The sequence below is a fragment of the Pecten maximus genome, chromosome 6 (genome assembly GCF_902652985.1).
Source record: "Pecten maximus chromosome 6, xPecMax1.1, whole genome shotgun sequence".
Lineage (NCBI taxonomy): Eukaryota > Metazoa > Mollusca > Bivalvia > Pectinida > Pectinidae > Pecten > Pecten maximus.
Genome location: NC_047020.1, coordinates 17,213,441 through 17,285,529, shown reverse-complemented (window position 1 = coordinate 17,285,529; position 72,089 = coordinate 17,213,441). Strand labels below are relative to the sequence as shown.

Below are 72,089 nucleotides of genomic sequence, written 5' to 3'. Positions count from 1 at the left end.
TAAACAGTATATTTTTCCTTTGTAGTAGACAGTATACTTTTCCTTTGTAGTAGACAGTATACTTTTTCTTTGTGGTAGACAGTATACTTTTCCTTTGTAGTAGACAGTATACTTTTCCTTTGTAATAAACAGTATATTTTTCCTTTGTAGTTGACAGTATACTTTTCCTTTGTAGTAAACAGTATATTTTTCCTTTGTGGTAGACATTATATTTTTCCTTTGTAGTAGACAGTATACTTTTCCTTTGTAGTAGACAGTATACTTTTCCTTTGTAGTAGACAGTATACTGTTCCTTTGTAGTAAACAGTATATTTTTCCTTTGTGGTAGACATTATATTTTTCCTTTGTAGTAGACAGTAAACTTTTCCTTTGTAGTAGACAGTATACTTTTCCTTTGTAGTAGACAGTATACTTTTCCTTTGTAGTAGACAGTATACTTTTCCTTTGTAGTAAACAGTATATTTTTCCTTTGTAGTTGACAGTATACTTTTCCTTTGTAGTAAACAGTATATTTTTCCTTTGTGGTAGACATTATATTTTTCCATTGTAGTAGACAGTATACTCTTCCATTGTAGTAGACAGTATATTTTTCCTTTGTAGTAGACAGTATACTTTTCCATTGTAGTAGACAGTATACTTTTCCATTGAAGTTGACAGTATATTTTTCCATTGTAGTAGACAGTATATTTTTCCATTGTAGTAGACAGTATACTTTTCCATTGTAGTTGACAGTATATTTTTCCATTGTAGTAGACAGTATACTTTTTCCTTTGTGGTAGACATTATATTTTTCCTTTGTGGTAGACATTATATCTTTCCTTTGTGGTAGACATTATATTTTTCCTTTGTAGTAGACAGTATACTTTTCCTTTGTAGTAGACAGTATACTTTTCCTTTGTAGTAGACAGTATACTTTTCCTTTGTAGTAAACAGTATATTTTTCCTTTGTAGTTGACAGTATACTTTTCCTTTGTGGTAGACAGTATACTTTTCCTTTGTAGTAGACAGTATACTTTTCCTTTGTAGTAAACAGTATATTTTTCCTTTGTAGTTGACAGTATACTTTTCCTTTGTAGTAAACAGTATATTTTTCCTTTGTAGTAGACAGTATACTTTTCCTTTGTAGTAGACAGTATACTTTTCCTTTGTGGTAGACAGTATACTTTTCCTTTGTAGTAGACAGTATACTTTTCCTTTGTAGTAGACAGTATACTTTTTCATTGTAGTAGATACTATACTTTTCTATTGTAGTGGAAAGTATATTTTCCTTTGAGTTAGAGAGTATACTTTTCCTTTGAGTTAGACAGTATACTTTTCCATTGTAGTAGATACTATACTTTTCTATTGTAGTAGAAAGTATATTTTCCTTTGGGTTAGAGAGTATATTTTTCCTTTGAGTTTGAGAGTATACTTTTCCTTTGTAGTAGAAAGTATATTTTCCTTTGAGTTAGAGAGTATACTTTTCCTTTGTAGTAGACAGTATATTTCCCCTTTGAGTTAGAGAGTATACTTTTCCTTTGTAGTAGAAAGTATATTTTCCTTTGAGTTAGAGAGTATACTTTTCCTTTGAGTTAGAAAGTATACTTTTCCTTTGAGTTAGAAAGTATACTTTTCCTTTGTAGTAGACAGTATACTTTTCCTTTGTAGTAGACAGTATACTTTTCCATTGTAGTAGAAAGCATACTTTTCCCTTGTAGTAGACAGTATATTTTTCCTTTGAGTTAGAGAGTATACTTTTCCTTTGAGTTAGAAAGTATACTTTTCCTTTGAGTTAGAAAGTATACTTTTCCTTTGTAGTAGACAGTATACTTTTCCTTTGTGGTAGAGAGTATACTTTTCCATTGTAGTAGACAGTATATGTTTCTATTGTGGTAGACAGTATATTTTCCCTTTGTAGTAGACAGTATACTTTTCCATTGTAGTTGACAGTATACTTTTCCTTTGTAGCTGACAGTATACTTTTCCTTTGAAGTAGACAATATACTTTTCCTTTGTAGTAGATATTATACTTTTCCTTTGTAGTTGACAGTATACTTTTCCTTTGTAGTAAACAGTATACTTTTCCTTTGTAGTAAACAGTATACTTTTCCTTTGTAGTAGACATTATACTTTTCCTATGTAGTAGACAGTATACTTTTCCTTTGTAGTAAACAGTATACTTTTCCATTGTAGTAGACAGTATACTTTTCCATTGTAGTAGACAGTATACTTTTCCTTTGTAGTAGACAGTATACTTTTCCATTGTAGTAGACAGTATATTTTCCTTTGTAGTAGACAGTATACTTTTCCTTTGTAGTAGACAGTATACTTTTCCTTTGTAGTAGACAGTATACTTTTCCTTTGTAGTAGACAATATACTTTTCCTTTCAATGAATTTGGAATATTAAATGATCGTTTGATATTGTATTCTTTGTTTGTTTTTTTAATACAAGTGTCCGTCATAAGACATTCATCTGGCTTCTAAAATATTATTCTGATCAATACCATACTCGTTTTACAAAAGACAAGACAAATACTCATATTTGAATGACATTCAAACTCCTCATGAAAAGATACAGAAATATTATTTCTCGAGACTTAAATTTCAAAGACTCATTTTTTGATATTTTTCAGTATTCAAAACCTTTTGAATACTGCTATTTAAGGGAATATACCTTAGATATACTCTACTTCATGCTCCCAAGTTATTAAACTCATTTTCGAAAACTGGAGATTCTTAACAATTTCGGAAATGTGGTATGGGTATATATTCATTCGTTATGTCTGATTTGAGGAAAGGTCGATTGTACCCTATGTGGTCTCTTATTATGAATGATTGAAAACGAATTGTACGAATGTTCTGCTCTCAGATGTGGCGATAGCCTTTCTTTCTATTTGATAACGTGTCATCATATTTGATCAAGCCGAGCGTTAATTAGCCAGAAATGTGAGGGCAATGTCAGAGGTCACGCCACAAACGCTGGAACCGTGAACATCTCCAACCCCAATATTTACTCAGAAAACTGACATCGATATTACCATAGGGGAACTCGTGCCACCTTTCGTGACCGAATCAACTTCTAATAACGAATCCCATCGTACCCGCATATACCTCATCACTACCACCGCGCCGGACATTACAGAGGACATTTTTTCACGCGCGTTCTGTGTCGATTTAGAGAAGACAAGTCGATCTAGTACACGTGCCGTACAAGCGTATGGAAGTCATCAGGTGATCCATCTCCTTCTCTCAAAGGCCATCTTGAGGAACATAATGTGTGTGCTGCCCGCGTGAAGTTCAGGCTTGTCATATACATATAACACAAATGAATGTCTTCCTGGCAGTGTTTCAGACCATTATTACCGATTGGGTTGTTATCGACGGAAATAGAACGCGTATTGTTTTGTAATGGGTATGAAAAGGTCGTATATGAAAAGCTCAAGCATATTTCAACCCGCTTGTAATAATCGCGAGCAAATTAGTATTTCCGATCAACGTCAACATTGTCACGTGTTAGGCTGTGATCTGTTAACCGTCAGATAATCACCGATTCATTCATCTAATTGATGCCATTTTTAAAACAAAGAATGAGTTAGCAGTAGTTTAGTCACGTGTTATTTCGAAACATACCAGATTAACCTGCCTTGTTTTATTTAATTTAAAAACGGGCTTTATTTTAATAAAACCCTATCATGTCTGTCCATTGATAGAGAATAAGACGAGAGATCGGTGACAAGGAAGGATAAGAATAAGCCTAAAATCTTAAATATTTCCTTCCGAAGCTTCAATCACCAGAACAAGATATATTACTCAAGGTAAGATTAATGGAAGGTAACGTGAGATGTCAATCTTTTCTGATCACCTTTTTAAAAGAGTTCATTCGATCTGTTTCAGTCAGGCGCTTGCACGACAAAGAGGTTGATCTAGATGGATCATGCGCTCAAACCATTCCAAAGAGTTCGCGCCGAAACCCTGCAGACGGCATTTGAAGAAGATCCCATGTTTTAAAACAATCTTAGTCATCCCCAAACTCGCTTACAAAGTACGGTACCCTAAATAACGACAGATAGCGTGTACGATCTGTCACTGGGAGGAATACACATACCTGGAATAGTATTCAGGTGAGGAGCAGAAACACAGAACGACAGCCAGGTGATTGTTTATGGGTTGTATATAGCTGGCGAGGGGAAGTTTGTGTCCTAGGTCCGGGTAGATTGTTGTAACACGTCCAAGGACTGGGGATATTTGTTGTGGAATTAGTACGGTAGCGACACCTATTATGGTACAAATACACCTTAATCCCTTCGTCAACATGTCAACACAAATTTTCAGACTTACTAAAACATCCAAATGTGCTACAGAGTACAAGCTAGGTATAAACTGCACAGAGAAATGAACTTCATTAAGTTACCTTTTTTATATAATTTGTAAATAAATCTTAAACAGGGAAAAAATCAAAAACTTAAGAAACTAATGTATAAAAAAACCGTGAACATCACGAGGTTTAGTAAAGCAATCTTATTCCTATTTTATGATAAATATTGCTATTGTGCTTTCATTTTTCAGACTATTTGTAAAAATGTTTGTGGAAAGATAAATAGCGATAATAAACATTTCATTCATTCATTCATTCATTCATTCATTCATTCATTCATTCATTTCAAAACAAGTAAGTTTAAGCTTGAAACTTTTGATGAATAGATACATTGTAGATATCAATCGCTAAGCGATTGTAGAAAATTAACAACAGGAGCGATTTTCATGGATACTCTTGAGGAACTACAAAGATAGTAGGACCAGGTTACGGAAGGAAACGCGTATTTTTCTCCACAGGTTCAGGTCGTAATGCCGATCCGAGCAAATTCAAGTCATATAACGTTATGGGAATTAGAGCCGGGATACTTATAACGAACACATATTAGTCACAGTTTAGTATCGAAGGCCTGTGAAAAGACAATGTCCCACTGATATCATCACGAGAACTTTAACATCCCACTTCGTCTTCATCAACCTGCGTATCCGGATATTCTATGTGATAATTAGTAAGTGTGTTTGTATCAGGTGTAATATTGAGAACAAGGGCTTTGTACTGAAGATTGGGGAAGCCTTAATGTCAATACCAGGTCATGGTGGGTAAAAACACCTCATCTCAATTACAAATAAGGGGGTCACTAGCGGATCCAGGGGGGGGTCTTGGGGGTCAGGACCGCCCCCCCCCCCCCCCCCCCCCCCCCCCCCCCTTTTCGGAAGAGGAATTTTGTATAGCCTTAAAAATGGAAGTTAGTGAATAAAACAAACAAACAAAATTGCCTAAATGCTATATTAATTAATACTAATCAAACAGTACAGACATTCAATCAAGGTGACAGTGTGAAAGTGAATCGTGATCATATATGAGCCGGAAAATCTGCACCAGTTATTGTCATTGTCATTTTAATTGCCGCTATCAAAAAAATATAATTGGAAATTCCGAATCGAAACACATGACGTTTTTATGCAGATTCAAGTGGGGGCGCACACCTCCCCTAAATTGTATGAATTTTCACATCAACCCCCCCCCCCCCCCCCCCCCTAACTGAACCCCCCCTCCCATTAACTTGAGGTACACACATTTCATTTAAACCAATGCTCATTATTTAGTCCATGTTGACTTTATATTTATAAGTCAATAACTTTCTCTACACGAGCAACTTTCGATATTATTCTCTCACATGAAAGTCATGTCAGATATAACTTTGAATGCATCGAAGAATTCGTGCAACATACTCTCTAGAAAACGATCCCGAATGATTACTTCGCCCCCTGGAACCCCCTACCAGGGCGCTGCCCTGGCCCCCAGACCACTCGCCAAAACAAAAAACTCGGCTCGCATTATCACTCAATTACTGGACCCCCCCCCCCCTGAAAATTGAAATGAAAAAAAATATCGAAACCGTAATACTTCCAAATTTCTGTGATATACATTATGAAAATGCGATAGTATCTATGATTTTATAGTTCTTGGAATTAGCCGAGCCAACAATAGGATATTTAAGAAATAATTAACGATGATTCATGTATTATTGCAGGATATACAACGAGGACGAGGATATTTTGCAATTGAATTGATAGCGAAGGCCGCAGGCCTGAGTTATTAATTAAAATTGCAAAATATCCGAGTCCGAGTTGTATATCCTGCAACAATACACGAGTCAAAGTTGATTATTTCTATTCTACTATGTACTGTTTAGTTCTGAGATCAACCTCTTTCTGATAGAAAAACAGCAAAGAAACTCCGAGAAAACCTTGTAATTTATTTCTTGAGTATTGCATTATTTGTTGATGAAATATACAGGCAATACAGTACGATCAAGAGCATCTATCATATGGCCTTGACTTTGAAAAGAAAAAAAAAAAAGATAAAAAAAAAAAGGGGGGGGGGAGTGTCTCAGTAGGATTCGAACTCGCGTCGTGATAAAAATATATTGAAAGACTAACCCATTTTTTTTATCTTAAAAATGAAATTTAATATCCCATACATAAGGCCTCAGGGGTTGGGGCCCCTGAGGTTCCTCACAGTTCAAACAAAGATAAAATGCATAATAAGAAAGACATAATTAAAATATCACAGACTAACCCATTAGCCCACTCGGCTATAGTAACCTTTAATAAAACGGGTGCATATTAGATATATAAAATTGTTACAGCCGTGACTCCCGACCGTGTATTATTGGCACGAGCGTGGGTTATTGGAAAATAATACATGGTTTTAAACCAATCAAAACTGGCGTTGCATAGCAAACATGGTAGAATATATATTAAGGATTGCAGTGAACAGGAATCCAGTATAAACGAGGCATGTCCCATCATTACCAGCAATCTGTTATGAGAAAGAGTTTTTTTATTAGGCCTGGACATCAATTTTGTGGTTGCAGACACATGTTTCATAAACACTCTTTTGCTTTCACACATTCCTTAACTAGAGTAAGTCCAAAGGAAAGTATGACATAATTTAAAGGAAATTCTTAACTGGTGTATTTTCCCTTCGATACATTTTCTTTCCTATGGAAATTTTAAGAAAAGGAAATATTCTGATGTACGGACCGCGAATGAGACTGTGCCAGAAAATGTAGCGGATACGGATTAAGTTATTAGATATGTTTGTAGATTCCAGAGCTGTTGAAGACAACGACTAGCAAGCTATATCACTCGAGAATAACATTCATGTCATGTGAATTTTTTCACAATTTCAGAATTATTTTTTTTTAATTTTGATCCAATCGACCAAGCATGTTTATTTCCGTCAGTACTTGTGTGAGTATATGCCGGTTACAGTAGCATTAACTTGTAAATAAAAGTCCATAGATCTTCCCTGTAAAAGGATTGGTCAACATGAATAATTTCCTTATGATATTATTACCAATATACCGGAAATTAAAATTGCAATCCAAACGTATCCCGATCAAGACACAGTGATTACTTTGAAAATAAAATCGACACTGTTTATCTAGTGTCATTGAGAGTAAGCAGATGAAACGCCAGCATGAACATTCGAGAAAACGTTGACAAAATTTACTATGGGATGTTTAACTTGTTATCAATAGTATGTGCCACATCTGTCGGGAGACAGAATTAACGTTGAAATATGTCGAGACGGGAAGAACAAAAAGATAAAATAACCAACAGTCTTTACAACGTAGTGTATTGTTAAGTAGACTCATTCTGTTATACAACTGATTTATATAGAACACGACCAACACTTAGTGGTACAGTAGACGACCAACACTTAGTGGTACAGTAGACTCATTCTGTTATATAACTGATTTATATAGTACACGACCAACACTTAGTGGTTCAGTACTCATTGTGTTATATAACTGATTTATATAGTACACGACTAACACTTAGTGGTACAGTAGACGACCAACACTTAGTGGTACAGTAGACGACCAACACTTAGTGGTACAGTAGACTCATTGTGTTATATAACTGATTTATATAGTACACGACCAACACTTAGTGTTACAGTAGACGACCAACACTTAGTGGTACAGTAGACTCATTCTGTTATATAACTGATTTATATAGTACACGACCAACACTTAGTGGTACAGTACACGACCAACACTTAGTGGTTCAGTACACGACCAACACTTAGTGGTACAGTACACGACCAACACCTAGTGGTACAGTAGACGACCAACACTTAGTGGTACAGTAGACTCATTCTGTTATATAACTGATTTATATAGAACACGACCAACACTTAGTGGTACAGTAGACGACCAACACTTAGTGGTACAGTAGACTCATTGTGTTATATAACTGATTTATATAGTACACGACCAACACTTAGTGGTACAGTAGACTCATTCTGTTATACAACTGATTTATATAGTACACGACCAACACTTAGTGGTACAGTAGACTCATTCTGTTATACAACTGATTTATATAGTACACGACCAACACTTAGTGGTACAGTAGACGACCAACACTTAGTGGTACAGTAGACTCATTCTGTTATATAACTGATTTATATAGTACACGACCAACACTTAGTGGTACAGTACCGATTCTGGTGTTATATAACTTTTAATATGTACAGGGACCCCCTTAGTGGTCGACCTTCTTTTATAACGATTTATATGTCAACCCAACCCTTTTAGTGGTACAGTAGACTCATTCTGTTATACAACTGATTTATATAGAACACGACCAACACTTAGTGGTACAGTAGACGACCAACACTTAGTGGTACAGTAGACGACCAACACTTAGTGGTACAGTAGACTCATTGTGTTATATAACTGATTTATATAGTACACGACCAACACTTAGTGGTACAGTAGAGTCATTCTGTTATATAACTGATTTATATAGTACACGACCAACACTTAGTGGTACAGTAGAGTCATTGTGTTATATAACTGATTTATATAGTACACGACCAACACTTAGTGGTACAGTACTAATTCTGTTATATAACTGATTTATATAGTACACGACCAACACTTAGTGGTACAGTAGACTCATTGTGTTATATAACTGATTTATATAGTACACGACCAACACTTAGTGGTACAGTACTCATTCTGTTATATAACTGATTTATATAGTACACGGCCACCACTTAGTGGTACAGTACACTCATTGTGTTATATAACTGATTTATATAGTACACGACCAACACTTAGTGGTACAGTAGACGACCAACACTTAGTGGTACAGTAGACTCATTGTGTTATATAACTGATTTATATAGAACACGACCAACACTTAGTGATACAGTACTCATTGTGTTATATAACTGATTTATATAGTACACGACCAACACTTAGTGGTACAGTAGACTCATTCTGTTATATAACTGATTTATATAGTACACGACCAACACTTAGTGGTACAGTACACGACCAACACTTAGTGGTACAGTAGACTCATTCTGTTATACAACTGATTTATATAGTACACGACCAACACTTAGTGGTACAGTAGACTCATTCTGTTATATAACTGATTTATATAGTACACGACCAACACTTAGTGGTACAGTAGACTCATTCTGTTATACAACTGATTTATATAGTACACGACCAACACTTAGTGGTACAGTAGACTCATTGTGTTATATAACTGATTTATATAGTACACGACTAACACTTAGTGGTACAGTAGACGACCAACACTTAGTGGTACAGTAGACTCATTGTGTTATATAACTGATTTATATAGAACACGACCAACACTTAGTGGTACAGTACTCATTGTGTTATATAACTGATTTATATAGTACACGACCAACACTTAGTGGGTACAGAGAAAACCCCAAACACTTAGTGGTACTGACTCATTTGTTATAAACTATTATATACCGACCAACATTTAGGGGTACAGTACTTTGTGTTTATAATGATTTAATAGAAAACCACCACACTTATGGAAGTAATCTGTTTTTAATAACTGTTTTATTAGTCAGACCCCCCTTTGGGGTACAGTAGACGCCAAACCCTTTATGGTCGTAGACCATTGTTTAAAAACTGTTTATATAGTACCAAACCAACATTAGTGGTACGTAGGACCACCTTTAGGGGTACGTAATCATTGTTTTTATATAACTGATTTATATATACCGCCCAAACACTTAGGGGGTTGAATCATTGTTTAAAAACCTATATTGTCCACGACCACCTTTTGGTTCGTAGACTCATTGGTTATAAAACTGATTTATAGTACCGACAAACCCTTGGGGAAAAGTAACCATTGTGTTTTTAAAAACTGATTTAATAGTACCGCCCACACAGTGGTCATAGAGTATTGTGTTATATAACGATTTATAGTCACGACCACATTTAGTGGTACAGTAGACTCATTGTGTTAAAAAACTGATTTATATGACACGCCCAACACTTAGTTTTTAATAGCGACCAACACTTTGGACAGAACTCTTGGTTATAAAACTGATTTATATAGTCCCGACCAACATTTAGTTTTACCGTAACACCAACCTTAGTGTACAGTAGACTCTTGGTTTAAAACTGATTTTTAGTCACGCCCAAACATTTGGGGTACACACCAACCTTAGTGGTACAGTAGACTCTTGTTTTATACAATGATTTATATTACCGACCAACACTTAGTGGACAGTAGACCATTCTGTTATAAAACTGATTTATTACAAACCAACATTAGTGGTTCATAGCTCATCTTTATAACTGATTTATATAGCCACGACCAACATTTAGGGGTACATAGACTCTTTTTTGTTTACAACTGATTTATATAGTACACGACCAACACTTAGTGGTACAGTAGACTCATTGTGTTATATAACTGATTTATATAGTACACGACCAACACTTAGTGGTACAGTAGACTCATTGTGTTATACAACTTAGTAAGTTTAGTAGACTCATTCAGATGTATAACTTATTTAATTGAGTAGACCTACCTTATCGGTCATTTAACGTTTTATATACCTTGATAACATATAGTATACGGCTATCAGCGAGAGGTTAAGTCGACTTTTTTCTATTCAAACGTATGGATCACATGGTAGATTCGTCTGTATTATATCTACAATAGATATAGGTACTATACGAATCGAGAGATAAATATAACAGAGCCAAGATGTAATACAGAAATAACATAAACCAGGATACATGGACAGACATTCTGTCTTAACAACGATAAAATATAGGATACATGGACAGACATTCTGACTTAACAACGATAAAATACAGGATACATTGACAGACATTCTGACCTAACAACGATAAAATACAGGATACATCGACACACATTCTTACTTAACAACGATAAAATACAGGATACATCGACAGACATTCTGACTTAACGAAGATAAAATACAGGATACATGGACAGACATTCTCACCTAACAACGATACAATACAGGATACATCGACAGTCATTCTGTCTTAACAACGATAAAATACAGGATACATCGACAGACATTCTGTCTTAACAACGATAAAATACAGGATACATGGACACACATTCTGTCTTAACAACGATAAAATACAGGATACATCGACAGTCATTCTGTCTTAACAATGATAAAATACAGGATACATCGACAGTCATTCTGTCTTAACAACAATAAAATACAGGATACATCCACACACATTCTGTCTTAACAACGATAAAATACAGGATACATCCACACACATTCTGTCTTAACAACGATAAAATACAGGATACATGGACACACATTCTGTCTTAACAACGATAAAATACAGGATACATCGACAGTCATTCTGTCTTAACAACGATAAAATACAGGATACATCCACAGTCATTCTGTCTTAACAACGATAAAATACAGGATACATCCACACACATTCTGTCTTAACAATGATAAAATACAGGATACATCGACAGACATTTTGACTTAACAACGATAAAATACAGGATACATCGACAGACATTCTCGACTAACAACGATAAAATACAGGATACATCCACACACATTCTGTCTTAACAACGATAAAATACAGGATACATCCACACACATTCTGTCTTAACAACGATAAAATACAGGATACATCGACAGACATTCTGACTTAACAAAGATAAAATACAGGATACATCGGCAGACATTCTGACTTAACAACGATAAAATACAGGATACATCGACAGACATTCTGACTTAACAACGATAAAATACAGGATACATCGACACACATTCTGACTTAACAACGATAAAATACAGGATACATCGGCAGACATTCTGTCTTAACAACGATAAAATACAGGATACATCGACAGACATTCTGACTTAACAACGATAAAATACAGGATACATGGACAGACATTCTTACTTAACAACAATAAAATACAGGATACATGGACAGACATTCTGTCTTAACAACGATAAAATACAGGATACATCGACAGACATTCTGATTTAACAACGATAAAATACAGGATACATCGACAGACATTCTGTCTTAACAACGATAAAATACAGGATACATCGACAGACATTCTCACCTAACAACGATAAAATACAGGATACATGGACAGACATTCTGTCTTAACAACGATAAAATACAGGATACATCGACAGACATTCTGTCCTAACAACGATAAAATACAGGATACATCGACAGACATTTTGACTGAACAACGATAAAATACAGGATACATGGACAGACATTCTGTGTTAACAACGATAAAATACCGGATACATCGACAGACATTTTGTCTTAACAACGACAAAATACAGGATACATGGACAGACATTCTGTCTTAACAACGACAAAATACAGGATACATCGACAGACATTCTGACTTAACAACGATAAAATACAGGATACATCCACAGACATTCTGTCTTAACAACGATAAAATACAGGATACATCGACAGACATTCTGACTTAACAACGATAAAATACAGGATACATCCACAGACATTCTGTCTTAACGATAAAATACAGGATACATCGGCAGACATTCTGTCTTAACAACGATAAAATACAGGATACATCGACAGACATTCTGACTTAACAACGATAAAATACAGGATACATCGACTGATATTCTGTCTTAACAACGATAAAATACAGGATACATCGACAGACATTCTGACTTAACAACGATAAAATACAGGATACATCGGCAGACATTCTGACTTAACAACGATAAAATACAGGATACATCGACAGACATTCTGTCTTAACGATAAAATACAGGATACATCGGCAGACATTCTGTCTTAACAACGATAAAATACAGGATATATCGACAGACATTCTGTCTTAACGATAAAATACAGGATACATCGACAGACATTCTGTCTTAACAACGATAAAATACAGGATACATCGACAGACATTCTGTCTTAACAACGATAAAATACAGGATACATCGACAGACATTCTGACTTAACAACGATAAAATACAGGATACATCGGCAGACATTCTGACTTAACAACGATAAAATACAGGATACATCGGCAGACATTCTGACTTAACAAAGATAAAATACAGGATACATCGGCAGACATTCTGACTTAACAACGATAAAATAGAGGAAACATCGACAGACATTCTGACGTAACAACGATAAAATACAGGATACATCGACAGACATTCTGTCTTAACAACGATAAAATACAGGATACATCGACAGACATTCTGACTTAACAACGATAAAATACAGGATACATCGACAGACATTCTGTCTTAACAACGATAAAATACAGGATACATCGACACACATTATGTCTTAACGATAAAATACAGGATACATCGACAGACATTCTGCCTTAACGAAGATAAAATACAGGATACATCGACACACATTCTGTCTTAACAACGATAAAATACGGGATACATCGACAGACATTCTGACTTAACGATAAAATACAGGATACATCGACAAACATTCTGACTTAACGATAAAATACAGGATACATCGACACACATTATGTCTTAACGATAAAATACAGGATACATCGACAGACATTCTGCCTTAACGAAGATAAAATACAGGATACATCGACACACATTCTGTCTTAACAACGATAAAATACGGGATACATCGACAGACATTCTGACTTAACGATAAAATACAGGATACATCGACAAACATTCTGACTTAACAACGATAAAATACAGGATACATCGACACACATTCTGACTGAACAACGATAAAATACAGGATACATCGACAGACATTCTGACTTAACAACGATAAAATACAGGATACATCGGCAGGTATTCTGACTTAACAACGATAAAATACAGGATACATCGACAGACATTCTGACTTAACAACGATAAAATACAGGATACATCGACAGACATTCTGTCTTAACAATGATAAAATACAGGATACATCGACAGACATTTTGACTTAACAACGATAAAATGCAGGATACATCGACAGACATTCTGTCTTAACAACGATAAAATACAGGATACATGGACAGACATTCTGTCTTAACAACGATAAAATACAGGATACATCGACAGACATTCTGACTTAACAACGATAAAATGCAGGATACAACGACAGACATTCTGACTTAACGATAAAATATAGGATACATCGACAGACATTCTGTCTTAACAACGATAAAATACAGGATACATCCACACACATTCTGTCTTAACAACGATAAAATACAGGATACATCGACAGACATTCTGACTTAACAAAGATAAAATACAGGATACATCGGCAGACATTCTGACTTAACAACGATAAAATACAGGATACATCGACAGACATTCTGACTTAACAACGATAAAATACAGGATACATCGACACACATTCTGACTTAACAACGATAAAATACAGGATACATCGGCAGACATTCTGTCTTAACAACGATAAAATACAGGATACATCGACAGACATTCTGACTTAACAACGATAAAATACAGGATACATGGACAGACATTCTTACTTAACAACAATAAAATACAGGATACATGGACAGACATTCTGTCTTAACAACGATAAAATACAGGATACATCGACAGACATTCTGATTTAACAACGATAAAATACAGGATACATCGACAGACATTCTGTCTTAACAACGATAAAATACAGGATACATCGACAGACATTCTCACCTAACAACGATAAAATACAGGATACATGGACAGACATTCTGTCTTAACAACGATAAAATACAGGATACATCGACAGACATTCTGTCCTAACAACGATAAAATACAGGATACATCGACAGACATTTTGACTGAACAACGATAAAATACAGGATACATGGACAGACATCTGTGTTAACAACGATAAAATACCGGATACATCGACAGACATTTTGTCTTAACAACGACAAAATACAGGATACATGGACAGACATTCTGTCTTAACAACGACAAAATACAGGATACATCGACAGACATTCTGACTTAACAACGATAAAATACAGGATACATCCACAGACATTCTGTCTTAACAACGATAAAATACAGGATACATCGACAGACATTCTGACTTAACAACGATAAAATACAGGATACATCCACAGACATTCTGTCTTAACGATAAAATACAGGATACATCGGCAGACATTCTGTCTTAACAACGATAAAATACAGGATACATCGACAGACATTCTGACTTAACAACGATAAAATACAGGATACATCCACAGATATTCTGTCTTAACAACGATAAAATACAGGATACATCGACAGACATTCTGACTTAACAACGATAAAATACAGGATACATCGGCAGACATTCTGACTTAACAACGATAAAATACAGGATACATCGACAGACATTCTGTCTTAACGATAAAATACAGGATACATCGGCAGACATTCTGTCTTAACAACGATAAAATACAGGATACATCGACAGACATTCTGTCTTAACGATAAAATACAGGATACATCGACAGACATTCTGTCTTAACAACGATAAAATACAGGATACATCGACAGACATTCTGTCTTAACAACGATAAAATACAGGATACATCGACAGACATTCTGACTTAACAACGATAAAATACAGGATACATCGACAGACATTCTGACTTAACAACGATAAAATACAGGATACATCGGCAGACATTCTGACTTAACAAAGATAAAATACAGGATACATCGGCAGACATTCTGACTTAACAACGATAAAATAGAGGAAACATCGACAGACATTCTGACGTAACAACGATAAAATACAGGATACATCGACAGACATTCTGTCTTAACAACGATAAAATACAGGATACATCGACAGACATTCTGACTTAACAACGATAAAATACAGGATACATCGACAGACATTCTGTCTTAACAACGATAAAATACAGGATACATCGACACACATTATGTCTTAACGATAAAATACAGGATACATCGACAGACATTCTGCCTTAACGAAGATAAAATACAGGATACATCGACACACATTCTGTCTTAACAACGATAAAATACGGGATACATCGACAGACATTCTGACTTAACGATAAAATACAGGATACATCGACAAACATTCTGACTTAACGATAAAATACAGGATACATCGACACACATTATGTCTTAACGATAAAATACAGGATACATCGACAGACATTCTGCCTTAACGAAGATAAAATACAGGATACATCGACACACATTCTGTCTTAACAACGATAAAATACGGGATACATCGACAGACATTCTGACTTAACGATAAAATACAGGATACATCGACAAACATTCTGACTTAACAACGATAAAATACAGGATACATCGACACACATTCTGACTGAACAACGATAAAATACAGGATACATCGACAGACATTCTGACTTAACAACGATAAAATACAGGATACATCGGCAGGTATTCTGACTTAACAACGATAAAATACAGGATACATCGACAGACATTCTGACTTAACAACGATAAAATACAGGATACATCGACAGACATTCTGTCTTAACAATGATAAAATACAGGATACATCGACAGACATTTTGACTTAACAACGATAAAATGCAGGATACATCGACAGACATTCTGTCTTAACAACGATAAAATACAGGATACATGGACAGACATTCTGTCTTAACAACGATAAAATACAGGATACATCGACAGACATTCTGACTTAACAACGATAAAATGCAGGATACAACGACAGACATTCTGACTTAACGATAAAATATAGGATACATCGACAGACATTCTGTCTTAACAACGATAAAATTCAGGATAGATCGACAGACATTCTGTCTTAATAACGATAAAATATAACAAACATAACAGAATATAGAAAACAGAAAAATTTAAAAGTACAAGGAGAACAAGACCAGGTGTCCCGGAGGTATAACGTCTTCTCGTGTACTTCTACATTACTAGGTTAAATGTGGACCAGGGTAGTGACAACTGAACCACACGGCACATTAACGAGAAATCAGACATCTGTCTTTATATCCAACAATACCTTTTCCTTGGTCTTCATCAACCTGCGATTCTCGAAATCGTGTTCTTGAAACTTCCGTCAGTACTCGAGATCTGTCACAAAAATCGGTAACGTGTAAAAAGTCACTGAAAACCGAAACTAACTAATATGTAGATTATGTTAATTCGTAACATGTGGCGATAATTGAATGTGTATTTGATGATTTTTTTTTTATTTTATTTTATTTGATATAGCTACATCGAAGTTTATCTACACAGGGGTAAGTACATATTTTCAAAACTTGTTGCGCGATTGGGGTTAAGTATATAAATATTTATAGCGCAACGAGTAAAAATGATCTTACTCCAATGTAAATACCAAAATGAATAATAACAACCTTATACACATCGTTGGAACAGCTGTCGGATTAATAGAACAGTCAAATTCACCGGGAAACATTAGATGGCGCTGTCGTGGTGTCAATCACGTCATACAGTAAACAAAATAGTTCGGAAAGAAAACAATACAATCAAAATGTTTTATTATATTTATTTGCAATATTAAGATATTTCTCTTTATTTCTGTGAAGTGACAATTCATCATTGATATATATTTCTTTGGTTGTTTTGCATAAAAAATTGATCACTGCGCAGTTATACTTTCAAGTGCGTAATGAGGCCGCCCGATATCGATGCGCAAGCCAAATCAATGTGTGTATTATCGAAAATTAATAACATTGGACTTGATCAGCTTTATCTATATAAGTGTATGTTTCCCTGCGAGTGTATTAGCATGTCTTGATGGTGTCCCTCCAGTAGAACCGGAGGCAATAACTCTCTATTTTTTATTTATTTATTTTTCGTAATGCATACTTGTCTTTGTGTTCGTGCTTTAATTCTGCACTGAATATCACCGAAAAATAAAACTCCTGATCGGACGTGAAAATGTATAGAGACATCATACAGCTGTTTAGTCCTTCTAGGACTCACCAGTGATGTTAGGGACATCATACAACTGTTTAGTCCTTCTAGGACTCGTCAGTGATGCTAGGAACAATATCCCGCTGTTTCGTCATTCTGGGACTCGTCAGTCATGGTAGGGACATTAAAGTCAGTCATGGTAGGGACATTATACCCAGTCATGGTAGGGACATTATACCCAGTCCTGGTAGGGACATTATACCCCAGTCATAGTAGGGACATTATACCCCAGTCATGGTAGGGACATTATACCCCAGTCATGGTAGAGACATTATACCCCAGTCATGGTAGAGACATTATACCCAGTCATGGTAGAGACATTATACCCCAGTCATGGTAGAGACATTATACCCAGTCATGGTAGAGACATTATACCCCACTCATGGTAGAGACATTATACCCCAGTCATGGTAGGGACATTATACCCAGTCATGGTAGGGACATTATACCCCAGTCATTGTAGGGACATTATACCCAGTCATGGTAGGGACATTATACCCCAGTCATGGTAGGGACATTATACCCCAGTCATTGTAGGGACATTATACCGCAGTCATGGTAGGGACATTATACCCAGTCATGGTAGGGACATTATACCTAGTCATGGTAGGGACATTATACCCAGTCATGGTAGGGACATTATACCCAGTCATGGTAGAGACATTATACCCAGTCATGGTAGGGATATTATACCCAGTCATGGTAGGGACATTATACCTAGTCATGGTAGAGACATTATACCTAGTCATGGTAGGGACATTATACCCCAGTCATGGTAGAGACATTATACCCAGTCATGGTAGGGATATTATACCCAGTCATGGTAGGGACATTATACCCCAGTCATGGTAGGGACATTATACCCAGTCATGGTAGGAACATTATACCCCAGTCATGGTAGAGACATTATACCCCACTGATGGTAGGGACATTATACCCCAGTCATGGTAGGGACATTATACCCAGTCATGGTAGGGACATTACATCCAGTCATGGTAGGGACATTATACCCAGTCATGGTAGGGACATTATACCCCAGTCATGGTAGGGACATTATACCCAGTCATGGTAGGGACATTATACCCAGTTATGGTAGGGACATTATACCCCAGTCATGGTAGGGACATTATACCCCAGTCATGGTAGGGACATTATACCCAGTCATGGTAGGGACATTATACCCAGTCATGGTAGGGACATTATACCCCAGTCATGGTAGGGACATTATACCCAGTCATGGTAGGGACATTATACCCAGTCATGGTAGGGACATTATACCCAGTCATGGTAGGGACATTATACCCAGTCATGGTAGGGACATTATACCCCAGTCATGGTAGGGACATTATACCCAGTCATGGTAGGGACATTATACCCAGTCATGGTAGGGACATTATACCCCAGTCATGGTAGGGACATTATACCCAGTCATGGTAGGGACATTATACCCAGTCATGGTAGGGACATTATACCCAGTCATGGTAGGGACATTATACCCAGTCATGGTAGGGGACATTATACCCAGTCATGGTAGGGACATTATACCCAGTCATGGTAGGGACATTATACCCAGTCATGGTAGAGACATTATACCCAGTCATGGTAGGGATATTATACCCAGTCATGGTAGAGACATTATACCCAGTCATGGTAGGGACATTATACCCAGTCATGGTAGAGACATTATACCCAGTCATGGTAGGGATATTATACTCAGTCATGGTAGAGACATTATACCCAGTCATGGTAGAGACATTATACCCAGTCATGGTAGAGACGTTATACCCTAGTCATGGTAGGGACATCATACCCAGTCATGGTAGAGACATTATACCCAGTCATGGTAGGGGCATTATACCCAGTCATGGTAGAGACATTATACCCAGTCATGGTAGAGATATTATACCCAGTCATGGTAGGGACATTATACCCCAGTCATGGTAGGGACATTATACCCCAGTCATGGTAGGGACATTATACCCAGTCATGGTAGGGACATTATACCCCAGTCATGGTAGGGACATTATACCCCAGTCATGGTAGGGACATTATACCCAGTCATGGTAGGGACATTATACCCAGTCATGGTAGGGACATTATACCCAGTCATGGTAGGGACATTATACCCAGTCATGGTAGGGACATTATACCCCAGTCATGGTAGGGACATTACCCCAGTCATAGTAGGGACATTATACCCAGTCATGGTAGAGACATTATACCCAGTCATGGTAGAGATATTATACCCAGTCATGGTAGGGACATTATACCCCAGTCATGGTAGGGACATTATACCCCAGTCATGGTAGGGACATTATACCCAGTCATGGTAGGGACATTATACCCCAGTCATAGTAGGGACATTATACCCAGTCATGGTAGGGACATTATACCCAGTCATGGTAGGGACATTATACCCAGTCATGGTAGGGACATTATACCCAGTCATGGTAGGGACATTATACCCAGTCATGGTAGGGACATTATACCCAGTCATGGTAGGGACATTATACCCAGTCATGGTAGGGACATTATACCCAGTCATGGTAGGGACATTATACCCAGTCATGGTAGGGACATTATACCCCAGTCATGGTAGGACATTATACCCAGTCATGGTAGGGACATTATACCCAGTCATGGTAGGGACATTATACCCAGTCATGGTAGGGACATTATACCCAGTCATGGTAGGGACATTATACCCCAGTCATGGTAGGGACATTATACCCAGTCATGGTAGGGACATTATACCCAGTCATGGTAGGGACATTATACCCAGTCATGGTAGGGACATTATACCCAGTCATGGTAGGGACATTATACCCCAGTCATGGTAGGGACATTATACCCAGTCATGGTAGGGACATTATACCCAGTCATGGTAGGGACATTATACCCAGTCATGGTAGGGACATTATACCCAGTCATGGTAGGGACATTATACCCAGTCATGGTAGGGACATTATACCCAGTCATGGTAGGGACATTATACCCAGTCATGGTAGGGACATTATACCCAGTCATGGTAGGGACATTATACCCAGTCATGGTAGGGACATTATACCCCAGTCATGGTAGAGACATTATACCTCAGTCATGGTAGAGACATTATACCCAGTCATGGTAGGAACATTATACCCCAGTCATGGTAGAGACATTATACCCAGTCATGGTAGGGACATTATACCCCAGTCATGGTAGGGACATTATACCCAGTCATGGTAGAGACATTATACCCCAGTCATGGTAGAGACATTATACCCAGTCATGGTAGGGACATTATACCCAGTCATGGTAGGGACATTATACCCAGTCATGGTAGGGACATTATACCCAGTCATGGTAGGGACATTATACCCAGTCATGGTAGGGACATTATACCCAGTCATGGTAGGGACATTATACCCAGTCATGGTAGGGACATTATACCCCAGTCATGGTAGGGACATTATACCCAGTCATGGTAGGGACATTATACCCAGTCATGGTAGAGACATTATACCCAGTCATGGTAGGGACATTATACCCAGTCATGGTAGGGACATTATACCCAGTCATGGTAGGGACATTATACCCAGTCATGGTAGGGACATTATACCCAGTCATGGTAGGGACATTATACCCAGTCATGGTAGGGACATTATACCCCAGTCATGGTAGGGACATTATACCCAGTCATGGTAGGGACATTATACCCCAGTCATGGTAGGGACATTATACCCAGTCATGGTAGGGACATTATACCCAGTCATGGTAGGGACATTATACCCAGTCATGGTAGGGACATTATACCCCAGTCATGGTAGAGACATTATACCCCAGTCATGGTAGGGACATTATACCCCAGTCATGGTAGGGACATTATACCCAGTCATGGTAGGGACATTATACCCAGTCATGGTAGGGACATTATACCCAGTCATGGTAGGGACATTATACTACTACTACTACTATTACTACCTCTAATACTACTACTACTACTACTACTACGACTTCTACTACTACTACTACTACTACCACTACCACTACCACGACGAAGACGACAGACGGCGACGACGACGACGACGACACGACCACGACGACGACGACGAAGACGACGACGACGGCGACAGACGCGCGACGACGACGACGACACACGACCACGACGACGACGACGACGACGACGACGACGACCGCGACGACGACAGACGGCGACGACGACGACGACAGACGCGAGACGACGACGACGACGACAGAGGCGACGACGACGACACGACAAGAGGAGACAGGGGACGACGACGACGGGACAGACCCCACGACCAAGCGACCAACCACACGACGACAGGGACGAGACACCCGACGAAAAAAAGGGGAACGAAGAAGAGGCGAGAGGACAAAGAAAGCGGAGAAAAAGAAAAAAGAAAAGAAGAAGAAGACGAAAAACACAAAAAACAAAGACAAGAAAGACACGAAAAAGACCGCAAAGACAAAAAGAAGAAAAGAAAAAGAAGAAAACCCCACGCCCAGAAAAAAAAGCAAAGAACCCCAAGACCACGAGACGAGACGACACGACGCAAGACGCGACGCAAAAAAACCAAACAACGGACGACGAACAAAGGACGACACCCCCCACGACCACCACGCCCCACGAGACGACGACGGAACCACACGACGACGACGAACCACGAGAGACGACGGCGACGCGAGAGGGACGAGACGAGACGACGACGGGGGGACGAGAGGGACGACAAAAGAGGCACAAAAGAAAGACGGGACGAAAACCACAACCCCAAAAACAATACTTTAAAACTATTCACTAACTACTATTTCAACAAAATTTACTATACACTACATACTTCTAACTATTTCTAACAATCCCAACTTAACACAAATTCTTACTATATCTACTGCTACACTCTACTATACAATTTCTACTATTCTACTACTACTAAACTTTAACTACTCTCTACTACTACTACTACCTCTACTCTACTATACTTCTATACTTACTATACTGCAAACCCACTACTACTACATACTTCTACTACTTCTACTACTACTACATACTTCTACTACTACTACTTCTACTACTACTACTACTACTTCTACTACCACTACTTCTACTACTACTACATACTTCTACTACCACTACTACTACTGCTACTACTACTACTACTACATACTTCTACTACTACTTCTACTACCACTACCACTACTACTACTACTACTACTACTACTACTACTACTCTACTACTACCACTACTACTACTACTACCACTACTACTGCTACTACTACTACTACTACTACTACCACTACTACTACTGCTACTACTACTACTACTACATACTTCTACTACTACTTCTACTACCACTACCACTACTACTACTACTACTCTACTACTACTACTACTACTACTACTACCACCATCACCAACACTACTACTAGACCATGACGATGATGAATACATCTAATACTACCTGTATATCATATCTATCTAAGAACGATGCTAATAAGAAGTAAATAAACATCTTCACTTTCATTTACCTAATAAACCTGTATCTACCTATCAGTCCTCTGGAGGTTCGTGACCAGACGACCTGTACTACTAGTGGACAGTAAAGTTCGCACCTGTGTATTGACTTTTATATTTAAATGGCTTAAGTAGTTTCTACTAGACAAGAAAACAGTATGTTATTACTTATCTCATGTGAGGCAGTAAATAGCCAAATATTTGTGAGAGCATATTTTGGATAGGGCTGAGGGAGTGAGTGATAAATGGTATATGTGGTATGCTTAGCTATCCCTGTATGAAATACCACTTCAATAAAGCCTAAAACGTTGTATCGCCCGATAACCTCGTGCCACCGCGGACTCTCGAGGACTTCAACCAACCCCTGTCATATCATAACTGTCGGTTTGGCCACTTTAACGCTTACTTGTTTAAATCTGACGACATTTAGACATTTCCTTTTAACGGTCCACTTATTTCAAAGAGTGATTCAAAAAAGTTTTCATTCATTCCAGTATATGAAATGTTGATATATGTATAACATAGTAACACAAATGACAAAGGGAGACAACTCCATGACTCGTGCCCTGGCCGGGTCTCGAACTCACGATCTACGACACCCAATCGCCTAGCCAGTAATATGCCACTGCACCACGTCCACGTATATACATGTTGTATCACTAATAAGAAGCTTATTTGATTTAATCAAAGCTGGCTTGAAAACATCACTTTTTTTTTTCTTTTTTTTTTCAATTCAATTTTTTTCATTTTTTTTTTTTTTTTTTTGTTATCACTAATTATGTATAGAATATATATCAAGATGTATGAGATATATCATGAAAAATAAATCATGATATAATTGTTTAGATAATCATTACAAATTGTTTGTGTGTAGCAATGCATAATGTCTTTGTCAGTACAAATTAAGATTCAAGTAAAATATTCAATGGAAGGAAATATTCTCATTTTCTTGCTTAGCAAAAACACAAACTCGGGGAATTTGAAATATTACTATCAAGTAAAACTACTTCCGTAATAGTTTTTAAATGTGTGCTTTGAAATGACTGTCTTCTCCGTGATAATAATTTCAAAACGAAGCAGTATAATTGAACGAACAATACTTTTTAATCTAATTTTAATTTCATATTTCAAACTTTCTTTACACATTTCTTGTAGACTATGAATCATATGTGTTTAAGGCCAATCGTTCAGGTCAAAATAAACCAAAAAGGATTTACTACCGGCTTCCTGAGGTAGAAAGTTTGTGTTAGTCATATCTAAAAGATAAGTAAAACCAACAGAGTGTTGGTTCAATTTTAAAATGTTAATACTCATTGAATACTGTGGCAGTTTTAGCCGTGTCCAAATCAAGTGTTATCTCGTTCTTCTTTCAGACTAGCTTTAGGATACAATGCTACACTGTACGGTGATTGATGGTTGTCCCTACCGCCCCGGACAAATTCTCTTATATCCAGGATCGGTAAATTTGTCGTTTGATAAGACTCAAAACTCTATTTACAAAATTACATTTCACTTACCAATAGAAAATTGCATAAAATGTTGACCATATAATATGAAGAGAGTGGAAGCATTTTGAAATTATAGAACACTTCAAAAAATGTATATGTTATTAATTATATATTATGAATAGTATGTGGTATTTGTTGTCGATTATAACCACGTGATCAATTGGAAATGTAACATAAATTAGTTAAGCGCAGGTAAAAGTGATCGATTCTCACAACTTAAATAACAGGTTGAATTATTTCAAATCTGCCAAGATCAGCGTTGTTGATAATCAGCACATGTAACAATTCGTGATCAGAGAAAAAGGTCAACTCAGGTATGCTGTTCTAGACGAAGTTGGAATGTCTCTGACGGGGTACTTGTCTAAAGGTGAGTTTCATATTCGTTCACTTTAAACATGCCTTGAAGCACCTGTTCATACAGAATGTACATTCTTCTCACTTCCAAAGCAGTAATTCACTGAGGTATACACAGCAATGACTTCAACTGTTCTGTAGATAACGGTAAATCACAGTTTGATCGGATGGTATGTGTCTCTTCGGAGAATGAACCACCACGCTCAATGTCACCGAGAAGAATTATATGCAATCTGGCCACTAGTCCCGATATCTGCATTTCACAAGTATCATCGACACCGTAACACAATTGACAGGTGAGTTCAAAGGTTATATAATCTAAGTGTCTCGGTAAAACGACTTGACGCTTACTACAACAATCAACGGAAAGCATACTCAGTCACTATCGTGTTCGTCGAATGTCAATTTGACCTAGAAATTGTGACTCAAAACTGGTATGAAGACGTGGACATTTCGATGGTGTGTGTAGTTTGAACGATCCACCATCCAGAGTGTTCCTATGGAATGATGACCCCTTCATCATGTGACCAGCATGCACTAGGGTCTGTGGCCTCATGCGAGTGACAGTGATGAATTCGTAAATAGTAATATACCGACTGTTAAGCAATATCTTTGATTATTCCAGGTCATTAATTGAAGATGGAAGGACATAGCGCATACTACCCGCAGCAAATGTATACCAGGGACAATTACGGAGTTATGGTGACAATCCCAGGAACGTATCCTAACACACAACCCCCGGCTTGTGTCTACCAAAGGAATTCACACGATGGATCCTATGGGGGTCAGACTATGACAGTGGTAGAATCAGGGTTACATGGAGAGACCCCTAATAACATAAACCATCAACTATCCCCCCCAGGGATGCCAGTGAATGTCCAAGGACATGCCCAACAGACCAACCCTACACCGGCGCATATGCACAATTCGCATTTAATCAACTCACCTTCTCTTCAAACCTCTGCAAGTCTGCCTCCCCCTGCACACACCCAAACGGTCCCGCCCCCAGTGTCCTCCATGTCCGGCCCCGGGGGTGACAGTTCCCCTGATTCCCTCAACAATAACAACAGTCAGCAGCAATCACAGCTTCAGTTCCCGTGGATGAAAACAACGAAATCTCATGCCCATCAGTGGAAAGCACAGTGGCCAGGTAAGAACATTATTTAGATATATCTTCATGTAAGACGCTGATTTACTCTATAGTTTTTAGATTTGATATGATATATTTAAATGTTATATCCAAACGAAGTAATTCAAATACCAACACTCTCAATTCGTTTCACAGAATATTTAATTAAATCGTGTTAATTCCATGTTGTGAAATACCTACCAGAGAGAAACACGATTTATATGTTCCAAATGAATATTTCCTGTATCAGACAGAAATGATGAATCACCACCAAAATTCTGATATACAGAAAGAAAAATAGAACATTTCAAACTAAACATATATCCGTTAGATAGTATGAACTGTGACGTTATTGTAGAATTGTTCTTTCTAAGAATCACATTTATTTCTGTATATTCCCTGTTCTTTGGAGACCTATCCACGAGGATACCATCTACGAGTGCCTGGCTTACGTATAAAACGTTTTATTTATACGAGGTGCCTTCTACAAATAATAAATTATTGCAATTACGCTTTTGCAATTTTATCGTCTTCTGCAATTTATCTGGAATTGATAGCTTTCTCATCTCAAATAAAAATTTATCAGAAAATGAAAATTAGAAGGACTTGCAATTCCGGTAGCCCAGCTAAACTCACTGATACAGAAAGAGCTATCAGGAGCGACTCGTGATAAATAATGGCTTCGCTAGACGTGGAATGCTTTCATCTTGTTTCATTACCATTAATCCACATTTGAAAAATTACAGTAAACTGGCTAAGGAGGTAGAGAGGAATCGTCGATATATTGTATATAGGTTTGGTACTGTCTGGTCGTTGTGTGGACAGAAGCGCCGATGGTGATCCGCGAGTATATGGATACTTATTGGATAGTTTATTTGATGTTCAGGATGTCAACTGTACTAAAGGTTTGGACAATCTATTGTTATATAGGTAGTATATCTGATTATATGTTCATATTATATGTTCATATTAGTGACAAACAAAATAAGGAAGGATATATACATTATAATATGTTTTTTTCAATTAATATCTTTAATCATAATTAGGAAATTACTGAGTGTAGTATCGAAAGCCAGACTTAAGTCCGATTAAACATGCATTATTTACACGGGATATAATAGGATTTGTTAAAACAACATGACCATACTTAGTCTTAAACATTTCTGAGCATGCTATCATTCAAAATCTAATAACGTCTCAAATATGATTTTGAAGAGTGCTTCATATTTAAGATAATTTCTGTTTTACATAATTAAAAAAACATATTTTCAATATCAGAAAATGCTTCATTGTGAATTACACCACGTCAGTACATTACAAGATAAAACTAATCAGAAACCCTCTTTATATTAACAAGCATTATCAATTAAGTTGGTGATGAGTGTCCTAACGATGATCGGCATTTATCAATTTGATTTGTGCATTTCATAGTTTTGAAATTGTATCTCCTTGTTAAAAACTTACGCTTGATATCATCCACCCAATTACTTTTACCAAATATCGTAAATGAAATAATGGTTAGATCAAATGAAAATCATTGAAATAATCTCCTAGAAAACATTTCAAATCATAAAACGATTAAATCAATAAGAAGTTTTATACAAATTATTTCATTTTTCACTTAATGTTAATTTCTATGATAAAAAATCGTTTATTTTGAATGTGATAAAATAAGTTTAGGGTCTTAATTACAATCATGGCCAAAAGAAATTAGGAAAACGTAAGTATACAAAAATTGTTGAATAAGCGACTCGGGCATCCATAAGGGAAATAGATTATAAATAATGAAAATGTTTACACTAACAAGCCATATTGCTCACGTCTCTCATATATATATTCTCTAAAGAAAAAGGAAATCGTCCTGAAAAATATCAGAAATGAAATTGTCATTTTAATTTGTTTTAACAACAAAAAATGAGAAATATAGCATTTTGAAAGAAAAAACGAATCTGATTTGAAATAACGTCATTTTTTATGCAAATAATATTACTTATATTATTTACAACAAAATGCCATTGTACAGATGGGCACGCGATGATAAAAATATACGTTGATGTGACGTCACATAATTACTTCAATAACGATTTTAGTTACAGCAATAGCTATTCAAAAAAATTGAATGGACTATTTTTGTATATAGATTACAATCTAAAACAATAAAAAAAATCTTATGTTGGTTATGACAACTGAAAATGATGTCAGTATTATCACCAATGCGTTTATCTAATTAGTTTAACAATTTGAATGTAATTGATGCAGATTTTAATTTAGCAGTATTTTATTAATTTTATGTAATGTACACTACTATTAATACGTGATTTTTATTATAATTTAGTATTTGCATTATAATACATCATTTTTATTATAAAACATTATTGCAAAGTATATATTTGTATAATGATTTAGGTCCAATCCAATTGTAAACAGATAAAAACATGTTATTCAATAAACAATATACAGTTTCATATTGACTGGATTGAAATAAGCTCAACAAATCTTTATATAACCAGCATTCAAACTTGATTTTAATCCGTATAATGTCATTTCTTTTTTACTGATCAACTCAGCATTGTCCTTTTGATAAATATATAAAATGCATCAATGAATGTTCCTTATAAATGTTCATTCTTGATCTCCTCCTGTCTACTATTTAATTATGAAAATAGCAGATTTGAAGGGAATATATTCACCATCCTATCACTGATAGCGACGCCATGTTATAGATGATAACATGCTTTAAAACAATACAAAATCAATGTCAGAATAATATATGTATGTATGTACTTGTATTCCTCAATATACGAAAAAAGACATCCAATATACAAGAATAATCAAAATTTTACGAGATTAACATACAATTCCTATAATATATACTTGTTTTCAGAGAACAAATCGTGTATCAAAACATTTTAAAAGTTTTAGATTGTTGTACTTCTTATCAAACTAGACGTTTTTTAAAATCATTGTACAGATACTGTTTATAGAAAATGTATCTGAATGGTTAATATTAAACATATGAACAAAATATATGTCTGTCAAAACAAAATATAAATAGCATACCTTTCATCAATAAATTCTAAGAAATCGTTATAAATCAGTAACCCATAACTTGTAGCAAGACAACAGCTAAACGTTTGTTTGAACGTAGCACTTTTATCAGAATAAAATAATTCCAGACAATTGACCAATAATTATGATAATAGATCGCTATTTATAATATAATTACTGATTTTTATGATAGAACACTGTTTGTGATTAGTGACCATTGATGAATATCTTACTATTGCATTACTCTCATTCTGTAAAATTGTAATCAACTGTACAAGATAATTAATGTAAATTATCAGTCATTAGTGTAAATAATCAATATGTATTTAAGAACATTGACGGTGATCAAACAACCTATGCCATTTCAGAATAATTACGAATACTTGTTGATGGCCCTGGATATACAGTTTGTGTTTATTTTTGTTAAATGGAAATCACTACCGGTAAACAAATCCGAAATTCAACTAAAAACTGATGAAAATTGGGAAAATATACCACAAGGACAAGAAGATATTATCCCTGCCATGCTCATGTTTGAGAACCAGAGTAATGTCAACAAACGAAGGATACTGATGATCATAAACGAAAACACTATATTATTCTCAATTATATACGCATGTTGATTCTTTTAAATAGATACAAGTTGTCATTAACTATTGAGTATAGATTTGATGACTTGTCTTTGATACTATATCAACTTTATAACAATTGCGAAAACAACAGCGAATACCTAACCATAATTCATACTCAAAATCGACTGAACGAGAGCAAAATATAAACAAAATATAGATTTGGCTGACTATTGAGTTATATCAACTTGTATTAATCACCTTTGTTGGTCCGGATGGAAGGGGCCTTACTGTGGGGTAGATCGAACCCAGGTCGCCTAGGGAGTGTTACTAACATCCTTTAAGTTTTGATACTTGTTAGTGTTCACACATTGTAATATTAAAATCACAGCTGTTGAACCAAACTCATAGTCATTGAGACCTTAGTGTTGTTTAGATCAGAATTGTTGAACAGTAAGCACAGTTTGTTTACAGGAATCAATGCTGTTGATCAGGTGTCAGAGTTTAGGATGAGGAATTTTAATCAGCCTTCATTGTTGAGGCGAGTGTGAATATTGAACATCAACTGAGGGATGCGTGTCTACTGTTTTAACGATGATGGGACAGTGTGTTAGATAATAGCAACGTGTGTATATTTTTCGGTCTATAGCAATTAATCATTGTTAATTACAACAGTTGTCCATGAATATGTTCCAATGTTTGCGATGCTATTTCAGCGTCAATATAAATTACTCTTTGTGATACATTTGTAATAACCAAGCTATATATCACCAGTACATCAGTTTGTTACATTATACTCGAGGGTTATGATAATATATCACTTACGATCTTAATTCAATGTGGTAGCTCAAACTGAACCTTTAATGTCTGTTAAAATGTATCAGTCTTCCTAATAAGTTCTAATGTTTACAATGTTGATGTAATCAGCGATCAGTGATGAGGAAGCTTGTAATATGATAGACTTATAAGTTTACTATGAAATCGCAGTGATTATTTGTACAGATTGGGTTAATAATTGCTATTTTACTGAGATGTATCATTGCCATCGATGCTAATTAATAGCTAAACGTCCATTTAACAAACATCTACCAAGGGAATAACACCTCCCATATAGCTTGTTTACCTGGTAGCATTAGTATTGTTATTGTCTTTTTACAAAATGAAGAGAGTGACATAATAACAATATTCAGATCACATAAATGTTAAAGAAAAAGCATGGCATATGATAAAGATCAATGAACATATAACATATTTACACATGAATGGTATAATTATTAGTTAAAGTTTAATAATTACCAGAACTATAGATTACTTTTGAAGAAACTAATATCAAATATCACCGTACAAGTCAAGTATACATTGTATTCAGCCTAAACGTTTCTAGTATATGTGTTTCCAATTGATAGACCATCCACATTACATATATAACGAAGTGTTATGCACTGAGGATTATTGTTTAATTTTTGTATTGTCTCGGTCCAGATTTTCTCTTTGTGTATTGACATTGTGACTCATTAATAAACCCCATTGATATGTTATAAAAACCTATTTTATACCTTAAGTGACATCAGTCTCATTCTTTAAGGTTTTCTTTTTTTAGTATTTATAAAAGAAACAAGACTGATCGTGTGTTTTACGTCAATATTCTATAGGATTATATTTTTTTATTTTCATTTGCCGAACATTTTAGAAGTTTCGTAATTCCATGAAAAGGTAAATTAATATTCGCTTTTAATTATGGCAATTCTTTAAGTAATTTAGAATATAAAAAACTGTCTCAAAATAAAATAAAACATTATATTAAGACCGCAAACCATTAGAATTATCGATAAGGGTTGAACAAAAGAAACATTATATATTAGCACCTTTCAGAGACAATTGAAAGTTAGATACAGTACGGTCAGAATAAATAAAACCGTTTCGCCCTTCTCGGACTCGTCACTGATGCTAAAGGATTAAAGTAATGATGATAGGAGAGACCAAGCACTCGAAATAGGTAACAAGAAAAGCAAAAATCTGGATGGGGAGGTGCAACAGACCCATTATTCAATAACTTTGGTAATTTATTAAGATATTCATGAAAAGAAAATCATATTTCATAGCAGACCCTAATGAAACTAATTTCGTAAATTTAGTAAAATTTTAATAGTTTCGCAATTTTCTATAACTTGTCAAAACAATCAAGGAACATTGGCGTTTTTTCTTTTTCTCTAGCAAGAATTCTATACGGTTTTCATATTTTGATTATACGCTTATCTATCTACTTGCTAAACACGTAATATTTCCATCACAATCGCAACGTTGTTTCATATTTTGAATTTGTGCACGAAATATATACACTACACAAGAATCTTTTTTTTTATCATCCAAACTGTAATAACATGCGTTTCTATGGTGTTTGGTCATATTTGAGACAATGCTGTGTGCAAGCGTCAAAGTGAAAATCTAATTTAGCAGCGGTCTTCTAACCTCCGTACCCTGTACCTGTCAAGCACGCCCAATAAATCACTCGATTTAATTCCATTTCTGCGGCACTGTCTATCAGAACATTATTCCCGAATCAAAAGTCCCCTGTTTCTCTCCCCGTTACTAGGATACATTCTATAAACAGCTCGGAGACTTGCTGGTTCTATGGTAATGGTAATTTATCAACTATCTGATATAACTGTGTGTGTATAATATAGACGGCCTCCAATACTGAGTCTGTCAACCCTCTTAACAACGTTCATCTCGCTGAGCTTCTTTTCATATTCAAATGTAATATCTGATCCAGTCGGATTAACACCCTGCGCATGCGCACTTTCGTCGTTTATTGCTTTTAATTGTCAGTTTCTCCTCGAAAACTCAACCTCATAATACATCCGTCTGTATTGATACAATAATAACATTATTATGTATAGTATCAGTATTGCTGCTATTTGCAGATACTCATCAGATGCAAGTTTCATTAAGGTGTCATGGCATTCATACAACCATGAAATGAATAATAGGAAAGACATATATTTAGTGTAAGTAATTGGATAAAATGTTGTTCTGTAATGTTATTTTATTCCATAGATTTATTTTCAATCGACAATCCTTGTATGAATAAGAAAAATTACCAGATATAATTTAGAAAAAAATCTATTATGAATTGGTTCATAAAACGTGAATCCAACAATTACTGTTCTTCCACGATAGAATATACAATATTTTACAAACAGTTACATATTCAGTACTTATACGGGTTTTTTTTTTATTTAAAATTAGTGTATCCATTAGTTAAGGACTATTTCATTTATCTCATTTTCCACACTTATAGCCCCTAAGATCACCGACGAGTCATAGAGGACATTCATTATTCTACAGATCCTAATTTATTACTGAATTCATACTTACTATTCATTTGTGAGTTTTTTTTAACACCTGTATAAGCTATATAGAGAGGGTTGTATCCTTATATAAGCTATATCTTGAGGGTTTTATACTTATTAAAGCTTATATAGAGATGGTTTTGTCCTTATATAAGCTTATATAGAGTGGGTTTTATACTTATTCAAGCTTATATAGAGAGAGATTTATAATTGATTATTGATCCCTCCTTGTTTGTAAAGTGCAGAAATGTTTATATACAACCATAATGCAAACGGAATTCATTCAGCAGATTGTACAAAGGTACACAAAGGTACACAAAGGTACACAAAGTACGGTGTTAGTGCCATTAAAAACAAAACGAGTGTTAGATACAGAAGAAGCAAAATGAATTAAACTTCTATGTCTCGTCAGTGATATATAAAAGGCGAAAGAGGAATTGAACAATGTGGAGGAAGGGGCAAATTTTGGATTAGATGGTGATATAATAATTCAATAAATTTCATAATTTTTTTACGTTGGGTTTCAAAAAACCATCAAGTCCATGTGTGTATTCTGAATCGTGTCGATTTAATCAAAGCACGACTTGCATGCGAATTACAGATTCATCACCTGCAATCTCAAAGAGTTTTACAAAGGACACACACGATATTAGGATAACATAAGTATTTTTAACAAAGGGTGTAAAGGAATATAACATTGATATTGCCACATACTTTTGTATGAATGTAACAGTCATCATCTTTAATAATTGCTGCAAAACAAGTTTTGAAATATGGCTTTCAAAAGGATGATGATATAAGATATAAGTGACAATCGAATAAACTTTCAGTGAATGTAAAACATCAATGTAAGTGTCAATCAACAACAATATCTAAAAAAAAAAATACATGTCAAATTGGCAACCAGTATTTTTCAATATTGAAAACATTAGCAACAACAAAAGTTAAAGTGACACTCATTATTACATTATTGGAAATAATTCATTGCATGTGTTGTTTAATCGATGTCTGAACCATACAACTAAAGTTGAAAATCAATTAATAGTTTGTGATCACGTGACAAAGAGACCTATATCCTATAAATAGAGAGTATCCACATAATATTATATTAATCAGACTAAAGAGGGGACTTCTTGGAAAAACCATCCAATGGGAATATAATAAATAATTTTTAATATGGTGATAGCAAATAATATAAAGTACTTTATAGTGTAGCATTGTTATAACTATATAACAACAGTATTAGCTAAATAATGTACAATACTTTATAGTGTAGCAATGTTATTACTGTATAACAAAAGGATTAGCTAAATAACCTAAAATACTTTATATTGTAGCATTGCTATCACTGTATAACAAGGATTAGTGCAAATAATATCAAGTACTTTATAGTGTAGCATTGCTTTTACTATATAACAAAAGGATTAGCTAAATAATCTAAAATACTTTACATTGTAGCATTATTTTACTTACTATATAGCAAAATGAATAGCTTGAAAATGTAAAATATTTCAAAGTGTAGCATTGGGTTTACTATATAACAAAAAGAATAGTTTGAAAATGTAAAATACTTTACAGTGTAGCAAGGATATCACTATATAACAGAAGGATTACCTTAAAAATGTAAAATACTTTATAGTGTAGCAAGGATATCACTATATAACAAAAGGATTACCTTAAAAATGTAAAATACTTTTTAGTGTAGCTTTGTAATCACTACATAACAAGAAAATATGAGAATATAAGTCTCAACATTTTAGTTCAGAAAAACTGTGCAATAACACTGAAACGTTAAAGAAAATGGTGTGTGCAAAATAGCAATAGGGGACATCTTCATACAGCCAGAATAATTCACACAAGACTTTTATCATTATTATTATAAGACTCCGTTATTTTTTGTTGCACATTTTAATTCGTCCTACTTAATAATCATCTTGAAAGATAGGTCCACTTGTGCTTCTTGTTGTTTTTTTTTCGATAGCCATCTCAACTGGTCAAAAAATTATGATAAAGCTAATAAGATAATTATATAATTAATTTAAATTGGATTAAAATATAGAACTGATGTATGATATAAATCAAAATTCCTGTCTTACTCACGATAAAAAGGGCTATACATAGAGAAGTTGTTTGTATAAGTCATAACAATTTATGTAGGAGGACTGCTTATATTTCAAAAAGTGATATCAGATCCTAATGAAAATAAGAAGTATCCAAAAATAGTTTTAATACATGCCCAGTGGTAACATTGGTGTTAATTATGTATGCAAACGATGCCATTGAAATAGTGATATACTTGATATATGACAGAAAATTAAAACCAGCCGATACCAGTGATCTTAAGTTTAACTAACTATTGATAGTACTGTAATGTTGTCATCATAATTGAGTATCATGTTAACTCCTTCTCCACTGCCCCTTTATTATGACCATAACAAGTCCATATTGACTCATTTTCTTCTTAAAGTTGTATTCCTCAACACTATGCCTCACCTAATCTAGGAGAAGATAACTTTAAAGTGTTACTCAGTAGTTGATCTAGAGTTCATAAATTGAAACTGGACATTTTGCTACTTTATGTGGACTGTAGGTTTGTTTGATGATTATGTCATACACTCACTGTCGCTGATGTTAATTTAAGTATTTTGTCTTGGTATACTTTTTACCTCCAAGGCCACATTTTTTAATATTAATATAATTAACTTTTTTAAATCAGTGCACTCTATACTCTATAAGGAATATCATATGATTTACCGATTGCCCATTCTTTATTGCATATATTCTAAAAAATTAAAATTTCACCATGTGAACCCAATGCGAAAAAGATTTTACTTTCTCCTGAATTCCATTTCACGAAATTGTCATCCTAGTATTTTCTTTTCTACATGTCACAATCTATCATAATCTATATTCATTTTTAAGTACTGTTCTAGGTGTTATTTCACATGTTAATCTTATCGTTTATTTTTTAATCTTTCTATAAATACCGATCTCGCTAGGTGCGCGCCCCCTGGTGAGCGAGTGAAGAGGCAAAGTGATGTGATAATGAAGCGTTTATCTGCCGATCGGAATCCCTTTGATCAGATCTGTGAAACACGAGGTGTACACTACGTATCGTGTTTAGAGGGTTACCGGGGTTGTTTGGGGAAAATTACCCACTTCTCACCCAGGACAGTAGAATCATTGCAGAAAAATTCGACAAGTGTGTTTGTCTCGCGATGTGTGTGTCCTCCACCGACAATGATGTGTTTGTTTATGCAATTTTCATTGCGTTCCTTTTTATATCGATTAAATTTCATTTTATAAATCCAATATTACAAAAATAAAAATTTTATTTAGAATTTTTTTAAATGTTTCATTTTATGCAATGTGAGTTTGTAATGTATCGAAAATTGATCTATTTGTTGGAAATCAGAGAGAGATTGAATAATCTGTCCGAGCGTGACTATAACTTTTTAACTGTAGGGGGTGCGGGCAGTCCCCGAGTAATATCTACGACTTACAACCATTCCAAACTATTTTTTCTTATACATTACGAAAAGAAAATGTCAAATGTCCTGTTTTTATTTTCTAATCGTTTGTAAATAGCATTAGAATTCACTGTGTTATATTTTCAACACTCTTGTGACAGAGATCCTTATTTTTCATACTAACGCAAACTTGGGACCACTAGACCACTAGACGACCACTAGACCACACCACTAGACCACTAGACCACACCACTAGACCACTAGACCACTTGACCACTTGACCACTAGAAACATAATTGTACATTCTACCGATTATATAATTGGTAGAATATATCCACTAGCTAAGTCAGTGGGAAGTTTGTGGCATCTTACCAGGGCAATATACTCCAAGTCCTTGAATTTCCCAAGGATAACAGGCGAATGGGAAGTGGGCAGTAACAGAAGCAGGAAATAATACTATGTAACATGATTTTATCCGTTTTGACTTCACCTTATCTTCATTTCACCATCGTTCAATGTATTTTCCTTACATGAAAATAGAATTGGGCAACAGACAAAGCGTACGAAAGTTCTCTCTTAATACTATACAGTACATAACCGTCATTCAAGGTTGGATGCCTGCATAGACAAGTGTCCACATAATCGCTGTTATCAGCGGAACAGTCAAATTACTAGTTAACTAGAAATTGTAGCAGTTTTTGTATAAAAAAGAAAACATCTAATGAAGAGATCTAGCACTTAAATGAATCTCCGAATCAACTTCTAGTCTCTAAAATATTTAAAGAAGTCTTCGAACATTTAGCGGAAAAGCATCAGTTTGGTTTGTTTGGTTTGTTTTTGTTTAACGTCCTATTAACAGCCAAGCGGGAAAGCATCAGAGGGAAATATCCCCTTTAAGGGTTGGTATAGAGATCATTTTACCAAAGACACAATCAAATATCATCTTTTAATATGGGTTAAGTAAAAGACACAATAAATAAGGAATGTACTACTGCAGCGTGTCCCCGTTTCCTCATTCGAGGAATGGTCAATGACGCAAGGAACTCAATACAACTGTTTCCTCCTTCTAGGACTCTTCAGTGGCGCTAGGGACATTATAGAGCATTGGCCTCATTCTAGGTCTGGACAATGGTGTTAAGGGAGAAAACTATGTAGAATTAACAAATATAGATGTATGGTAATCAAAATCGTCAAAAATGAAATAGGTTTGAAACAAATGTCTTCGTTTAACAAATGCAACAAAGTAAGTTCTTCGGCATAAAATACAAGGACTTTAATCCAGTGTAAACATACTTCGTTATGTGTCAGTTTGGTTCACTGGCGTATAAATGAAAGTGTACATGTATATATAATCTCAACTGACTGTCTGCCAAAGTTAAATTGCAACATTCAGGTAAATTAAATCGCTTGTAAGTTTAACATATATAAATTTATATAGTTAGACCAATTAGCATGGCTGTTGAAAATTGATACCGTCAATTGTAATTTTAATTATAACTAAAAATCCGTAAAACGGTGGTAAAGTATGAGCAACAGCAACAGAGAACACCGACATAATAACGAAATCGTAATTCTAACTCAAAATTGATTATCCAGGGCAAAGTATTAGCAAAAAACATCTGCCTAGTCATCCTTGAATTCATGGAAAATAAAATCGTGTGTTCCGGAAGGGTTAATGTCTGGCAAGCGTAGGTCAGATCCGGATTGATTCACATTCTCAAAACTGTGAATTAGAGTGGTGACAACGGAACCACTAGACATATCAACCCGCTATACCAAACACGTTAGAATTTATATCGCACAAGGAAATATAACACTTCTCAAAGCGATTATTATGTCGACCATAGTATTTCCCCATGGCCTTCATCAACCTGCTTCTCTCGAAACATTTTGCTGTAAGTTTGCTTGTTGGTTGTTTTTTTATTAGTCGACAACTGTCACGGATAACGTGATATTGGAAGAAACCCTTGAATATCGAATAACTGGGGTATGTTAACACCCTATGTAGGAGAAGCAGAGATGTTACTATCTATAAATGGAAAATTAAGCAGCTGATGTTTAAGAGTCTATAGTAAATTTAAATCAGTATCATTAAAATTCGTCATGTATAAAATACCCTTATAGTCTCAGAAAGAAAGAATTTATGATATCCACCTTCAACGAAAGAAGGACATCTCACTTATCACCTCACCTACCTGTTTTATTTTTTATACAACCACTATTATTCTTTCAGCATAATTTTGTTACAGAAATGTTCAGTATTTTTATTTCATACCTTAAAAGATTTTTTATCTAAGTTTAACACATACATCGTCTAGACAGTCAAAGAGCGCAGTGTGTGGCGATACGTGGTTGCTGTGCTGTACCCGCGCGAGGACATTTTTGGGTAGTCTATCGATCGGTTGATGTCTACCCATTACTCATCCCAGCACACTTGGAGTGTATTACCTCACCTTCCCATTAAAACGACATGTAGCGGCTCAGCTTGTATAAACACACTTCATTTTCTAGCTTTAGTGGCAAGGGAAATATTTAGCATCAAAGTCAACCTTTTTTCCTAGCTGAAATGGTCTTCTTTATAGCTCTAGCTTTAAAAGCTTTGTATATCATTACATTGCAGTACAGGAACTATTTCATTTAAAAGTAATTCAACTTACTGAGTACTATGTTGACAACGACTGCAGCCGTAGAAGCACGCGCTCATGGGGGCTTAATCCGCTGGCGTAAAGAAGGCAGTTCAGCTGTCTACACGGTATTTACCTGTCCCTAATCCTCTGAAACATAACTAGAACACCAGAGAAATAGTATAAGCCCCCTTGAGATGGACAATACCTGGCCAGATCAGATCCCAAAAATATTTATCATCTTGCGGGATGATATTAATGTACAGTGGGCTAATATTGGTCATTTATTGTGATACGGTCGCCCCTTGTTTTACTATACTATCCAATACCCCAAGAATCGGCCGTGACAGGAAAGTCTCTCCAATGTGACATGACGACCGATACCTTTGATCAATGACCGGTTGTGGAGTCCCTTAAATCAGTGAAGTATCTGTCGAGTGACTTAGATTAATAGGTAAACAATTCGCTGTCCTCTTTGTAATGTTAATACAGTCGCTTTGAGAACTAGTCTTCTCTACTTTAAGAGTTTATTCTAAAACATATTTTTGCTTTTTTTCTGACATTTGTTCTGAGTTGCAACAAGTATCCGGGAGACTCGAGGGAGCTTTTGTAGAGACAATGTACGTGTTGCTTTATTTAAAAATACCTCACAGGTGAAATCAACACACACTTTTAGGGAAGGGGGAAGTAAGCTAGTATTCCATGTTGATTTATCCATCCTTACGCTATGTGGTGTTATTCCTGGTGTAACTCGTGTTTAGTTTAATATAAATTACTTTGACATTAAACCTTCGATATTGTCATCATAAATAAATGGCAACTTCCTTGAATCGACAGTCCAGAGAGAACATGTTAACATCTGAAAAGACCTTAAAATGATTTTATCTGATAATCAATGGACCATGGTAATTTATCTGATCTCTCGTGATTTCTCCTTTTGATGTCACGGTATTGATTAGAAGTTATCAGTATTTACACATTAAATGACGTAAACTTTAATAGTTTATCATTGTGTTGTTTTCCTCTACCGTAAGGTTTTAAATGGTTTAACAAAGAACATCTATTCAAATACAGATTTAGATCAATGTGTATATTAAGGATTAACTTAAATATTTTTTTATGTTTATGTTTTTTCGGCCTCAATTTGTATGGCGGATGTAATCGATAAATAGAAGACACTTATTCTTTAGATCACCTAGTTTTTATTCTCCTTTTTTTCGTTTTCGGGAGTCTCCGTGCTGTATTTGTAATTTCTATGTTGCCCTTTTTATCGATTTTAAGTTAGAATTGTGGTTATTATGCTGGTATTGTGTTGTTTTAATATAGTCTTGTGTTTGAAATACGGATAGAAAGATAAATGAAAACCGGATTAAGAAACAGATTTAGAAAGTGTTGAAATCATCACCACTATGGCACTCTTGCCTAGCTACAATTGTAATATGCGGTATTTGATAGATGCAGTATTCCTATCCAGTACTTAATCAGAGAGATGAATTGCTCTGTCTTCAGCTTGTTTACCAGCCGTTTAGCACCGACTGCTAATGTTGTAGTAATCACCGACCTTTGACTATAAGCTGTAGGCATGGCTGTTAAGTAATGTTTAACTTATAATGATGGCTAAATAAGGCCTGCCCTTCAGCATTAGTATCGGCAATGAAGCAATTTTAAATGTGTACAGTTGCAATGGAGGTAATGCATTCCTGTCGCTAGAAGTGTGAGAAATTAGCATCAATGACGCTAGTTACACATTTCTTGCGATGACATGTTTTAAATGGTGTGACTTAAATAACACTTAAAAGAATTGCCCGGAAATGTACATATTTGTCTGGTTTTAAATCATGTTTGATGAATTATATTGAAAGGTCAATCAGAAATCCAACGACTCTTCCGATGATAAAAGTTGTGAATAACAGTTTCTTGGGTACGAAACTACGACTTGCAAAATGTTGATGACTTTTTTCTTCAAGTCTCGCTAGGACGTTATCGCGGTTTATGCGAGTTTTTCCTGACGTATGTCAAGCTACTATGTTAATTAATCCAGAGGTCCGGATGTCCTTCCTGATACGAAACTAAACGCCTAACTTTTCGTGTCTCGTGTGCTAGGTTATGTCATGGCGCCCGATGCATCCAGTTTTACCGACGTAACTTTCCCACAAACAGCCACCGGTCTTTTTATGTCAACCAACAGAAATGCAAACACTCAGAAACCTCTTTCGGAGATTAGATCTTAAGACCGGTAAATCCTTTATGCAGATTGTTGGAAGTCTTGTGTTTATTTTGTCCATTGCGGTTTGTTCATTGTTTTGTCTCAGTAAAAATTTCAGGTCAGAGGTTTTGTATTATAAAGATAGTACCGAGCTTAGTCTAGGTCTGTGATACTGGAATGCTGTACTGTACAAGTAGACATAGAACAGTACACTAACTTTGAAGTCGTATCATAAGAGTATCCGAAATACATTATTTGACATTTCTGATGAACCTGTTTACTTGTGTTATGGATACAATGTGTCTTGTCCGAGTCATCGTTAAAGGTTGAAGGTCATATATGACATACGAAGGTCAAAGGTTGATACATGCTTTGTCGCATTGATATAGGTTCAATTCATAATTATAAATTAAGGATTATTTCTACCGTGTTTTCAATTTTTAAACATAAAAATTGCTTTGGACAGAGCATTTGGGATGTAATTTTCGTAGTGTACGCACAGACTGTCATTCCATTGAAAAATATACTCGTACCCAAATATAATGCTAGGGTCAATTACACAGAGTGTTGCATATGTGAGCACGACTATGATGATAGTTTACTAACATAAAAATATGTGCGAGCATGGCTATGATTACAGTTTGCTAACATAAAAATATATGTGAGCACGACTATGATGATAGTTTACTAACATAAAAATATGTGTGAGCATGGCTATGATGATAGTTTACTAACATAAAACTATGTGTGAGCATGGCTATGATGATAGTTTACTAACATAAAACTATGTGTGAGCATGGCTATGATGATAGTTTACTAACATAAAAATATGTGTGAGCATGACTATGATGATAGTTTACTAACATAAAAATATGTGTGAGCATGACTATGATGATAGTTTACTAACATAAAAATATGTGTGAGCATGACTACTAGTATGATTACAGTTTGCTAACATAAAAACATGTGTGGATATGGCTTTGATCATTGAATACTAACATATAACACATTATATAAAGTATAATGCTGTAAATCTCGGATATGTCGAAGTCGACAGGACCAAATATGATATTCGACTTTATTCTATGGTTCGAGTGTTAAAACCCTAAATGGCCTGATATTACCCACGTCAGGAATGGTAGAATGACCACTACATTTGATCCGTTTGTAATGGTCATTATATATTCTGCCATCAAAACACCTGTATTTTAGGAGTTCAATTATGTGCAGTTAAAAGGAATTAGATATAGATATTTAAAACATCTACAAATTATACAGATATTGTATGGGTCTACGTTATCTTAGTTTCTCCGATATACTAGTAGCACATTACAACATTAAAGAAGTGATGTTGGGGTCTAAAATGCGGGATTTGCGCTTCAACTAATATATTTTGTGTTGTTAAACCACGGTAGCGATATGATTATTGACTTACTCAGGATTACTGTGTTCAGTATACCAAACATTATCGTTCGTAAAGATTGCACTCAATTTCCGATGATATTAGGTTTTGTTGAGTATTCTGGGGTCTAAGGAAATATGAAATTAAACTTGCTTTATCCGGATATATTTTCTTATCTGTTCCCTGATATAGTTTAACACGACTGTCCTGAAGCTCGCTATATGAGTGACGTTACAGTGCATTCACAGGAAATTCCAATTAAATCTAAAAAAAAAAAAATACGACAAACGAGGGATATTTGCATAAGCAAATAAGTGTACAAAAATACAGAAAACAAACAAAACACATACTAAAAATACAAGCACGGACAAATGTCGTAATTTAAGTATGCATCCAAGATTGGACTGAACAATCTTAATATGGAGATAACATGATGTTTAGGTTATATATCTAAATAGTCTAAAAGAATTACTTTCGAAAATACCAATTTCAGGATTTTTAAAGTTTCTGCGACTATAAGAGTTTTATTTTAGCAGGTTTTTTTTGGGTTTTTTTTTTTACAATTTACCTCATGATGTGATATAACACTTAACCGAACTTGGCTGAATACCGGTATACCAGAATATAGGCAAAAGTACAGTTAAAGAAAATAGCCAAATGAGGAAAACAAGCCATGCATGAACCAATTATGTTGCTATCAAAGTAACAAGTAAGTGTCTACTTTAACATAATGAAACAACGGAAGCAGCGGTACATATTCTCTGTAAACTGGTAAACACCAAACAAGCGGAGAGGTGTGACACGGATATTTAGGTCCGTGTTTGGTTTTGTGTGTTATACACGTCCCAAACTTGGAACACGAACTTAGCCATCGCTGTTTAAAATGTCGGGACAAATATCCCGGTTTGAGGGGATTGTTTGATTTAAAGGACCTCTTGAAAGGGGTGAAGTGGTCAGAACGATTCTATAGATCTGTTAGAACGGGACAGTTTATTAAGATTAATTAGTATTTTAATATATATAAAGAGTTTATTCATGGTTTCTAGATGGAAACTGCTGTGTTGAATCGAGTAGGACGAGCACTTCGATATTAATACGAGTAAGACTCGCCGAAACGTTCATCCCGCGAAAATATGTAAAATATTATGCATATGTATATTAAATTTGAAAATAAAGACCTCTGCGGTTATTGGAGATTAGAGACGAGGTAAATTTTTGGAGAACATCTATGATTATTTAAACTTTTCATAACTTACGCTTTATCGAGGTAATCGACAAAATGAAAACTGCTTGTGACTCTTTGTCAGTATTTTCTTCATTGATTGAAATACAAATTAGTGATTTAACTGAAAGTAATTACATTTGATGTTGAATTTCAATGCATATACATATACATGTATTTATCGTATTACACATATTATTAATTAATGCACATTTCAAACCTAAGCAATGCTATACTCTATGTGTTTTTTTCATTCATAGATTCATTTTTGTCATTATTATTATTTTATTTTTATTTCTATTGATAGATATATTTTATTTTATTTCATTTATTTTATTTTTAATTGTTTGACTTAACCGCATGCTACGGCGCACCACAAGTGTACATGTCACTGACGCAGACATTTAAAACAAAGATATAAGATGGAAAACGTTATGACATCTAATCCGCTAGATATTTAAACATGGGATTTAGATATGAAAATATTGAAATATACATGATTTTGACACTCTTCAATATTGAAGACAAGCCAGTTATTTTTACTACAAAAGTAAACATGAAGATTTGAAACCCTCAATGTCTACTGGTTTGTAAATCTGTACTCCAGTGCGCGGTATCCGGACGCCCTGTAGAATTGTTGTGTTACTGAGGAGTTGGCGCTAGAGTTATTGTGAAGGGGTAAGGATACTTATTTAAATAAAGCCCCGTTATATAATTACAGAATTCCTCTGTTAGACCTCGTCTCCGATGACGTATCAAGGATTCGGAGGGGATTTGTTCATTCGGTATCTCAGTGCGGACTAGTTCCCACTTCTTTTGTCTGTAAACAAAAAATTAAATGTCTTGCAAGAGAAAGTGTTTCATTCAATCGAATTATTGTGATATCTGTGACAAAAAAAAAGATTATGCAATAAAGTTATATCATTCCGGATAATGCTGAGATACACGGATTTCTACAATTAGATGAGTCAGATTGGGATGTATCAATACATTCCATTTCATTCCGATGGAAGAAATAAATGTTCTTCTGAATGGCTCAATGGCCGTTCGGATACCAAAACGAGTTTCCCAAACACTGACAGTGTTCGGAAGCATGATAAACGGTATATATTGTCCCAACATTACGCGTAATATTCTAAAGAGAGGCACGTTCTTTGATCATGAAACTCGACAGAGACTCGGGTTGGACAATCAAGAATATCATCCAGAGGGTGGGAGATTTTTCTCTATCACACTCTCAAGGACGGGAGAGATTATATTTATCATTTATTCCTTTGGAGTGAGACAAAGGGATCTCATCCCTCGGGGAAGATACACTCGACAAGCCTTACATTTCTCAGTTTCAGATTTTCCCTCGTTGAGGCCGGAGAGAATAGGGAATAGTTTATCCCAATGGAGGTCTGGGTCGAGTTGGAATGACTTGTTCCCATGGAGGCCGGGGAGGAGTTAGAATGACATGTCCTCGTGATGGCCGAGGAGGAGTTAGAATGACCCTTTCCCCTTGAATACGGGACGGGGCCGAGGACGGTGTGTGTGTTTGGGGGGGGGGGGGGGGGGGGGGGGGGGGTAGTATAATTTGTCCCGGGGGAGGACGGGGTACAGGACGGGGTTATAGCTAGTCGAGTAAGACACGTTTCCCGCCGCGTTATAACACACCTGCACGGATTTCAGATTATCGATTAGGACGATGTTTTGACAGGCCATGAGAAACAAATCAAATAAAGAGATTTTGATTTTTGTTCTACTCGCTATCCAAAAGCTAATAATTGGTACACGCCGATCAATCGCTAACCCCGTACACGGGGAGGGGGATCAATCCTTCCTGTACCCCGGTCACACGTCCTAGAGGGATCGGTATCGCCGAGATCTCGGACATAGTTTCGGGGAGATTATCGATGATCCGTGGAATGTCAAGAAAAAACTGGAGGGTTTTTTAATGTGGGAAGATGAATTATAGAGAACTGAGAATTTCAGTTTTGAATATTATATATATAATCAATAAATTATTTCGTTTGTCAATTTCTTTGAATTGTTTTATGTCTAAATAAAGCAAACAGATCGTGTATTAGCTATTTCAAAGGCCCCTTTCCCACAATGACAATGGCGATGACAATGACAATTGTTTATTCTCGTAAACATTACAGTGCAGAGAATATGAATATTAACAAATGGATAACAATAATGCATGGTAAAACAGGATGGACATTAGTATTGTGAATCAATTATCTCATTTACATAAATAATAAATTTAGCCAATGAAATAAGTTCATTTCACAAATGTTAACAGGGAATGAGAAATGTAGCATGATATGATCACAATGAATGCCATTTAACATACAACATGAATAATAATACACAAGATATACAATGAAAACCCCAATTTAATATCATACTAATTAACAATTCTGGAAATTCTGGAAGTTGAAATTTTTGTTCGGATTTTTTGTTGTTTTTTATAGTAATATTTTGGTGTCGTCAGTGAATTTATTACAGGTCACATATAATATTTATAACAGTTACAGTTATTGTACAGATAAAATAAATCGTACAACATAAATTAAGTTTCATTGAAATTATGATAAAATCAGACAAAGCTAGGTAATTTATCATGATCCCTGCGTTATTGAAAATTGTCCACTTCAGAATGTAGTGCCCTAATTGTGCACTTGTTTATTAGAGCCGGGATCATAGACCAAAATTGTGTTACACTTTGTGATAAAGATCATTCATGGTCCTAACTCGAGAACAGTGATATATGTATTTATACCGCCAAAACCTGTACACAAATTTTAGATGTGCGTAGAAGCTTATTTTATAGGAATTAATCTTTTAGTGTGATCACATTTAGCTAGAAAACATCTTTTGTAGTCTCTAGGAACTCTGCACAGAGTGGGCCCTATATATATATATATGCTGATGTTGTAAATATAGAGCACGAGACTTTGAACTCAAGTAACCTTGATATATTTTATATATATATTTATATATGGGTCAAAGAAGTAATATAAACATTATAATCCAGATAACACTGGATCCTCACATAAACTAAAACATTATTCTTATTGTATTTTATTGTATTTCCAGTACTTCTTATATATATTATGTGATTGTATTTGTATTTTTTGTGTTTTGATAAAGGGGCGGATTGCCTCGAAAATTTAACAAACCTCATTGTCCACACTGTTTGAATTACTTCTTTGCCCCATATATATATACAATGTATATAGATGTACTTTTAAATATATGTCCTAACGCCCTACTGTTCATTATGTTTAAATGAACATTGTTTTACCATTTCATTCTTATTGAACCATTCAGAATATTATTTGAATTGTATTTCATTCCCTATTACATAACTATTGTCATCTGGATAATATCCCCATCGGAACTACTAGACGATTGATTGAAATACAGCAGTAGACAGTATTTACCTAGTATATATCAGTACATACATAATAATGTTTTAACATGTAAACACCCAGTGACATAGGGTTATCTAAACAATATTTACACTGAAATCCACACCATACATATGGAGTATTAGATACAGACTGCAGTAAACATTAAAATATTTAAAATATATGGCAGGTATGCTGCGATCGACTTCATAATCGCCCATATACTTTTACAGTTAAAATACTAATCAGGACACGTCAAAATGATGCCATTTTATGTAAAGCTTGTATTTACTCGACTAACCAAATTAAATTGTATCTGGATATAAAGTGTACACAAGCTAGAGTCGTGTAAATATAGCCTGGTGTTGTTCTGTACTGATACCGAGCGTTTTTACCCCGGGTCGATATGTGCCTGACAGGTCCTGTCTGTCACGGATTATCTCCCCTGGCACGCTCACCATGCCATGTCACCCCCGATTTAAACAACCCTCCGACAGCGGATTACACAGCTTTTTGTCACTTCCCCTTGTCAGAATAGAAAATCAAGTCCGAAGAAAAAGTTAAATTGATATGCATTTATCTACGGCACTGTACCGCTGCATGATGATTTTTTTTTTAATTTTCGGAGTATGGTTAGAATGGTTTTAAAACACTTTCAGATTTTCCCCCATAGCGATTAAAATCAATTGTTATTTAACCCATTTCGAAATAGTCTGTTGTAAATACGATGATTTACAATATATTTGACATAACAATCGTTTCCCTTATATATGCTTGGAATTTACAATGACCTCGCGTGGTCGGAGATAGGCAAACTGTTTCAGTATTTCCTTGTCTATGTAAATGGTTTAATGGCGACCCACCGAGACAAGTAAATATTTGGCGTCAATTGGATTTGAGAGCAAGCTGTATCAGAATCGGGTATAACAGGTGCTTGCTCAGTTTTAATATAAATACTACGAGTCAATGAATTAGATTCTTCGGTTGTCGTACATCGAGGGTGTTTCTGTTACTTCGCTGTTTTGTTGGGGATTATCATGTTAAAATACACTGATTGTCATATCCCGGTGCGTAGAAAGGAAACATTTCATTTCCTGGCAATTAATTAAATATTTCAGATATCTTGGTAGAGTTACATACTACAAATATTTCTCAATATACACATTGAACTGTGTCATTTGGATAATGAGGCAACAGTTTGATGAAACTTGATGAAACAATATTAATATTTAAATTGCATCTGTTACTGAAATAAACTCTGCAATGTCGCAAATCAACTTGACAGAGTTATTTTATAAGTTCTATTCAGGGTCCATGCCTATATTATCGTGACGAACATATTGCCATGATGTAAAATAGCGCAGAATATTGCTATCCTTTTGTTGGCGACTTTTTCGGCGAATCCGGTTTGTCTCGTGGTATGTATTCATTCACATAAAAACAAAAGCTTCTGGTCACATATAAATTAACACTGACCTTTAAATATCGCGCGCCATGATCTTACGTCACGGTAATTATGTTCATCGCGATAATAGGCATGGATCCTGTTTATCAACTAAGAACAAAATATAATATTGTATATCATATTCATTTTATATTTCATTTGTTTTTTTTATTCATTTACTTTGACGAATATTATTCATCTTTCAATTTCATCGTGAACATTGTGATATGATAATCATATAATGTTAGCATGCAGAAACTGACAAACCTTTTTGCAGTAGGTCCTATGGAAAAAAATTGAATACTTATGTTACACCCTTTCCGTGCCTCAGTATAGTACTCACATTCTTGTGACGTCATTAGTTTTGATTGCGAAATTGATGACAAGTGTTCGTCATCAAGTCGGTCATTATGCATACTACACAGAACAGACTCATAAGTTGAAACCGGCTTTGTTTACAAACGAGGTTCGGAGCTGTTTTGTCAAATAGCAAATTTGAAAAGTGAATATGACGGATTCTAGAGGAAACACGACCAAAAAGGCTCGAATCAGATTAAGAATCGACCCAAAAGAGCGTTTTCCGGAGAAGTTGTATGACGTTGTCAGCGACGGACGCCTCATCCACTGGAATGGGACTGGTACTGAAATATATGTCGGCGAGAAGGAATACGAAGAAAAGGTAATGGCCATGTACCCAGGGTTCGTACAGATTCCACTTTTTCCAAATCTACGTCGCCTATTTAGAGAATATGGTTTTGACTGGAGGATAAAAGAGACCAATGGTGTTGAAATATTTCAGTTTGCTCATCCATCTTTCGTGTACGGGCAAAGACAGCTATTGTCAGAGATACAGACAAAACGAAAGTCATATGTGGGTAAAATCAATTTTTTTTCTGACATCAAGGATGAATTGTCTCCTGATGAAGAAGACACACCTGGTAAAACGCAATATAGGACCAGGTCGAAATACAAAAAGAAAAAACAACATGAGATGGATTCGTCAACATGCGAAGACTGGAATTCCACAAATGAAGAATGTCAACATTTGAATCTAAATGAAAGTGTAACCGACCAAGAGTGTGATATGACGACTGTTTATGATGAAAAAGAAGTGGCACAAATAAGTCCCGTTCCATCTCAATCGACAAATCCTAGACATAGTTCTTTGTCTAAACAGATCATGTCTTTATTCATCAAGAACGAATTCACATTCGAGGATTTCTGCACCTGGATAAGATTAAACCAGACAAATCTGAGTGGTCAAATCGACTCAAATGTTAACTGTAACCAGGAAAACTTTGAAGAATCTGGCTCATCATCCCGCTTGTATCCCTGTCATCAGTGCGCTTGTTGTCTATTCTACAACACGAGATATGAGGTTTTGGACAAACCGTGTATGGTTGTAGTTCTGGATAGTAGCGATGAAGAAAATGAGTAGAAAATCTTCTAAATGCGAGATGTCCATAGAGCTCAATTTAAATGTAGTTTGGATACTTAATAGCTGTTCATGTTTCTATAAAATATCTGCAGTCATATATTTTACATGTCGGCATGTTTATTTATTATTAATGGATGTGCAGTACCTTTAGAAAAGGAAGCTATATTCATTTATTTATTCTTCGTTTTACTTAATACCAAGTAATATTATTGTTTCCCTTTAATTTTGTTCTGTGATATTGTTTATCTGATAAATATTTGGATGTTTTAAGTTATATTATTGATCACTTTGCTCACAAACTATAACTAGATAAAAAATATTATAACTTTAAAGGTGTTCAATATGTATGTGTTAAGATGGTTACCAATAAATATAAAACAGAATCTGGGTACGTGTTTAATTTCTCATATATACCTCGGCAATTACTGGTATTATATGATAACTGACATATCATCGATATATTTCAATTTTGAAATCCGTTTTGACTTCAGCTATCCCCGGGAGTCATAGTCTTGGTACCAAATACCTGGACAAAGCATGTTTTATTTTGATTTATTCAACTGACAATTAATTTCTTGTTGTATAAGAATGACTACGTTAGTTAAATATTTTAAGCTATTTAGAAGAGAGAAAAAAAATCGATAATATCTTACCTGTGTGGGTGTGGTAATAATGTGCGAATATTTATTCGCGTGTTCAAATATTTTGGTACGGTCGAAAAATTGAAGAAGGTGTGGTGGGGATAAAAAAATGTACAGACTCTGGACAAGGTTGTCCGGCTTTAGTGACTGGGAAACATTACCACCTCGGAAGGCTTAGCTGACTAACATTTACGGTAAACAACCCGAATCAAAGTCAATACATTATCACAGGAAAGTGTTGGTCGGTCAGTAGGTTGTTATCTGTCCTAACACTGACCGGACACGACAATGGTTGTTTACTTTGATAAATAACCCTGTGACCCCAACATTGACAAATAGTGTAGGTGACGCGGCCAGGGACAGGGGTTGTGATCACCTACCGATAAGTCTGCCGGAGTACGCTCCCCTTGACCGGGCTCTTGGCCAGAACAGTAAACTGAACAAGTCAGAATAACTATAGAAAATATTCCCCGACCTGACTTTATAAGAAGTATAGTTCCCTGATAAAAAATTACATAGAGCTATGCTGGCCGAGACTTAAAGGGACATCACGGTAAAAACGTTGTAATTTTCAATGAATGTACGTGTTTTGTTCCTTTCCAGTTATGTTTCTGTGCTGTCCCAATGTTCACAGTCGATCCTCATTTCCAGCTTGACCACTTGATTTAGTTGGGAATCCCCCTCTAAATTTAGCGCGGAAACTATTTTTAAATCATCACGTAACTGTTTTGAAATCGAGGCAACACAAACACACGATAGTTTACAAGGCGAATTGGATTAGTTGGACAACGATATTATACAGTGGTTTAAATGTTAAATAACACGTTCTGTATATATTCCGGCACATATATTTATGTGTAAATAAGTGTAAACACCGTACATATAGTATAGTGACAGTAGCGATGTACTGGTACAGACTGTATAAATATTACCGAGTTTGTGTAAATATTACCGAGATTGTCATGACCTACTATCCAGCAATCAAGCAGAATACGAGCAGCGTCCGTATTACTGCTGTTTTCATGTTTGAACTGTATTGTACTGCTTCCCCAGTTTAATGCTAGGATTGTGTTTGATCCATTTTCCAATTATTCTCTTCATTGCGGAAGCTGTTATCGTTTTCAACTGCAGTCGATTCACATTGGAAGCCATTTTTGTTTTCAGGTGTTTTAGTGTGTTGTGCGCATGCGTGTTATCGTATATGTCACAAAATTTGCATATTCAGACTATTGATCAACGAATTGTGATAACCTTTTTATAATTAATAATTGATGTTTTTTATATACATATATCATCAAATTCGAATGGTTATTGTTCATAAGGATATTTTTTTTTAAAGATATACCCAATAATATGAAAAAATACAAAATAAAAATTGGTTTACCGTGATGTCCCTTTAAGAGCATATGATAGATACACAATAGACACTACGACTAGAGATAGTATTTCAGCAGCTACCAGTGTTAACATCTTTCTATGTTGAGAAAAAATTCTTTTCAATATGATTTTTAGTTACCATTAACTTATCCATCTAAAACGATTAACATAAACATTGATTATAATTATACACTTCTCACATCCCAAGGAATAACATCAACATGAAGGGGAGGGGGGAGGGGGGGGGGGGGGGGCGAATTCCCGAAATTGTGCATACATGTTGAATATTTATTTAATTACGAAAAGTACATATGCGGTATCATATGAACACATTATATAAAATTCTTTATTTCTGTTTTGTTTTTGAATCAAGAATGTAATTGTTTAATTATACACTTCTCACATCCCAAAGAATAACATCAACATTGTTTATAATTTCACACCTCCAATTAAATTCGCCATAAATCATCTAATTTTGTGGCGTGAACAAATCCAACAACTTGTTTATTCTCATTCATTGCACAAAATACGGACCTTGCGTGCCGTGTCTCTGTGGTACACAGTGTTTCCCGTTTAAACTGTATTATATACAGGTGGTAGATATAGACAGGTTTTATATACATGTATAGACAGATGGTAGTTATAGACAGGTGGTAGTATAGACAGGTTTTATAAACATGTATAGACAGATGGTAGATATAGACAGGTGGTAAATATAGACGGGTGGTAGATATAGACAGGTGGTAGGTATGGGGGGTCGTAGATATGAAATAGACAGGTGGTAGATATAAACCGGTGGCAGATGACTAGATATAGACAGGTGGTAGTAATAGACAGGTGGTAGTTATAGACAGGTGGTAATTATAGACAGGTGGTATATACAGAGAGACGGTAGGTATAGACAAGTGTTAGATATAGACAGGTGGTAGATATAGACAGATGGTAGTTATAGACAGGTGGTAGTCATAGACAGGTGGTAGATATAGACGGGTGGTAGATATAGACAGGTGGTAGATATAGACGGGTGGTAGATATAGACTGGTGGTAGGTATAGGTAGATCGTAGCTATTAAATAGACAGGTGGTACTTATAGACAGGTTGTAGATATAAACCGGTGGCAGATGACAAGTGGTAGTTAAAGACATGTGGTAGTTATAGACAGGTGGTAGTTATAGACTGGTGGTAGTTATAGACAGGTGGTAGTTATAGACAGGTGGCAAATATAGACAGGGGGTAGGTATAGACAGGTGGTAGTTACGGACGGATGGTAGTTATAGACAGGTGGTTGTTGCAGACAGTAGGTTGCAATAGTTTCAAAATTAGTATAAATGGAATGTAAGTCAGTGAAACAACATCGCATGACTTTGGTATACATGTAAACACTATGCCTGAATATTTATAACAAATTGCCTGGATCCCGAAGAAACGACCTGGAGGCGGGAAAGTCTGACAGGCGGCTATCCCGAACCCTAATCCTGTGCTCATGTCAACAAACGACACGACTGACGACCAATGTATGTGTCCACTGTCACTGATTAAATCAGTCTGGTAACGCGCGTGTCATTGATGACAACAACATATATTGTATGATTAACGAGAGAAAAAGACAGAAAAAACACAACTTAAATATTTTTTGTTATTGAATATTTTTTAGAACGCCATAAGACCCTGGTCATCGTCAACATTATATAAATAGAACACCATTAGACCCTGGTCATCACCTACGTTATAACTTTGATATTTTGACCATGTTTACAATAACGACTAGGTAATTCGCTTTTTATAAAGCTTCGATTTCTTGTTCTAGTGAAAATATATCAAACCTCTTTCCGTTAGAGCGGGTAGATGTATAGACGAAAACCATCCCAGCCAAACACGTCTTCATCCTGTCTAGTACCAACAAGATTCTATATGGTACTGAACTTTAAAAATATCCTCAAACAGAACACTTTTCATCGGATTAAGGGGCGTTCATTGTTCTGACTAATTCAAAAGTGAGATATTATTTTCTATGGTTAGGTTTTCTAAACTGTTATTTCATGATTTAAGCGAGTTTAAAGGAAAATGAGCACTGTTTGAGCATGAAAATAGTTTCATGAATACGGGTCATAAGAGTTTGGCGGAAATTACAACATACAGTAGCTACTTATTTTCTATAGCTTGAAATAATTTTCTTGTGTAAAATATTACTGATACCGTAGTTTTGCCAATGATGGTCAAGATGAAATGCATTTTACAACCAATTAATACAGTATATTGTGTATGTTCGTCCTTTTCAGTTTGTTTTTGACACGTATAAAAAAAAACAAAGCTAGACCTTGATGTTTTTTGTTGTTGTTTTGTTTTTGTTTTTTTCTTACATACATACATCTTTTATTTTTTGTCATTTTTATTTGAACTCTATGTGTATAAACCGAATTCCTCTTATATGTTAGATAAAATGTACCTGTGTAAATTGACGGGATAGTCTCCCTTTGCTTACAACGTTGAATGAAAAAACCGAGAAGCAATAGAAAATTTATTTCGTATTCGAATCCATCAATACTTACACCAAACAGTAATGTCTGAAAATTAGAGTTAGTTCGATTCTATGGTTTATTTGTATCAGATTGAAAAAAGAAAACCAGAAGGCTTTAACCCAGCAACAGTCTCTATAAATATACCATTGCCTCCCTTCCATTTTCACAAAACGTACACCTTTCCATTTCAATTAGGATTTCGATATTGTTGTCGTCTAACCGTCGATTACCGCTGATTAAATGAGATTATCACTATATTTTGATTTATTGTTTTTACTCGACAGGTGCCCAGTTCCCTATCGAGGACGACAACAAACGGACACGTACAGCCTACACACGTGGTCAGCTTCTCGAGCTCGAAAAGGAGTTCCACTTCAACAAATACATTTCCAGACCAAGGCGGATAGAATTAGCCGCCATGTTGAATTTGACGGAGAGACATATCAAAATCTGGTTCCAGAATCGTCGAATGAAATGGAAAAAAGATGAAGCAAAACGTCGACCTAGGCCTCTACCGTCAGATTCGTCGTCAACGAAATCCGAATCCCAAAACTCTCCTCCAGATTCCCCAACCCTCACAGACTTATCTCCCATCAACACTGGTAAAAATGGCGGCCGATCACCGAATGGGGAAAGTGCCGAAAGTGTTCAAATAGTTACTAAAAAGGCATTAACAGAAAATGGTGTGTCGACACATTTGAAAAAAGAAGACTCTTCATGATAAAAACCTTACATTATGAAATATATATTTTTAGATCAAGATTCGTGGATATTTTGTCGTTGAACTTGAGTCGTACAGAGTTATGGCCCTTTGACATAATTTCCTCTAGATCGATACGTAATTTTATACAATATGCCTTGGTGTGACTGAGGCTGTTTGTGTCCCCGGGTCATCTGTTGGGTTCAGTTTTTAATACACGGACAATGGACTGTGGACATAACTCGGCATGCTTCGTGAATCAGACTAACACTGAAATCAGGATATCGGTTACTACTTCCTTATTAGTGCTAACAATGAAGATGTAGACATATTCCGACATCCTTCAAAGTACATGTACAGATGATTCTCCAGCTAAACTGAACTCAGAAAAACCTAAATACGCTCATGAATGTATCATGAACTGGATTTTCGTAATTATGGATTTTTATTCGGAAATCCAAGTGTCTAAGTTTAAAAGGGTCTGTTGCTGACCAGGACAGTGTGAAACGACCTGGTAATACGGGATCAAAATATATAGGAAATATGACTACAATATTCTTATAGCTGTTCATTATGTTGAACGAAAGCTGAAAGTCCTGACAAGCCGTTTCACATTGATTCCATTAGCATGTATTAAATGTGTAGTTCAAACTTACCGGATATGACTGAAAAATCAAAACGCAGGACACATTAAAACATAAGTCTACCCTGATTCTTCCAATAGTGCTAGTTTCGTTATTGTTTTTGTTATTGTTTTTTTTTTTTTTTTTTTTTTCAGGTAGACTAAATTTCACGTTTGAATTTTGTTCTAATAATAAAAAAAAAAAGCTTTGTATTTAGCTTTAAATGTTTTGTTCCTTGTTAAGTGCAATTAGGCTATCGACGGAGAATTAGTAAAAACTATTATCTTCCCTGTCCTTTATTGCTCGCTTACATTTAAATGTTTTGTCTATCCGTTCATGTGTGTGTACTGTTTCAGTTTTGCTCAAATTTCTTTCATTTTCGTTTATCATGTTCCGTCAAGTTGATTGGCCAAAGGGACGTAATAATGTGAAGTCATGATACGAGTTATTTCCCTTCATTAATATATTGCAGCATTTTCGTTTGACCTAAGATAATATATGATGTCTGATGTAGTCACTTATCATATGAAGTATTCGAATGTTAAATAACTTGCCATTCGAAAAGGAAGTGTATCAAATTGATACAAATATAGATGATTATCAAGCTAGGTTGTCAACGTCACCAAACGACTGTTTCGCAGGCGCAAAATTGTTGAATTGTTGACATTTCTAATCATTATATATTCATGTATTTGGTTTCTTTCTCCTTTTTTTATTTTGAGCTTTAAATCTTGCTTTAAAACGTTGATTGGATAAAATTAGTTTTATTTTTATTTATATTATTATTTTTTCATTCAACTTTAAAAACTGTTCCTTCCTTTCCTAAGATTCTTCAGAGTAAAAAGGTATAGTCTACCACGATGATTGAGATGTTATGAATTACTGCTATTTTCCTAACAAAGCTCCAAAGATATACATGAACAACTTTCTTTCAAACATTGTCAAAACTGTCAGATCGTTCGTCGTCGTCATTACTTATTGGTACCGAGTTAGATGGACTCGCTCTTCAAATGATATAAATATATTTTAATATATCAAATACATGTATATACATCATCTCGGAATTGCATGTCTATTTTTGGCACACGATTATGTTTTATGAGATCTGAACTGTTTAATAAGATCTGAACTGTTTTATGAGATCTGAACTGTTTAATGAGATCTGAACCGTTTTATGAGATCTGAACTGTTTTTCTATTTAAAGAAGTTAAGTCGTTTTACAGTGTAACGTTATTTGTTTCTTTATTTTGATAGATAAAAGGGAGACAACCGCGTGTCCCTAGAACGGGACAAAGTTAGACGGCTGATTTTACAATAGATATGGGTTAGATTTTAATTACCATGTCGTTGGTTACGGATGGTTTGCTAGAGAAACGGTTGTGTCGAACTAAAAACGACGGTAACATTACATGTTTGTACTTGTTATCTGTTATATTGTTTTATATCGATGATACAAGAAATAAAATGTTAATAACTATTGTAAAGATTTTCTTATCATTTCCAAAAAGAATATTTTACGTAATTCTTACCTAGAGACGCTTTTATCTATACATGTTGTTTTCTTTCTCACCTTTCTCACCTTTCTCACCTTTCTCACCTTTCTCACCTTTCTCACCTTTTTCACCTTTCTCACCTTTTTCACCTTTCTCACCTTTTTCACCTTTCTCAACTTTCGATACATACATTCTGGCGGTAAACGAGCGTTGTGGACAATTGGTGAAAATTCAACTTACTATTTACAAATTAAACGTATAAAACAATAACCATCGACTCAATTCTACTTGGTTTTCGGTATTCTTATAATTTAAAAAAAAAAAAAAAAAAGTCGTTCAACTCGTTTTGTTAATAAATGAAATTGCGATGAGGACATATTAAAACAGGATCAAAATTATGATGAATTTTGAAATTGAAATAACGGAAACTTGTGCTGAACCATTCCACAGACATTACACTGAATTACTCGGCCTTACTTATATACTGGTCGTTCTAACCTGTCAGAATGGCGGATAACAAATATAACCAGCAAGTCGATGATGGACTCCTGAAACACTAAAGAAGAACAATGCCCAGGGACGTATGGGAATGAAAGTCACATCTATAATACATTGTTGGATATCCGTTATATCGAATTATATTACCTCATTTCACCATAATGTTTGTGACATAATTTATGATAAACCTGCATGGTATGTATGTATTTAATCAACCGAGACCTCCAACTTCACTTCCTGTCCGAGAGTCTGTGACTAGCTATAGACCTCTAACTCTTCATTTCCTGTCACAGAGTCTCTAACTGAACCTCCAACTTCACTTCCTGTCCGAGAGTCTGTGACTAGCTATAGACCTCTAACTCTTCATTTCCTGTCACAGAGTCTCTAACTGAACCTCCAACTTCACTTCCTGTCCGAGAGTCTGTGACTAGCTATAGACCTCTTACTCTTCATTTCCTGTCACAGAGTCTCTAACTGAACCTCCACTTCACTTCCTGTCTTAGAGTCTTTGTCTGGGCCGTCTATATCACTTCCTGTCCGAGTGTTTTTGTCTTGGTTGTCTATATCACTTCCTGTCCGAGTGTCTTTGTCTGGGCCCTCTATATCACTTCCTGTCCGAGTGTTTTTGTCTTGGTTGTCTATATCACTTTCTGTCTGAGTGTCTTTGTCTGGGTCATCTATATCACTTCCTGTCCGAGTGTTTTTGTCTGGGCCGTCTATATCACTTCCTGTCCGAGTGTCTTTGTCTGGGCCGTCTATATCACTTCCTGTCCGAGTGTTTTTGTCTGGGCCGTTTTTGTCACTTCCTGTCCGAGTGTCTTTGTCTGGGCCGTCTATATCACTTTCTGTCCGAGTGTCTTTGTCAGGGCCGTCTGTATCACTTTCTGTCCGAGTGCCTTTGTCTGGGCCGTCTATATCACTTCCTGTCCGCGTGTCTTTGTCTTGGCTGTCTATATCACTTCCTGTCCGCGTGTCTTTGTCTGGGCCGTCTATATCACTTCCTGTCCGCGTGTCTTTGTCTTGGCTGTCTATATCACTTCCTGTCCGCGTGTCTTTGTCTTGGCTGTCTATATCACTTCCTGTCCTAATGGCTTTGTCTGGGCCGTCTATATCACTTCCTGTCCGCGTGTCTATGTCCGGGCCGTCTATATCACTTCCTGTCCAAATGGCTTTGTCTTGGCCGTCTATATCACTTCCTGTCCCAGTGACTTTGTCTGGGCCGTCTATATCACTTCCTGTCCGCGTGTCTTTGTCTTGGCTGTCTATATTACTTCCTGTCCGAATGGCTTTGTCTGGGCCGTCTATATCACTTCCTGTCCGCGTGTCTATGTCCGGGCCGTCTATATCACTTCCTGTCCAAATGGCTTTGTCTGGGCCGTCTATATCACTTCCTGTCCCAGTGACTTTGTCTGGGCCGTCTATATCACTTCCTGTCCGCGTGTCTTTGTCTGGGCCGTCTATATTACTTCCTGTCCGAATGTCTTTGTCTGGGCCGTCTATATCACTTCCTGTCCGAGTGTCTTTGTCTGGGCCGTCTATATCACTTCCTGTCCGAGTGTCTTTGTCTGTGCCGTTTTTGCCACATTCCTGTCCGAGTGTCTTTGTCTGGGCCATTTTTGTCACTTCCTGTCCGCGTGTCTTTGTCTGGGCCGTCTATACCACTTCCTGTCCGAGTGTCTTTGTCTGTGCCGTTTTTGTCACTTCCTGTCCGAGTGTCTTTGTCTGGGCCGTCTACATCACTTTCTGTCCGGGTGTCTTTGTCTGGGCCGTTTTTGTCACATTCCTGTCCGAGTGTCTTTGTCTTGGCCGTTTTTGTCACATTCCTGTCCAATGTCTTTGTCTGGGCCGTCTATATCACTTCCTGTCCGAGTGTCTTTGTCTGGGCCGTCTATATCACTTCCTGTCCGAGTGTCTTTGTCTTGGCCGTTTTTGTCACATTCCTGCCCGAGTGTCTTTGTCTGGGCCGTCTATATCACTTCCTGTCTAATGTCTTTGTCTGGGCCATTTTTGTCACTTCCTGTCCGCGTGTCTTTGTCTGGGCCGTCTATATCACTTCCTGCCCAGTGTCTTTGTCTTGGCCGTCTATATCACGTCATATCGGAGTGTCTCTGACAGAGCCTAAAATGTCAGTTCTTGTCGAGGATCTGTTACTGAGCCTCCAGCTTTACTTCCTGTCCTATCCTGCTTCACTTCCTGTCCTATCCAGCTTTACTTCCTGTCCTATCTAGCTTTACTTCCTGTCCTATCCAGCTTCACTTCCTGTTCTATCCAGCTTCACTTCCTGTCCTATCCAGCTTAATTTGCTGTCCTATCCAGCTTTACTTCCTGTCCTATCCAGCTTCACTTCCTGTCCTATCCAGCTTCACTTCCTGTCTTATCCAGCTTTATTTCCTGTCCTATCCAGCTTTACTTCTGTCTTGTCCAGCTTCACTTCCTGTCCTATCCAGCTTCACTTCCTGTCCTATCCAGCTTTATTTCCTGTCCTATCCAGCTTCACTTCCTGTCCTATCCAGCTTCACTTCCTGTCTTATCCAGCTTTATTTCCTGTCCTATCCAGCTTCACTTCCTGTCCTATCCAGCTTCACTTCCTGTCTTGTCCAGCTTTACTTCCTGTCCTATCCAGCTTTTTTTCCTGTCCTATCCAGCTTCACTTCCTGTCCTATCCAGCTTTACTTCTGTCTTGTCCAGCTTCACTTCCTGTCCTATCCAGCTTCACTTCCTGCCTTATCCAGCTTTATTTCCTGTCCTATCCAGCTTTACTTCCTGTCCTAAGGACACTGTTAGGCTATCAGAGATTAAATAATTAGTAAACATAGAGAATGGTCATCATTCAACCAATGCACAAATAAATAGCACCCACACATATGTATTACACACACGTGTGAAACAACAGAATATAATACACTTACATGTGTTATATCGTCCAGAGTTTTGTTTTTGGAATACTGCTGACGCATACAAATATTTTAACATTACAATTAGAGAAAACTTCGTTCAATCCATTTACCGTTAAATGTTTTCTTCGGGAAGTCAGATAAATAATATTTGATATAATTTATTTTGTAGAGATGATTTTCCATTAAAAGGTAACGACTAACAGCGTTTTTAATAAACATTCCTGTAATATTTTAGTGATTTTCTTGACAAAAACAATAAAATTTGGACATCAAGTTACAAGACATGAGACATATCTTTAATAACACATATCTTTAATAACACATAATGTCCCTGTCCCCTGTTGTAATAACATCCAACGTGAGTTTAATTCAGTAACTCTTTTTTAATTTTAATTAAGTTAAACGGATGTGTCATGATGTCGTTAATTTATATCAGTAGAGATTTATAGTGTTACTGTATTTATAAATCTGGAGAAACTGACAGAATACATGTTTTAATTAAAACCTGACTATGTTGATTATTGATGCAACTTCGGTAACCCGTTAATGTAATTTCAGAGAAAAAAAGTAACCATCACAAAAAACCATGACAACAAATCAATAACGTTAGTTATATTCAGATGAAATATAATACAGAGAATTTAATTCGTTGACTATCCCTTTCTCTAGAATATCAAAAATACAAAGCAAATGAATATATAATTTATACTTTAGATAATCTGTCTGACTTAGGACTAAGTTTGAAACAGGAAGGTCGTGAGCTGGTATTAGAATTCGACTTGATAGATATTGACATAGAATAGCAGCCAGCCACAATCTTATAGAAACCAAGCAAGTTCCATATCATTTATATGTTTGTTGGTTGTTGGTTGTTTTTTTTAATATTCTTGTGAAGGGGCCAGTCTGTTCAGATTCACGAACGAAGGGAGGTAACTCGAACAAAATACAATGACTGTCTTCAGTCGGAAGAGTATGATCAGCAAAAAATATCAGACAAAACAGAAATAGATTTTAAAACAATATACTCTTGATTATTTACAGAGTATATATGTGCTGGTATTGTATATATACTATATACCTTACACCGGTAATATTTTTACCCACTGAATATAGTGAAAATATCGAAGATTTCTCCTTGTTTTAAGTCCTATTTTAAATTAATAGCTAACATTTATCCTAAATTCTGATTTTAAGGAGTTTTCTACGATAAATTATGAATGGACTTCAGCAGGATATTACAGTCCTAAGATTGAATTCTAGCAAGGAATTATATTTCAGTAGTCTATGCACTAGTAAGATGTGTTTTGTTAAGAGCTCGGTATTTTTCGTTATTCGAGAATATCCACTGGAACCCGAATTCATGATTTAGTTTTTCCTATTAACGGGGAAAGAAAAAAAAATGATATTTTTATTATTTTATACTGTAAGTTAAACCCCTGTAGCATTGTGCCAAACTCTCTATTTTGGAATATGAGAAAGATCAATAGATATTAAAAACCAACATTAATAATGTGTGGATCATCTGCTAGAATTCAGGAGAGAAGAAGTTTCCACGTTTTAATAAGTATACTAGTATAAACAAACTAAATTATTTTTATCTACATAGGTACAACGCACAAATGACGTCAATAATAACCTAGACGAATGATTCTCTGGACAACCCTCCCTGCGCTTTGATTGGAAGGGTCAGGCCATAGACTAATATACATGTGCGAGTCTCACAAAGGTGATCCGATAGGACCTAATTGGGTACATAAACTAATTATAACGGTAACGGTCAAACTGGCGGCTCTCATATCGTAAATCATGCATTACCTATTACCTGTAACTTAATCAACAGGTATTCTACAGAATATCCATCTCGCCCAGGTGAGTCAATTTAACCCAGACGATGTACCATACCAAGACTTCTGCCAGGTACCTACAGTTATATAGTAATCTATACTACGTTATTAGTCCGAAACACACATAATATTGACTGATTTCAGCAGAAAATGAGACCAACCACAATCAAATACTTATTTGAGCATTTCGCGGTCTGTATTGCAGAACACTAAAGTGAGATGTCTAATAACCAGGTTTATTGATACCATACATATGATTACGTGTTTATTGTAGCGTAATAAAAAACAAAAACAAAAAAGAAACAAAAATCATGGCAGTAACATCATCCATTGAAAAAATAGTAATTTTGTTTTTAAGAATATTTACACCCTTACCATGATGTTTAATGTTCACCTGGTAACTTAATAAAATAAGAAAAATAAAAACATATGGAGATCAATTTTCATATTTTAATTTCATGGATGAAACAAATAGCAACCAACTATACCAATATTGATATTACAATAACTATTGTTTTATACTGTTTACATGGTATACAGACATCAGAAACACAAATAAACCAAACATATTAATTCTGTTCATTAAGGGGGGTGAGAGTGATCCTGTGCCCCAAATTCCATTTTCGTTTAATTTTTTTTTAAATAGTATCATGAAACACAGATTTATCAATACACACAATCTGATTAATGTTAACTTTATTTCGTTTCTTTTGATAGAGTATATGACAACATTTTTGTATCAACAAACAGAAACAGGATATAGAAACAAGCTGATTTGTTACGTGCTCCCATCAAGTATGTAGTTGCATGCATATTGGATTAACTGGCAAGGTAATGACAAACATTAGAAATCGACAAATCACGTGTCTCCGCCTGGTCAGAGACTTGTATGTGTGATATACAAGTCTCTGGCCTGGTCAAGCGCGTCAGATAAAATTGTGCATGATAACATGTTTAGACATAAGAGCTACATCTACACAAATATTCTGGCTAATTATTGGAGGGCATGCAGGTTTTGTTTTCATATGCACTCGTTGTAGTATTCAATGATGTTTTAAACAATGGATGTTTTAAATAAGAATGGTATTATTGACACATGTGAGCTATTTGGACAATAAAAACAGCGTTAGGTACGTAGGGAGGGGTTCATATAACCCAGTTAAAGGTTTAAATAGATAGACAGGGAGGGGTATATCAAATCCAGTTAAAGGTTTAAATAGATACCCAGGGAGGGGTATATCAAATCCAGTTAAAGGTTTAAATAGATACCCAGGGAGGGGTATATCAAATCTAGACAAAGGTTTAAATAGATACACAGGAAGGGGTACATCAAATCCAGTTAAAGGTTTAAATAGATACACAGGGAGGGGTACATCAAATCTAGTTAAAGGTTTAAATAGATACCCAGGGAGGGGTATATCAAATCTAGACAAAGGTTTAAATAGATAGACAGGGAGGGGTACATCAAATCCAGACAAGATCAAGTCAGGTGTAATTTTGGACGATATTTAAAAAAAAAATAAGATTTCGTCTTAGGATAAAATAACAGAGAGGAAATAACATTTATAGATATACTAGTGAAAAGTCATTAGTTAATATGATTTACATGATTTCCCAAATTGAATAGAATAATAATGATATTACGATAAATTCAAGTATCTGTAAATACGCCCCTCGGGAGCATTACTTATTTCCCAACAATGGTTTGTTTTGAGCGTATTTTATTGTTTAGACACAATTGGATTGGACACAAGTTTTTAACAACTTATAAAAGTCCTTATATTATATATTACAAAGAATGTTAAAGCGACACAGTATACTTATAGTGATCGAGCTTTCAATTTCGGAATAGCTTAGAAAATGAAGTTTATTTTATTAAATCTAATGTAAAATAAAATCTAACATCAAAACAACATCCAGTTCACGAAAAACATAAATAAAATTAAAATTTTATCATTGACTATGGCAAAATAGAAAATTATTTAGTGATCTGATAACTGCGATTGTTAATTCTAATTTCATTGAAATCCTATTTTTTTTAATACAGTATTGGGCGAATGCAGTGAAATTGTACACCTTACATGGCTTACTTAGAAACACAATTTTCATATATTTATTATAGTATATAAACAAAAAAGTACTGACAATGAATAATGTATTAAAAATTAAATAAAATATTGACGAAGCTACCCTGCATGTGTGCACGGCTAGCTAAGAATTAGACATTATCGACATAGAACTTGTTAGAATCTGGGGCAGAGGGAAAGGACATTCATCTATCCTGACTGTCGAACTTGACGAAATGCAACTTACATCAATAGACGGGACAAATAGAACCTGCCAGATCGTGAAACGTATAAAACTGCCATTACAAACTTACCGCATTTTATGTATGTCGTAAATTATTTATTGTGTTAGCACATGCCCTCGACTTGGACTTTGAGTGGTGTGTGAGTTACGAGCCTGGGACATTCGTCCCTCGCCCTTATTTACCTCTGTGACGAATAAGGAAATATCGCATGCCTTCTACGTCCCTTCCAGTCCTTCAAGTCGGCTACATCTTGGGAAAACTCGCCGTTCTGTCATGAGTCAAGTACCATCTAAATATGGATGGCGACAGTTTGAAAATTAAAGCCGTTTCTCATGGACAGACAATACACTGTACTCTTCCAGACACATTCCAAACTCATATCTCAAAATAGCCAGTAGATGGGAACTCTTAAAGCTCTAAGCTTGTTTTTTTTAATTCCATTGACATTGTATATGTGTATCATTATTGTTCTATATGAACGATATTGTTTAATCTTTACAAATTTTTACCATTTGTGACGTTTCAAAATAATGTATTTTATGATAATTTCTTTTGAAAGGATCTTACATGTGAAAATTTGCATAGAAACCTTGTGAATAGTAAAGGGATTTATATTAAATTATATTGACTTGACCACAGTTTACATATTTCATCACTCAATCAAACTTAATACATATCTAAACTTTTGTTCAAAGTAATTAATCATCCCAATAAACAGACTTAGTTTTGATCTTTTTCGCCGAAACAGAAATTTCCCAAATAATTATTGAAACATTTAACAATGATGATCTCTTTGTCTTCTAACCGGACTAGTATATAATCTGTTATAACTTCCGAAAGGCATTTCACTTCGTTGTTTTTGAAATGATGGGACATTTGGGGTATTTTTTGTTTTCGTAGGAAATGATTTTACAATGCTATTGAGGGCGTGGGTATCGTCGTAACCAATGCTGATCAGATGGTATACAGAATATATTGTGATGATACTAATGTATGGTTTATATTGTGATGAACCTCAACTGGTTACGCGAGAACTGATACTGTTTATATATTTAAATTCATTGTGGCTGGGATATGTATTCTTAGAATGGTCGTTAACTTTACCAAATTTGCGTTACTCGGAGGCAGAAATCCAGACAGGTTATACAGAAGACATAGAACACGAATTCTACTGAGGGCTCTCAATAATCGCCCTTTAAATATAATATTGAAAAACAACAGGTCTTTCTAATTTTCCCTTAATCTGTAGCGAAGCGGTTACTGGATTATCTAGATCAAACTGTCTGCATAAATAGATACGTAAGCTATTTATATACATGTATATATTTTAGAGATTGGGCGCAAATATGTTTATATTTAAATATGTTGTAATCTGGCACACAGTCTAATACATTTACTGATAACAGTCTGTAAAATTTAAACTTCCTGATTCATGGAACTGAAAAAAGAATATTTCCCAGAAATCACCATAATCTACATGTAGAAGACAAAGCAGCTGACAATGAAATTACAAAACAAACTAAGAGGAGCGAACACAACGCCGTCAGACATTGTTATCGTGTTTCAGTAATTCCCGTACATTCCAAACATGGTGGCGATGGTCATGATAGTATTCCTGGTCCTGTGCTGGCCCTTTAAACACGTCCCCCGGAAAGACAACAACCAGGATGCGGTCCGAGAAACAACCACAGCAACATAATCCAGAAATAAATTTATAAACACATTTATAATCCTTCGGAACAGCATGAATTATATCCTTTTGTTTGGAACACACAATGATTTTGAACCGCTCCTCCTCTGATAAAATTCAGGTTTAGGAAAATACAAACAAAAAAGAACTAAAATAGTCAAAAGATAAAGTTTCGTTAAAACTCTCAATCACCTTGGCACCAACAGACCATGTTTTGTGAGGCGAGATTTTGGCTGCTTTGACAGACTCTAACCCAAGCTCTTATATATGTAGAGTACAGTTTTATAGAGTGTAATGATCATATTTCTCGGCTGGTTATTATGGAACTATAGCCCCATGCTGGCCCTATGATGTCCGAACATAAATCCATTTCATCTATAGCTTTACAACACTTTATGGTACATGTACATTGTAAAAAGCACACATTCGTAGGCATAAAGGGATTTCCTTGTGCTTAGTTTTATTTGCAGCTGCAATTCAAACATGATTAAGCCCGATACTCATATAGCCATATATTCTTTAGCGAAAATGAATTACTATGGGTAATTTAGGAAATAAATTTGAAGAAATCCATTCTCTGATCTTTTGAAGATCGACATTGATACAATCACATAATTCTCTCTTTTTTTTGTACTAGGGATTTATGATGTGTGTATGTGGCTTTTTCACAGGGAATTGTTTATTTATTCAAGGGAAATTGTGTTTCATATGTCGTAATTCATACTCTAATAAACATATATTTTATTGTGTATTACCGCTGCTGATTTGATGTTACCTGTACGGTTCTCTATCAGAGAGGTAATTAGCATTGTTCTCGATTTTAAGGGATAACAGGATCAAAAATAATTAAGGACATATTAACAAAGCAAAAGGTGGAGATGTTGTATTTTGTTTATCTAAAATATCTTGTTGCCATGACCGTTTTTGATAAAATTATCCAATTATCCATTTCATAGTAATGTTTCATATCGATCCATTTTATAGTAATGTTTTATATCGATCATTTTACAGTTTTACATAAATCCAACATACAACTATATAATCGATTATATCGATTATATCGATTATATCGAGCGTTTGATGTTAAGATACATTTCAAATAAAATTTCAAAACGTTTTCCTTGTGACAAAATATGTTTATGGGTACATGGTCAATAGTTAAGTTTATGATAAGTAAATTTCGTTTCTGAGTTTGATTTTTTTTTTAATGACTCATATCATATATCACGTGTCTGTGACATAAATCTAACAAGACTTAGTTGTACGACATCAAACAGTCTTGTAAAGACCAATATCATTATACGTAAATACATGGCGGATGTTATCAAAGAAAATCCACGAACATGTAACTTTATATTGAAAACTATACATCCTATTTAAACAGCGATCAGTTCTGTTACCCAAAGCTGAATCTTTTAGTCAACTCTGTCACAGTAGGAGCTAGGGACTACTTCTACGGGGAGTTTACACATACACAGACCTACACATATCAGTTACCGTACAATACATACACAGGCCTACACATATCAGTACAACACATACACAGACCTACACATATCAGTCACCGAACAATACATACACAGACCTACACATATCAGTACAACACATACACAGACCTACACATATCAGTACAATACATACATAGACCTACACATATCAGTCACCGGACAATACATACACAGACCTACACATATCAGTACAATACATACACAGACCTACACATATCAGTCACCGGACAATACATACACAGACCTACACATATCAGTCACCGGACAATACATACACAGACCTACACATATCAGTCACCGGACAATACATACACAGACCTACACATATCAGTCACCGGACAATACATACACAGACCTACACATATCAGTTACCGGACAATACATACACAGACCTACACATATCAGTCACCGGACAATACATACACAGGCCTACACATATCAGTACAATACATACACAGACCTACACATATCAGTCACCGGACAATACATACACAGACCTACACATATCAGTCACCGGACAATACATACACAGACCTACACATATCAGTTACCGGACAATACATACACAGACCTACACATATCAGTTACCGGACAATACATACACAGACCTACACATATCAGTTACCGGACAATACATACACAGACACACATATCAGTTACCGTACAATACATACACAGACCTACACATATCAGTCACCGGACAATACATACACAGACCTACACATATCAGTTACCGGACAATACATACACAGACCTACACATATCAGTCACCGGACAATACATACACAGACCTACATATATCAGTTACCGGACAATACATACACAGACCTACACATATCAGTTACCGTACAATACATACACAGACCTACACATATCAGTCACCGGACAATACATACACAGACCTACATATATCAGTCACCGGACAATACATACACAGACCTACATATATCAGTTACCGTACAATACATACACAGACCTACATATATCAGTTACCGGACAATACATACACAGACCTACACATATCAGTTACCGGACAATACATACACAGACCTACACATATCAGTTACCGGACAATACATACACAGACCTACACATATCAGTTACCGGACAATACATACACAGACCTACACATATCAGTTACCGGACAATACATACACAGACCTACACATATCAGTTACCGGACAATACATACACAGACCTACACATATCAGTTACCAGACAATACTATACAGGTCTAATGACGGGTTACTATACATTGACATCAAAGGATCATGTTATGTTGAGTTAATATGTCGTTATGTTGGGTTAATATGTCATAATGTTGGGTTAATGTGTCATTATGTTAGGTTAATATGTTATTATGTTGGGGTAATATGTCATTATGTTGGGTTAGTATGTCATTATGTTGGGTTAATTATGTCGTTATGTTGGGTAAATATGTCATTATGTTGGGTCAATATGTAATCATGTTGGGTTGATATGTCATTATGCTGTTTAATATGTGATTATTTTGAGTTGATATGTCATAATGTTAGGTTAATATGTCATCCTGCTGGGTTCATATGTCATTGTGTTGGGTTAATATGTCATAACGTTTGGTTGATATGTCATTAATTTGGGTTAATATGTCATTATGTTGGGTTAATGTGTCATTATGTTGGATTAATATGCCGTTATGTTGGGTTACTATGTCGTTATGTTGGGTTAGTATGTTGTTATGTTGGGTTAATATGTTATTATGTTGGGTAAATATGTCATTATGTTGGGTTAATATGTCATTATGTTGGGTTAATATGTCATAATGCTGGGTTGATATGTCGTTATGTTGAGTTAATATGTCGTTATGTTGGGTTAATATGTCGTAATGTTGGGTTAATATGTCATTATGTTGGGTTTATATGTCATTATGTTGGGTTAATATGTCATTATGTTGGGTTAATATGTCATTATGTTGGGTTAATATGTCATTATGATGAGTTTATATGTCATGGTGTTAGGAAAATATGTTGTTATGTTGGGTTGACATGGTGTTTTACGTTATGTTGCTATGTTATTTAGAGATATCTTTATTACGTTGTGTGACTATGTTATGTTGAGAGATCTTTGTCACGTTACTTCACTATGTTATGTTGAGAGATCTTTATTAGGTTGTTTGGCTATGTTATGTTGAGATATCTTTATTAGGTTGTTTGGCTATGTTATGTTGAGAGATCTTTATTAGGTTGTTTGGCTATGTTATGTTGAGAGATATCTTTATTACGTTGTGTGACTATGTTATGCTGAGAGATATCTTTATTACGTTGTGTGACTATGTTATGTTGAGAGATCTTCATTACGTTGTTTTGCTATCTTGAGATATCTTTATTACGTTGTTTGACTATGTTATGTTGAGAGATCTTTATTAAGTTATGTCACTTTGTTATGTTGAGAGATCTTTATTACGTGATGTCAATATGTGGTGCTGTAAGCGTTATTCGTACACGGATCAAAGCCTGATCCTCCTAAAGACGTAAATGAACCTGAGAGGACCTAAATGTAATATGGTTTGGATTTTCGTTTTGTATTGTTAACTATCCTGTAAAAAAAAACTATGACCACTGATGCCGACTTGCAATGCTACATCACTGAAGTATACTGCCAAAGACACCCAGCAGGAAACTCCACCCGGCCACATTATATTGACAACAGGGAGCCGATCGTCCATTTCATAGACGCTGGTAGGTCTCGACCAGGGGTCAGTTTCCAAAGCCTTCTTCATAGGGGCGAACGCTCATCTAAAGATCAAAAGTGAGCCATTGTTAAGGGAGACGTTAGGAATGAGAAAGTGGTTCAGAAAGTAAGGGAAATATAAGATCCCAAAATTAGTCGCCTCTTACGAATCCTGCAATGGGGTCAGCAGGTAAAGTTGTGTACAAATACTTAACAGGTTAAACAATATTATGATCTGTTATTATAATATATACACTGTCATC

The 72,089-nt window shown here is 35.6% G+C and overlaps 1 protein-coding gene across 2 annotated transcripts; it reads left to right on the top strand.

Moving 5' to 3' along the window:
- The first annotated feature begins 25,013 nt into the window (after window positions 1–25,013).
- Window positions 25,014–56,782, top strand: LOC117329112 (pancreas/duodenum homeobox protein 1-like). 2 transcript variants are annotated; one of them, XM_033886847.1, is made up of 3 exons: window positions 25,014–25,726; window positions 26,339–26,863; window positions 55,838–56,782. In XM_033886847.1, the coding sequence occupies exons 2-3, from the start codon at window positions 26,353–26,355 to the stop codon at window positions 56,272–56,274; spliced, it is 948 nt and encodes a 315-aa protein (XP_033742738.1). In that variant the 5' UTR covers window positions 25,014–25,726; window positions 26,339–26,352; the 3' UTR covers window positions 56,275–56,782. The 2 variants fall into 2 exon arrangements, with proteins under 2 accessions (XP_033742738.1, XP_033742737.1); XM_033886846.1 differs by lacking the exon at window positions 25,014–25,726 and adding an exon at window positions 25,752–26,009.
- The last annotated feature ends 15,307 nt before the right edge of the window (window positions 56,783–72,089 follow it).

Bases quoted from the DNA above. Each gene is read 5' to 3' on its own strand.
- LOC117329112 (XM_033886847.1), top strand. From the start codon at position 26,353: ATGGAAGGACATAGCGCATACTACCCGCAGCAAATGTATACCAGGGAC. The intron at 26,864-55,837 runs GTAAGAACATTA...TTTACTCGACAG, and splicing joins GTGGAAAGCACAGTGGCCAG to GTGCCCAGTTCCCTATCGAG.